The sequence below is a fragment of the Arachis hypogaea genome, chromosome 2 (genome assembly GCF_003086295.3).
Source record: "Arachis hypogaea cultivar Tifrunner chromosome 2, arahy.Tifrunner.gnm2.J5K5, whole genome shotgun sequence".
Classification (NCBI taxonomy): Eukaryota; Viridiplantae; Streptophyta; class Magnoliopsida; order Fabales; family Fabaceae; genus Arachis; species Arachis hypogaea.
This window is the reverse complement of record NC_092037.1, coordinates 12,173,976-12,232,731: the sequence shown is the minus strand read 5'-3', so window position 1 is coordinate 12,232,731 and position 58,756 is coordinate 12,173,976. Positions and strand designations below refer to the sequence as shown.

The following is a 58,756-nucleotide window of genomic DNA, read 5'->3' as shown; positions in this document are numbered from 1 at the left end:
GAGTCTGGATCGAGACTACCCACGAACGCATGCAACTGTCAGATCCTGGATCGAGATTATTCCGTACCCCTGCTCACCCCGCCACTAAAATTTGTGATGTTCTTCTCATTTGTATGGTCATCGACGTCGTGTGGTATTTACCGAGGAAGAGGTATTTTTCATCGAAGCTGCGTCACATACATGCACAGAGACACACATTTCACACTTGAGACAGAAAAATAAAAAAAGAAGAAACATGCAAAAAAAGAAAAAAAATATTTGCTAAAGAGAATGGTTTCAAAGGAGACCCAGACTTCCAACCATTTGTCAAGCATCAAAGTCGTTTCTTACTCCCCCAAATAAGGTTTTCATTTTTTATTTTTTTTTCTTACAACGTTTTTATTTTTTTATTTTTTAGAATAACATAAAAAAATATTTTATTGTAATTTCTTTAATTTTATAACTTTCTTCATCAACCGATTTATAGCTGTGGCTGTTTGGGTTCATAAGATGCTTAGAAATTTGAAATTGATGGTGTGCCGCATAAAAGATCAATGAAAAGATATGCATGAGACCAACTATAAGCTAATAGAATAAATTTAGCCATGGAACAAAAAAGGTCAATAAATAATCTTGCATTTTTCTTAATGTTGTTGAAACTTATGGTTGAGCAGAACATAATTGAACTTTGTTAATTAGAGGGAGTAAGGGAAGGATTGTTGATGAATTTTTTTAATAACTAATTGGTGTTAAAAATACATTCATGAAAATACTCATATCTCTTTAAAAAGAGTTACTTAATGATAATAATTGAATTTATTTAACAGAGTAAATATATATGATGTCAATTTTTACTCAATTTAATCTAAGTATGGTTAGGACAACAATAAAAAAAAAGTGATTTTACTAGCTAGAATTGGTTTTACTAAAATTGAGTGAGAAAATTTGTATTAAAAATTTGAATGCCTCTAGAGATAGTTGTGATAAATATAACATGTGCTTGTATAATAAGAAAATTGTCAGAGTTCTTTTTAAAGAGTTCATTAATGAGAATAATTAAACCTCCTTATTTATGAATGAAGGGTGTTCTCTTATATGGTAAATGTGTTGATTTTAATAGTTAATTTATGTTTTCATGAAAAGTCCTAGGAATATCTCTGATTGTTTTCAAATTTAGCTTATAAAAAAATATAGAGTTGGTTAGTTTAAACTTACGAAATGGCTCAAATACAATGAAGATAACATATATTAGCTCAAATAAGTAATACACATGCATATATACATTAAGTCAAGTTATAAGCCAATCGGTTAAATCAGTATTTATTTAAATTCCACTTACTAATATATGGATCCAATTTCTTAAACTATTAATGAGTTTAGTTCAAAGGAGCTCACGGAGGCAGTCCCATTAAATCAAACTTATGAGTTAGCCAAACTTACTAGAATAAATGTATTAAAGTAGTTTTATATTTTATAGTAGAGTAAAATATTTTTTACATATATGAGTTGAATTTATACTTGAAATTAAAGTAGAAAAAAGAAGTTACAATATTCATAAATTTAGTGTGTTGTGTTGAATTTATACTTGAGATTAAAGTAAATTTTTTTTATATACGTGATGCCTTAGTGTGATGGAGCAATTTATGCCGAGGAGGCATGAGTTCTTTGATAATTGGAATGTCAATAAAAGCATGGAACCATGAGTTAAGCTTAGGCATTGACTCTGCATCAATAAGGTTGATGGCCACAACTTCCTTAGCTATTCCAATTCAGTATGGAAGCCAGCCATAGCAATGTGCACAGAGCCAATATTATCACCTCCAAAGAAGCGTTTTCCTTCAAGTCCAACCTCAAGCTTCTTCAGATTCTCTCGAGCTTCTTCTGCTGCCTTCTGTTGCTCTTCTCCTACCTTAGAAAACGCTGCCACAACCGTTGAATTTATACTTGAGATTAAAGTAAATTATTTTTTTATATATGTGAGTTGAATTTATACTGCAACTTCCGTAACCACCCTGTTTTTTTTTTTCAGTTTTATAAATTTAAATTTTGAAATTTGACATATTAAAATTTAAAATTTAAAGTATAAAATTTAACATTTAGAGTAACATCCAGGTATTTTAAAAAATTGAATGCTCATTAATGTGATAGCAAGTTTCTGTATTTGATATTGAATTAAATGCATACTGAATTAAATGTAATAAAATCTCAGGATATCTCAATTAATTTCACTCGATTTGTTTCCTGTAATTGTTCCTTTATAAAATTCATAATGGCCAGCCAGTTGTAAACCATATTTGTTGTCAACCAACCTAACTTTGTTGGCAGTACATTTTACAATTTCAATGATCACTGCAGAGAATGTCACTGTAGTTGCACCTGATTCGGTCTCAAATTCCAAGTAAATAAATTTACTTTTCATCAATTTCAATATTTACATGACAGTAAATATTTCTAATATTTGGTTGCAGGTTTGAAGCTGACCCTTTTATGCATATAAATAGTGTGAAATTTGTTGCAACGAGTGCAACCCCTACGCAAGACCCAACATCGCCGCAACTGCAGAATGTTTCTATAGATGAGTTATTTCGTGCAATTGAAGTATGTTAACCATTAGATTATATTGATTCAATAATCCAAAGGAATAAAATCATTTAAATAAGTCTCCACTCCCTACTTGATTAGCCATTAACATAGACCTTGGTGCTGTTTATTTACAGAACTTGAGGAGAGATGTGAAGGAGCTAGGAGAGCTAAAGAAGTCTATGGAAAAACTAACCAAGGCTTCTGGCAACATAGAGATATCACTCAAGGTGATGGAGTTTAACCTATACCATAATGAAGATAAGTGCAAAGATCATGATGAGTACAACACAAACCTACCTCCCAAAGATTCAGTCAGCAACGTTGATTTTACTCAGCAAAGTGTAGACAGAAACCCAATGATGACACCAGTCGTTGATCCACCATTGAGAAAGAGGTTGAGATGCAGCCCCGCACAACTCGACAATGATGTCACCCTTGATATCTCTGATGCCGAAGATGATGCCACTATATCAGATAAGCATGAATCGGGGTTGTCTCGGGCATCACAATCTTTACGACTTGATAGCATTAAAGGAAAGTACATTGTCAATCCTCAACTTAGAACTAAGGCTAAGTCTACAGCTTTTCTTGCTAGCAATTACTACAGGACATTGCCGACTAAGGTAATAGAACCTTGGTTATTGAAACTTTGTCTTTTTTTTTTTTTACTTGCTAACTTAACCTCAAATCTCATTGCATTATTTTTACATATTTTTACCTAAAAATTGGGTGGATTTCATATTCTAATAGTTATTTCACAGGTTGAATCCTCATTGACTCGAGGAAAATTGCTCACCTCTCCTTTTCCTAATATGCGAGTTGCTAAGATGACAAAGACAGAGAATGCCACATTATTTTCTGTTCCACGTCAACTTCCTCCTCAATCGGCTGGTGTGCCTTGCCTCCAAGGTGAGAGGTCACTATCACCAGGCTCTAACTCTAACCAAATAGAGAAATCACGTTACTATAATGCAATGATTAAGGTGACAATCATTGATTATTGGTTTTAAATGGTCATAATATGCCATTTTGACTTAATAAACCCTAAAATAGAGAAGTCTCTTTTTTGTAGGCTTTTAGGTACAAATTCAGACCTTGTGTTAAAATGCAGCTAAAGTCTATTCAACTTATGCATTTTGTGCAAGCATTGAAGATCCAAGGTGAGTTCTCCTTTTTCAGCTCACACTTGTAGGATTATTGTTGTTGAACTATCTTATATGAAACATCTGAGTTCCCCTTTTTCAGCTTCAGCTTTCTGGTTTTTGAGGTATCGCAATGCCACTCTAGCATCACCCAGAACATGATGCCTTTGCCTAGCAATCTCATTGTACATATCCCTTAAGGTATAATTAACATTTTCATAACCACCTGCTTGATTAGCTAACATAGCATATATATGGGGTGTGCTAATGCCTGCATCCTTCATGTTGTTCATTTGACTAGCATCAGCTTCTGCCATTTTTCTATGTGTAGGAAGGAAACCAACTAACCTAGGATCAAGGCAATCATGATTGTGCAATTCAATGAACAAAGTCACATGCCATCTTTTAGTGTAAGCCACAAAACGAACTACAAACCTAGCCAGGCAACCACAACGAGTCTCAGATTTTGGCCCCCTTTTTCTGTTTTCCATATTATAAGATTTCTCTGGTCTAAATCTCTCACGAGAGCACACAAACAATTGCTTCACATATTCTCCTTTGCTATTTTTTCAAGTCTTACTTTTTCTAGCACCAAAACCAATAGATTTCGCATAATGGTTATAAAAATCAAATGCTATCTAAAGATTAGAAAAATGAAAACATTCCATCTCATGAGCACCTATGTTCAGAAAATCAACCATGGCAATATTTTCAATATCTTCTATTCGATATAATTCATCCACCTCATGAATCGTTCCCATCAAACATTGCTTGAAATTCTTGCTCCCTTAAATCCTCAAAATTCACAGCTTCATGCTCAATTTCATCTTGATATATTTCTTGAAATTTCTCTGTATCATCTGACTCTTCTATCATCTCATCAAAGAATACTCTTTCTTCCATTTTATCATCCACTTCAAGATCCTACTTGGCAATTTTATTTGCTACCGGAAAAACATCAAACAAATAGTATTCTAATAAATTAAAGTGCAGAGACCACTAACATGAAAATAATAGCACTGTTCTGGTTCTATATTTTTTAACTTATTAAATTCTAAAATAAGTAAAATAGAAGAAAGCGTTGAAAATGTAGAAAACAATCTCCCTTATGCTATCAAACTCAATATCAATTAAAAAAACAAAAGGAAGAAAAAACATCAATGTCCAAACAGAAAATATCGATAACTATGTACAAGAAACGGATTTAAATTTATGAAAAAATGAACAGGGAACCATTAATGTGGAAGGAAGAAGAAACTATATGATAAAATACAATATTCATGCAATAGAGAGGACTTACCGGTGGTCGCACTTCTCTTGTGCCACTGTCGAAACCGCAATTGCTGCCTCCATTATCAGGTGCGTGCTCCATATGAACCCTAAGAAGTTTCAGATTTTCTGGTGTTTTATTAAATTAGTTATTAATATAATTTTAACTGGCCCAATAAAGAAATAAGAATATGATGGTAAATGATTAATATTGAGTTATTCTTGTAATAAATAAAAGATATAATACTAGTGTTATAATAATTGACTAAGGGTGTTTTTGCACAAAAAAAAAATACAATTATATTAGACAAACATTAGGAGGGACCAACATAAATGTCACCATCAAGCTATAACCCCTGATTGATAACTCTTTTAAATCTTTAGTGGCCATAAAATTTAAAATGTTTATATTAAGTTAAGGTATTTGTTATGGTACTTAAAAAAATTTAGTGTTTAATTGCTCTAGGTTAAATAGTTAATATTATCTCATTTAAAAATATATAAATTAATTAATTTTAAATATATAAAATTTGTTCTAAAAAATAAATTTGACAAAAACCTGACATCATCAAGTGATAAACATCAGAAAAATGGCTTTAACTTAACAATAGAGAAGCTTTAATTTGTATCTAAAAACGGGCCAAGTCTTCTGTGGAAAAAGAATATTATGGACCTCAAAGCATCTTTGGAAGATGTTACATTTAAGAATTGGAATTTTTAAAATTTTGGATTTTTATTTAAAAGGATAAAGTATGATCTTTTATTTTTGAATATTTTTTTCATATTTTTTTAGTTTCACCGATAAAATAAATTATAAGAGATCATATTTACTCTTTAAAATAAAATATAAAATTTAAAAAAAAATTTGTTGCATTAAATACATGTTAAAAAAAAGCATCGTTTTAAGTCAAAACAATGTTGTTCAACTTGGACAGTAATTGCAGTTAGCTTGACAACAACGCCAACGTTGGTTAAAGACGATAGTTCTATAGGGTTGGGTATTTTTTATTGTCATCTCCTTTGTCCATATATAATGAGATGTGGTCTGTTAAAGTTAGCTCCGATTCGCATCACTGAACCCAATCGATCTTAATCCATTTGACAAAAAGTTTGTCAATCGAACTCTAATCATCGGCTATTTTTTCAGTGTGTAGATCTACTATGGAACATGAATGTGAGGTGAATGGGGGAGGCTAAGTAGGCGTCTGTTGTGTGTTGTGTCCAGGTGCTAAACATATTTTCTATCCAAGGCCTTACCTCAAACTCCATGCGGGGGTGAAGTAGGACATGTTTTTATTTGTCCCAATTCTATGGGATTGGTGCATGATGATTCTTATATATGCATTTTGGGAAAGTGTATTAAGTATTTAAGTGGTACTCATGTATTGTAGCGAAGACATAGATTGTGCAGAGGAGGTAGTATTCTCGAATCTGCGAGTAAGTTCACTAGGAAGGGTAAATGTGGTGTGTTTTTTTCAGATGAAGTAATTTTAATCTAAAAAATTTTATCAATTTGTCCCACAATATATAAATTCTACATAGTTGCAATCATATTTGGCATAGGGTGTGAAAGTGAATCCCGACAGTGATACATAGTTGATTCTCACAGAACTTGTTAAAAGAAAAGAGAACGAGGCGTTTCTTGACATGTCGATGGTGATCATTGATGGCAAAGATTTTTGTCTCAGTTGATTTTGACTGAATTTCGGAAAAGTTAGGGCACTTAAGTTTGCTAGCTTCCTATCCTAAAAGATTAAATTAATATTTTTTTAGGGACTAATTTGTTTAAAGTAAAAATTTTTAGGAACTTAAACTACTATTTTACTCTTACTTTTATTTCTTTTGGTCAAGTACTTTACTTTTTTTTTTCTTAAGTATTTTGCTTTTTATTAATTTTTATTTCACATTCATATTTATTTAAAGTTCATTTATTTTTTGTATGTCCATTCATTATAATTATTTACACTATTTGTTAATGTAATTTCATTAATATTTCATATATTTTTTATGGTGTTTGCTTCGGAACAATAATAAATTCATACGTATCGATACGATAAAAATGTGGACAAATAATAAAATGACACGTGTCCACGTCAGCATTTATTTATTTTTTTTAAATATATAATATTAATACTTTTACTAAAATATCCTTATAATTTAATAAAAATTAAAAATATTTTTTATTTAATTTTAAAAAAGACCTAACTATCCTTTAAACAAAAACTATTAATTTAAATTAATTAAATTTTAAAAATCAACTAACTTTCATCTTATAATTTCAAATTTTAAATCATTTAAAAATAAAAACACATTTTTTGTGACTAAATAAATAAAAACACATTTAATTGTTCATCAACACTAAAAAACATAAAAAACTACTTCAATCTTATTGATGCTATTCATGAACCCTAATCTCTAGAAAACTAAAAAAAAGAGCTTCATCTTCCTGGATTTTCTCAACTCACATTCAAGAACGTCTCTCTCACTTTCAATTCTCAGACTCAAACCCTCTCTTCTCTCTCACTCCTCTCTTCTCTCTCACTGCCACTAGCCCTCTAGAGTCTCTCTCGATCTCACTCGAGTCTCGTCTCCTTCACACTCGTCGGCGTCTCATTGGTCGTCTCATCTCATTGCCAACGTTTAAACGTCTCGCGGCCTTCCCTGGAATACTCATTGCGGGCGACAGAAGCAACTTGTCGGGTCATCGTCGCTCGTCGTCTTCTGGTTTCGAGTCCTCGCCGTCGCCGAAGATCGTGGACCGTCGTGGGGTTGTCGCTCGTCGTCTTCTGGTTTCGGGTCCTTGCCGTCACCAAGTCGCCGTTGGTGAGTCCATGCATCATCGCTTCCCCTGTTCTCCCTTTTTCGATTTTCCTTCTTCTTGTATTTTGAGAAGTTGTTGAATTGCTAATCAATTAATTTGCCTTGTTGCTGTAAATCGTGAATAAAGTAGGATTTGCTGAATTTGTTACTGTAAGATAAATTTGTTGCTGAAAAATATCACTGAGCTAGTTTTTTGGTTGATCAAAATCATCCCTGAGTTGAATTTGTTGCTTATTTTAATCATATGATCGTCTAAATTTTAATCACTTTCTTCTCTTTGATTCAACCTATTTACTCTTTGGTGAATTGTTTGAAAGTTTGTGTATTTGAATGAGTTAGAGGAGAAACTAATATTTTTGTTTAATCCAATCATTTGTTTAAAAAAAAAAGAGATTTTGCTGTTGAGCAATCTGTAAGGGTGATTGATGCATACTAAATAATTTGAAAATAGGTCGATGCTGGGAATACAGGGGAAGCTGCTGTCGGGTACTATCAGTGGCGCTTCCTTTCAAGCTCAATGGTGATAGAATTGTGACAGCGAGCTCCCTTCGACGGCAGCACTGACGGTGGTGCGCAGCATTGTCGGCGCCGACTGCAATGCGGCGACGAAGACAAAGCTTCTTCTTGGTCAGCACCTTGCAGCTCAGTTTCCTCCCAACGTCATTCTTCATCTCCTCTTCGTGGTTCTGTTTCCGACGGTGGGGGTGACGTGTGTGACGGACTCCACGGCTGCGCGGCGCAACCTCCTCTCTCTCCCTCGCGAGTTCGTCTCTCTCTCTTTCTCCTGACGCTCTTGATGACGACGGGCTCTAAGGTGGCGGCAGGAACCTCAGATGCGTTTGGCCTCCATAGTGATGGCAGTGAGATGCCGGTGATGACGGGCCAGATGATGGCTGAATGACGACGTGGTGCAACTCCCTCTCTTCCTCTCAGCTCTCTCAGAAGCTCTCCTCTCCTGTGTGTGTGTGTATGCGCGCGCGTTTTAGGAGTAAGGGGGATAAGCGATTAGAGTTTGTGAATTGGGAAAATTAGGGTTTCTGAATGAATTTGGGGATTTTGGGATTTAGGGTTAGAAGTTAGGATTTTATAAAAGAATATGGATAGATATGAATATATATTTTTATAAAATTGGAGGGTAGAGTAATTTTAAAACCAAATATACTCTCTTAAAATATTTAAGAACATTATTTATCAACATATTGCTAAGTTGAATTAATTATTTCTAATTTAAATTATAAAATAAGCATATTAATCACATTTTTATAAAATATAGTTTAAGCTCAATTTACCAAATTTGCTTTAATTATCTTTAATAAAATAAGTTCTAAGATTAAAGTCTTTAATGAATAAATAAATTGAATTTAGCTTATAATAAGATTTTTTAAAAATTCTAGGTCTTACAATCCTCAATCTTCCATCATCTCATTGGAGGTAGCACTATCTAGGATGTAGTGTCTGCCACACTCTTGGGATATAGTATCTGCCACACTTCACAATCAGAAAGAGACTGTGATGCAATAATAGAGAATCTTCAACCTAATTTGTTCACACTACAATCAGAAATTGAATCGAAATAAATCCTCAACCTTCTATCTAATCTCCCGATGTAACAAGAGAGAGAATCCTCAACCCTACTTATCCACAATAATAAAAAAGAGAGAATCGTCAACCTCAACTTGCCTATCCATGAGCGGGACAAAGCCACCATCCTTACCGTGGGTAAGACAAAATCACCATCTCCACATCCACATCGCAGCACTGAGCAAGCGGGACAAAGCCACCATCCTTGCCAGGCGCAGGTGCCTCATCATTAATACTGCAAGTGGGACAAAATTCACGTCCTTGCCAAACAATAATCACCATCAATCAAAACCATCATAATCAAATTCATCATAATCCTCATCACCCAAAACCATCATCTTAATCATAGACATAATTTATAATTACGCAAGCGGGACAAAACCCCTGTCCATACCAACCAATAATCATCATCAAATTCATCATAATCTCTTACGTATATATCAACTAAATCACAGTTTTCATCACAAGTCTCATATCAATCTCATTTTTCATTATCGCCCTCGTAAGAAATATAATTCTCATCACAACCACCAATACAATGCCAATCTACGCCGCACCCTTTAATATCTATCGGGTTAAGCTTTGGCCGTTACATAAGGCTTACAGGTATGAGATCTCTAATACAATACCCTAGACTTGAGGTCAAGGTTGCAACTAACTTATACACATAATCATTCATAATCAATCTTAAGCTAACTCAAACACATCATCAATAATCAAACTCAAACTTTTTCTCATTCAATCTCGTTATATTTTTCTTTAATTAGTCACTTTGGGGCTAACAAACTAAACTTTCAGAAACTTCAAGTTCAATTTAAAGTACTCTCAAGGTCTTCAACCTTTATCTCATAATTTTTGAAAATCACAAGTTAAGTACATATTCCGCAATTATCTCTTTTTCCTCAAACTCTATTAATTAGCTCCATCAACACTATCTCATATTCACAATTTTTAAATGCGAACCGTTGATTGATAAAATAACTTATCTTTTTAAATCTTTAACTAATTAATCAAATCTCCTTTCCAGTTAACATTAATCACTTATTTACTCTTTTTGTTGTCAATCAAAATCAATTAAGTTAAATCACAAATCGATTTCACAAGTTAACAAAATCATTAAAATCTAATTTTTCTTAACAAAGTTGTTAAATAACTCCAACTCTATGTTGTATTTATTTCAATTATCCATTTCTTCAAAATCATTAGAAATCCTCAAAACATGGCTCTTTATTTAAAATTAATCAAATAAACTCATTTTCTATTTAACCAAGTTCTCAAAACTAGTTTTTAGCTCTAATTTCTTTTTAAGTTTAAGACTTTTTCAAAAAATTCAAAATTCATTTCATTTTCACCGACCAAATTCAAATACTTTAAATTTACTAAAATTCTTAAAACGTAATTATTTAATCAAAATTAACCCAATAAACTTCAAATCAAAATCTCTAGTTTTTATTGAAAACAACACCAATTTTCAGTATTTTTATTATTCATTTTTCGTTCAAACTCCTATAAAAATTTTGGCAGTACCTCCCTTAAAACTTGGACTTTACCACCCTTTAAGGGTTCCATCCAACCAAACATCACTCGACCCTTCTCAACCATTCAAAACATTCAACAATTCTCAACCTTTTGTATACCAAACAGAGTTCCAATATCAACCCCTTTCTCAGTGTATACAAATTAGATATTTAATATCAGTGTATTTGTTTTGTTATCTTAATTTATCTTTAAGTTATTAAATCCTCACACATTAGGGCAGCATACAAGTTATTTAAGTCCTAATCCACCCACCAAGAAACTTCAAGCATTGTTACTAATTAATTTTATTATTAGAGCTATTAATCTCTTTTTTAATCCACTATCGATTTCAATCAATTACGAAAAATAATCTTAAATTATTCAAAGCTTAATTAATTCCACTTTAATAGAGATAATCAAGCCATAAAATACTCATCAACTCAAATGCACGTATTTTCTAAACTTTTGAAACATTCCAAATTTGTTAAAAACAAACAACCTCTACCGCGATTGTGACTCAACTACACGACTGAACCAATGACAACAACATAAACGCAACAACAGTAGCAGTACTAGCAGTTTCGATGTGCAATCACAGTAACATGACCATGAGATATTATTACCTCAAAATCTTTAACAGGCTATAACCGAACACTAACGACGAGGGTTTTGGAATAAGAATACTTACTGTACCAAAAAGGAATGAAGGAATGGGTAGCAGCACTTCCAGCGGTGCTTTCGGCGACCACAGCACCGTTTTCCAGCGGCCACAGACACCGCGACGCAGTCTTTTGCAGTGGCTTGACAGTATTGGCTGCAGCGGTGGGAGAAACAACCCTCTTCTTCATGGCACAAGCTTCACACGTTTTCTCTCTCTCACATGCAGTGACGGGAATGACATTTTCGGTGACGGCGATGACGGTCTCAACGACGACATGGGATTTGACGACGGTGTTGGATTCAATGAACGGCAGCGATGGCGATAAGGCAAGGTGGCATAGAGTAGCGCCACCTTTCTCCTCCTCTTTCTCGCATCATATCGTCTCTCTCTCATCTCCTTTGCGAGTCGTCTCTCTTTCCTCTGAGCTCCCTCCTCCGCAACGGCAGTAAGCTGGCGTCAATCTTTTTCCTCTTCTCCCTCTCTTCTTCTTTCTCGTATTTCTTCTTTCTCTTTTCCTCCTTCTTCATTCTCTCTTTCTTTCTATTACCGTAAGGTGTGTGTGGGTGAACGAGGGTGGCAGCTGGGTTTTTAAGACTTAGGACTAATGTGAGTGTGTTTGTAAATTACGATTAGGGTTAAAAAAAATAAGGGTAGAACAGTAATTAAAAATCAAATATAGTTCAACACAATTATTTTTGAGAATACTATTTATTTACCAACTTACAAATTATTTTTAGAGCAATGCTAGGGGGCCAGCAATTTTTGTGATTGTTAGCCATCAACTAGCCATCAATGATAATTTGATGGTGTGAGATTTCATCCAATGACTCACCTTTCTCTGCTGGTTACATGCTGGCCAAAATTCAATAAAACTGTTGGCCCCTAGACTTTTCCTTATTTTTAAATAAGTACTCTAATTTAAAAATTAGATATAATATAATTAATTTTTTTATTCATCAAATTAAATTAACAAACCCTCATTATTTTTTAATTACTAAAATTTTAAATTTTAAATAAAAAATACCTAATTATCATAAAAATAATATAAATTATAATTAATATTAAACTCAAAGTCTCATCACTTTGATTTAGTTACTTTTTATAAGATAATTTTCTGATAATAAAATTATAAATAAATATAATAAGTTATAAATAATTTATTATTTATTTTTTAAAAATTCAAAATCTTATATTCTACTTCACTTACAAAAATTTTTGTCTTTAAAAATTAATTTAATATACAAAATATTACATAATTTTTCACTTTACTAAAACATGAGAAAGAAATATAATAGGGTGTAAATTTATAAGATAGATTTAGCAAGTATTTATGTATAAATACATGTAAAATTTAATTAATTTTTAATATATATTTATATTCTAATATATATTTTATACTGATATCTAACTTTAATACCTGATTTTGATGTATACGTAGAATAATCGATTAGAATAATATATTTGATTTTCATTTGTAAAGTCTAATAGCTATTATTTGAGTATGTTTAAAATTCACGAAGCAAAATGATTATAAGGTGAAAATTTAGACGCCTGATTGAACTTTATCCGTCATAACATTACAGCTCTCATGGAAAAAAAAGAAGGGCAAAGGAGAGGGGTTACATCACAGGACTGCAAACAAAATTTCTTATACTTTTTCTACTACAGGTAGGTGCAAATTAAACCTTACTTACTCTACGAGTTTGTTATCAGTTTATATCTGACTTTATTTAGGAAAATACAGCGTACCATGTCTGGACACAAGTGAGAAACAATGCCAAGACAGCTGCAAGAAAGGCAATGATAGACCACGGGTTATTGAAATAAGTGGTGTGTAATTGAGCCCGCCAAGTCTTCCATTTATTTGTGTAATGCTTATCAATCTGTTGCTTGATTTTAATATATTTATCGTTATAGGCCAGCGCACCATTTCTTGTGGTGCAATTGAACATTTTAGCGGGTAATAGATACCCTAATGCATTGAATAATTTGGCCACATCTTCATCACTTCCTAGCAAGTTCTGAAGGACACCAGCTAATCTGAGCTCCTTCACATCCTCGGCATCATCAATCAGGGAATCCATCAGAAAGAAGTAGGAGCAACACTGGAAGTTGTTGTTAGAACTAGGAAGCATCTCATATGCAATCATGTTGACATAGAGATAAGGTGCAACATTATCAACTACAATCCCTGGAAGCATCAGTTGTCCGCTAAACCATTTGGAGGTAAAAGATATGTTACTCCACTTCCATTCAGAAGTGTTTGCTTCCACCCGAATTCCTACGTTTTTAAGATCCCTTATGTTCTTATATCTATGCCAAAGATCTTTTTGTCTGAGAGGTAGAGTTTTCTTTTTTTTCCTAGTACAGAAGCAAACACTGCGATCAAGTAGAGAAGGCTTTACATCAACAGGTGAAGATGAGAGTGATGACGTGTGAAACAAGCGAATATAGTCCAGAAGATGAGCTGGTTTGCAGTCATTTGACCATGTGAATATTGAATCTCGATCTCTCCTTGTTAAGCCCATGAATAGAAAATTGTAAAATAAGTTGGGCAACAACCATCTCTCATGGCATAGAAGCTCCAGCAACTCCATTGGAAGTTGGTTTTCCAACAAAATGATATCTGTCCATACATACATTAATTGGTTAAGCTTCAGGTTCAAGCTTTCTGGATCTTTTTCATCAACAGTGTCCATGAAAAACAGCAAAGCACATCCATCCACAAACAACATGTCAGCCAGTTTTCTATCATCGTAATTTCGAATCACGTCTTGACTGAACAGCTTCCTCATTCTCGCAACACTGCTTTCTACAGTTGCGTACAGAGACACTATTGGATTATTTTCATTTTCATATTGAGCTTCCTTTTGCATCTTGATTTTTTCAAGATAGCGATTTGCCCAACTAGTTTTGAGTTGGTGTCCTAGCTTGAGATTAGTAACTTCAAGATGATGATGGATGGGACCAAATGATATCATCTGCGGTGGTGAACAGTAGTAGTCAACAAACTTGGGATTTCTACGCCACAGAAAACGAGGAACTTTTTGAATCCTGGGATTTAAAGTTAGATGAGGTAGCCGAAACTCAAGCATCCTAGCAAGCCGGGCATTCAAGTCCTCATCCTGAGGCTGAAGTGGTTCTTCTCTAATCTCGGCCATTGGCTAATACTTTAACTTTTCTTTGGCTAATACTTAGCTTTCCTTTGGCTTAGCAACAAATATAAATCCCTACAACAAACAGCTTTCTCTTTTTAAACCAAGGAATTATTAAAAAATAAGTAGAGAAGTAAAACCAGCAATTTTTATTAAAATTTGGTGAGTATATATTTAACCAATTAAAAATAAATAAATAATTCTATATCAATATAATCTCATACTATTAAAAATATTAATAATGACTAATTGATAAATAGAGTATCTCCAATGGTAGGAGAATAAAGGATCCGTTCTGACAAAAATTGATTGGAGCAATATAAATATGAGTTCCAGCACATATTTTAAAGCAAGTAAGTCCTTTTGAACGGGGCTTTGCTTTGTTTTCATCATAATCAATAAAATTTTAGTATGTGGCACTTAATTTAAAAAAAATTAAATAATATGATAATAATATAATAACTAATAACGTTACATAATACATTATGAATAAAGGATTGGTCTTCATCTTATTATATACCAACTTATTTAACTATACGTATATAATTAAATATTATAATTATTTATAAATTAAATATGATTTAAGTATTTAATTTAGTTATTTAAAAAATTATATTAAACAATTAAATTATATTTAATTTATTAATAATTATAATAATTAATTATAATTCTATTTTAATTAATAATTTATATTAATTATTTAAATCATAATTAATATAAGTAATTAAATTAATATTATCATAATCGAAATAGGCAGCAGTATAGACAATTGAAAGAGAACTTGATTGAACACATATGGCAATTTCACAATGCTTGTAGTCAACTATAGAGCTTAATTATGTTTTTCTTTGTATTAAATAATTTTATAAATTAGTGTAATCTAGAATTATATATTGTGTATTATTGTTATATATGAATTTTTAATATTAATATCTTTTAATAGTAAATTATTTTTAAATTTATAAATTTAAATTATATTATTCAAAAAAATTAATTACATTAATTTCAAGTATTTTAATTAATTGATTAAGTGGGACCACAATAGGGACTAAAGTTAGTTTCTCCTAATGGAGAAGAAAGAGATGCTTTGAGTTCATATTTACTGTTTATGACGCAAAAGCTGATATGGAGTTACTTTTTATGACAAGTGGGTCATAAATAAGAACTGGGATGAGTTCCTATTGGAGATGGTCTTATAAATAACAAAAACTGTTGGTTTCTTAGCACTTTATTATTTAATATATATTGCTATCATAAATACATAGTCTAATGATTCGAGAATTATTTAATTGACATCAATAGATATTTTTATTTTTAATTTTATTTTTAAAATAATTATACAAAGACTACATTGTCCTTTTAAGTTATTTTTTGAAAGAATTGGATAATTTTTAATATTAAAAAAATCAAAATGCTCTTTTATGTTCAAAATTGTTTAATTGTATTACAAAATAAAATTCAAATTTTATTTTAAAAATACTAAAATGTTCACATAGTTATTTTTTAAAAGTACTCATTTAGCATTAATTTTAAAAAACTAAAATATATTTTAAACAATAATCTTATATCACTAAAATACTTTTATAGGATTAATTAAAATAGTTTGATTTATTCGCAATTAGAGATTCTAATTTAATATTAAAAAGATTAAAATATCCTATAATTATATAAAATATTAAAAAAATATTTTAGGATTAATCTTAAAAAAGTGTAAAATGACCTTCTAGAATAAAAGTTATTTAACTGTATTGGTAGATATATAAATTTAAACTTTAAAACAACTAAAGCACTCTTATAATTAATTTCTAAAAGAACAAAACAACCTTTTAAGGTTAATTTTAAACAAGACTAAAATACCCTTATAATTAATTAAATTACTTGATTGTATTATAAATTAAAAATTTGAATTTAATTTTAAAAAACTAAAATATAATTTATAAAGGTTATTTATTATATTATAATTTATAAATTTTAATTTTTAAAAAGACTAAAATATCCTGATAATTAATTTTCAAAAGAAAAATAAAACGAAGTTTAATTTGAAAAGATGTAAATACCATTATAAGACTAATTCGTATTATTTTGATTGTATTATAGCTAGGAATTGAAGATTGAAATTTGAATTAGATTTTAAAAAGAGTGAAATGTCTTTTTAATTTATTTTAAAAGACTAAAGTATCTATTTAAATTTTCAAGAAAAATAACCTTTTGTAATTAATTTTAGAAAGACTAAAACACCCTTTAAGTTAGTTTAATGTTGATTAATTGTATTAGAAATCTTTGAAATTTGAATTTGATTATGAAAATACTAAAATTCTATCTCATAGAGTTCATTTTAAGAGGCTAAAATATCCTTTTAATATTAATTTTAAAAACACTAAAATACTCTTTAGTTTATTTTTAAATGATTAAAATACTCTTTAAGCATTACTTAAAAAAAAGCTAAATTAAGATCAACCAAGATTGATTGATTGGTTGGTTGTATTAGAAATTACAATAAACTTCAATTAAAAATATTAAAATATACCCTTTTAGAGTTTTAGTTAATATTTAGAGAACTAAAATAATTTTTAGGATTAATCTTACAAAGACTAAAATATGCCTTTAGAATTAACGTTTGCAAATTGTTGTATTAGAAATTGTAAATTCCAACTTTTAGGAAGACTAAAATACCTATAAAATTTATTTTAAGAGACTAAAATAATGTTATATATCGCCAAATGATGGATAGTTCACTCTTTGTTTCTTTTATATTTTTGTTGTCAATTATTAGTATGGGTGAAGGGTATGGTAAAGAGTGTCGAGGTGATGGTTGTATTTTGAAAAGAGAAAAGGAAAAAGAAAAGGGATGGTGATGATTGTTTATGAATTGGGATAAGTGATGATCATGGTAGGGGTAAATTTGAAAAAAAAAAGTTGATTGTCAAAAAAAATTTAAGTTTGAGATAGAATTAAAAGATAGAAATAAAATTAAAATTAAATTAAATATTAAAAATATAGACCCCCAAAAGAACTAAAAGTATTTTTAAAATTTTTTAAAAATTTTATAGACAAAAGTGTACCTTACACTTTTAAAATTACACTTTAACCGTTATAAAATTGTGTAAAAATTTATTTTAATATTAATAAATAAAATCCATACTTCTAATTAGAATGGGTTTCGTTATGGAATCAACTTAGGATATAGCTAATCACAATCAATTAATTAAAAAATATGTTAGTTACATAAAAAAAATAAAACAACTCTTCACTATTTTTATTTTCTGAAATTTTAAAATTAAAAATAAAAAAAATTAATTGAATTAACTTATACTATAATTGATTCCTTAAAATTTTTCTTATTAGAAAAAATAACTTATCTTTCATTTTACAAAAAATTAGATAAAGTTTATCTATTAGATATTGTGATATAATAACCAATAATTTGAAATGAGATAATATTTTTAAGGGTTAAGTATTTTTGTTGTTTATAAGGTTTGACACTAAAATTAAAATCGTCTCCGATCTTTTTTTTGTTATTAAAATTATTTTCAATGTTATAAAATTATCATTTTTTACTTTAATTTTATTTTTTTACCAAATTACTTTTAATAATTAATAAAAATAATTAAAAATAATACTAAAAAACTAAAACAAACCCCACCCCACCCCCTCACCCCACTCCCATATCCTTTTACTTTTTTCCTTCTCTATCCCCTTTCTCATACCCCTTTCTTTAAAACCCTAGTCCCAATCCCAACCACAATTTTTCTTCTCTTCGTTTTCGCCGTCCTACTTATTCACTTCTTCTTCTACAATAAAACAGGAAGAACAACAACATTCTGGTTTGATGATAATGAGGTTTGGTATAATAACTGCCATCAATAATGGTTCTTCTTCTTCATCTTCTTCTCCTTCTTCTAACTCCTTTTTTGTTTTTTTTTCCATCACGATGCTTACATGGATCCACAATCTTCTTCTATTTTGTATTTGAATAACCAATTAATTCAGTTTTAGGAACAACAACAACAACATTAATCTGTTATTTCTCTACTAGCCACAGAATCTCAGAGATTTCGATAACCATGATAGTTATGGTAATGGTGGTGGTTAACAGTAGTGGTGGGGTTCTGGAACTTCGAATAAAATTTCAAGAAGCTGTTCGTCGTTCTTCCTTTCTTTTTTTTTTTTAAATTTTTGAAGAACATAAACATTATTTATTTTTTTAATTTTTTTAATTTCTGTTGTTTTACTGTTTTTAGATCTAAAAATTAAAATTATAGTTGATTATTATTGAATTATTGTTTAATCTGAATTTTTTGTTGATTTATTTTGTGAATGTTGCTGTTAATTTATTTTGGAGCTGTTGTTGTTGTTGGAAAAAATATGAGTAATGAATGATTATGGTGGCAGTGGTGATGGTGGTGAGGAAAGGGAGAGGGAGGAGGTGCGAAGCGATGATGATGATGTGAAATTAATGATAAAGTTGTGGAGATTTCTTTTTATTATTTTTGTTTAAGGATAAAATTATCCAAAAAATATTATTTTTGAAAAAAAAAAGATTTTATAATATTTTATAATATTGAAGATGATTTTAATAACAAAAAAAAGTTAGAGACAACTTTAATTTTACCTTCAGATTTTAAAAAGGGAAAAAATACTTAACCCTATTTTTAAAGGGTAATAAGTACGCATATATATATATATAAAGTAAATTAGAACATATTATTAAATTCTATGCAGGGATGTATAATAAGGGGGAGAGAGAGATGGGAAGTGGTTCCAAATGATGAAAGGGATATAGGCATATAGAGGCCTCGATCCACTGCTAATGACCTCCTAGTCACCTTTAGTTTATCCATTCAAAATTGGATATTATATCACAATATCTAATATGCGTACCATTATTACCCTTTAAAAATATTCTGTCATTCCAAATTGTTGGTTATTATATTACAATATCTAATATGCATATTATGTCTATAAAAAGGATTGATAATAGGTAACATGTAAATTTTCTTTTTGGCACATTATAGATGACAATATTTTTAACTTAGAATCTGACGCATATTGTTACTCAAATTTCTCACCAGTAAAATTCTAATACAAATACATACTATGATAGTATTATGAGTATTTAACATACACAACACACTGCTGTTAATAACAAAAATAAACTTAATAATTGTCACTTTAAAAAGTAACGACACAGGTTAATTTCATTTTTTTTAAGTTATTTTGTCAAAAGAAAAATCTCAGATATCAATAGCAAAAGTCAATAAAAATAGCACATATAGAAGCAGCTGATGTATGACTGTATGATTACCGAGCTCACCTTAATTATTGTGACACTGCACCACGAGGGATAGTTAGTAAATCCCTTTGTGACAATATATGGATGCAAATTATTAATAAACCAACAACCTGAAATAAAGGAATATAATAAAGCAACTCAATTAACAAGAAAGAAAGGTATTATGATCCTAATAAAGTGACCAATATAATAGGCAGTGAACCATGAATATGGATGTCATCAATGTTATTCTATTCCATTTTCATTTTTCATAACAAAGAAATATCCCTTCTCATTCCTGTTTCTTGCAGAGAAATATAATTTCACGGATTTTCTCTGAGATTATTCATTTTAATAAACATATCTAAATTATAGTATAATTAAGATAAAAATAAATTTAATATTTTTAACTATATCATATCTAAACTATGTATAGGACAATTCTTATCTCAATGTTCAAAAATATTTATTCTAAAAGATTTTAACTACTACAATTCTTATTAAGCTTAAGAATTCTTATTACGATTCAATTTGATAAGTAACTTACCAGTTGGCAAACAGAATACGAGCTGAGGAGGGTTGGTGAACTTTGTAGTTTGTAATTTGTATGCATCTTCTAACGGGAACCCCTACAAATTTATACTTGATTTCGCGGTACACTACTCATCAACTTCCTTTACTTAAAATAAGTTGACTCCATCGTTACACACTTACAATTCTTATAGCTATCTATACAATATATAAAAGTTGGTCTTTAGTGTATATAACTATTTTACGTTTAAAATAAGTTGACAACTATTTTTTTCTTCAAAGTTAGTAGATTATATTTTATTAATTATTGAAAAATAAAATAATTTATATTATTGTATTTAAATATAATTATTAAAAAATATTTTTTGAATATGTTCATTATTAAAATATACTCACTTTTTTTAGAGTCTAAATTGAATCACACGTCCAAATTATAATACTAATAATAGTTTGTCGAGCAGTACACTCGAATCTAAATCTAAAATAATTTATTTATAGGATGTGATATTATCACATGATAGATTGATTTTGTCATTTTATTTTAGTATAATTTCTTAAATTATATTTTATCTTTATTATTTTATATAATAAAAACATTTATTAAAAGCACTCAAAATTAAATAGCAATATCTTTATGTATTTAATATATTAAAATTATAAAAAAAAATTATTTTTCAATAATTTTTTTATTTCTTTCAAAAGTGTCTTTTAGGATATTAAGGCGCTTGTTAATAAAAATTTTATTTTATTTTCATGATAATAAAGAAAAAGTTTTATAAAGATAATTTAGAAATAATATTATCATTACATAATGGCTAGCTATATCTATTTTCTTCGTTTACTATATATTATTTTTTTCTTGTGTGAACATTAAAAGCTTTAATAATTAATCCTTATAGAAATTAAATTAAATTTATAGAATAAAATATTAGAAATAAATTAAGTTAAAATCTCTACTCTCTTTCTTTCTTTCTTTTTTCTTTTTCTTTTTTTCTCTCTAATCCCCCACTAGTCCACTACTGGTTATGTTCTGAATATTCATATCAGCTGCCGGCACACATTGGTTGACGTTCTTTATGGTTAATGATACATTGGAGACTTTGGAGTCTTACAGAAAAAATAAAATATTGAAAGTAGTGTGAAAGTGATGAACAATTCATGATACAAAGTAGTGTGAAGGGGGGGAGACCAATTTTCATTTATTTTTTATTTTTTATTTCTTTCTTTTGGAGAGGCAATTTTCAGTTTTTAACAACTTTATGTTCATCATGTTCCCACGTTACCTTCTAGTGTGGTTCCAACATGGAGTGTTCAAGACTCGGTCTGACTCGAATTCAAAAAATATTTTGTCGAATTTAGATTTTTATTTTTTACAATTTTATTTTTGAATTGGATTTAGATTTTGTTTTGGGTCACTCTTTTCAGCCTGAAATTATTTTTTATAATAAAAAATATATATTTAAATTAATTAATAATATTATATTATATTTTATAATTTAATTAATATTTTTTATGTTATACGATATTATTTTTATTTTAAAATAATTTATTTTGATATAAATATAATATAACATTTGTTAAATTTATTTTTTAAAAGTATAATTTTATTATTTTAATATATAAAATTTATAAATTTATATATATTAATATTTTATCATATTTATCTAATTTAACCTAATTTATTTTCGAATCATTTTAAATTGGATTAAAGTAAATCTATTGTCCTTTTAAGATCGAATCTAAATCTACTTAAATTTGATCTGACTCGTCCCATAAACACCTTTAATTTCCAATAAAGGTTGTACATGAGCCCGGATTAGTTTAATTTAATTAAATTCGGACTAGATTTTAATATTTCATATCATTGAAAATAAAAATGAAAAAACATGAGTATTTACTTAATTTTAAATTAAAATAGTAGGATTTATAATATAATTAAATGAAGGAGAAAAAAGGAGTTGAATCTATGACATTTTTTAACTTTTTTTTGTTTTTATTTTTGACTGAAATAAGAACTTAGTTGCTGTTTAGTCTACTAAATAAAAATTCAAGAGATAATTTTATTTTGTTTCTTATGCGTCATGCGTTTAAGAACAGAACAATTCTTTGTTTTTGGATAGATGTGACTTCTGAGAAAGAGATAAAATAGGAGATATTTTTATTTTGTCTCTTATCAAAGAAGAAAAAATCACATATCCATGCATTTTGGTTCAGAACCATGTGCAATATGACCTACATCAAATTTTCTCATAACAGTGGTAAAATTTTCATTATCTTTAACAAGATTATAAATACCAATTTTCTTAAAATTTAACCCAATTCTATCTGAGACAAACTCATTTTTTAATTCACCTTTTGATTTGATCTTAACTTGTGAACCCTAGCTTTTAACTTGCTTGATTTTGGTACACTTTTTCTTTTTTTATTTGAATTCTACTCATACTTCTATTTTCTTGTTTTTCTTTTACTTCACGTGAGTGAGAAAAGAGAGAAGAAGAGAAAAGAGAGAATTGGTTCAATTACTTTGTGTTTTGGTTCATATAGAAGTGAATGTTCCTTCACATAGCATAATGATTAGATCTGGTTTAATATGGTCGGTTTTTTACCAAAATCAACGACCCGGATCGGTTTATATAAACCGAACTGGGACATGCTTAATTTTTTTTTAATTCGAAAACCTTATCCCCTTCCTCTTTTGTCCGTCTCTCACTAGAATTTGGCTCGCTGGCTCTGGCACTCAAGCTCTCTTCCACTCTCGTCTCCGACCTCTTTCACTGTCTCCGGTCTCGCACTCAAGCTCGTCGTCGCTCTCTGGATCATAAGTCACCACCGTTTCAAACTCAGGTGCTCTGCCGGCAACAGAAACAGCAGATCCCAGACTGATCTTCCTCGTTGCTCCTTCACCGTCTAAATAATTTTATTTCTTTTTCGAATTTCTTTGTTTTCCAAAGGATTGAAACTTTGCTATTTCTATGTTTTCACAAGGACACTAATATTTTTGGTGATGCTCAAAGCATATGTCTCTCTAATCTTTTTATAATTAATCTGTAATAAATACATTATCAAAGTCACATTTTTATACTATATGATTTTTTTAAGATATGTTACTCTTTGACTCTAGTAATTCAAATAGAAACCGCCTTCTCTAGAGTCTCTCGAAAAAGTATACTTTAGTGTGATAAATATTAATTAATGTACATGGAGAAAGTCGCTTAGATAAAACCAAAAAAAAAGAAAAATAAGAAAAAGTGACACAAACAAGATTTCAAGCAGATAAAACAAGATTTCAGTCTCTGCTTCACAACAAGGTAACTAAAGGGTTCATCAAACATATATATCTCTGCATTTTGGATGGCAACAACTGTAATGACAAACCTTCAGAACTCTCTACCAGAAAGATCACCAACATTATGATTTATAACCTGGTTAAGCTCTAGATCAGCACAAAGCTCTGTCTTCTTATCTCTCATGTTTCTGATCAAGCACCTGCCCCATATTCCCTTGCCTTGCTTTTAGAATGTGGTCAACATACCGAGGCTTGATGATAGCCTATATATAATTCATAATCAATCAAAATAAGCACAACTACCAAGATGTATACACATTTTTTTCTTACGAAAAATATGATATCTTTCCAATAAATTCAAGCAACAACTTAAATTTGAATAATGAACTTTAATTTATTACCGATTCTATGGAATCTGCAAATGAAGAAGTTCATACTAAGATAAAAGTTATGTTCTTACCATTCACATCAACAAGCCACATCATATCAATGGTAGACATACATAGCCAGACTCTTCGCTATGCACGAGGTCGATGTTACCATAATAGCCACCCCCAATAACCGCCTCATTGTTCCAGAGCTCCGTCGGCCGCGACTCCTCGCTCGGTCGTTTAATCAGAACTCACATCGTTAAGTTCCCGGCTACAGAAGTCGGTCTTCCTGTTGGTGTAGAAACATTCAACACCGATATGGCACCGGACATGTTTTCCGAAATTGCAAAGGGACTGAATCAGCTGGAAAAGGAGATTGAGAAATTGTTTGAGAAACTAGAGGCAGATTGCATTGTCACTGACATGTTCTACCCTTGGACTGTAGATGCTGCAGCCAGGTTGGGGATTCCTAGGTTAATGTTACTTATTGGAAGCTGCTTCGCTCATTCGGCACAACACTCAGTTAAGAAATTGCGTATTTGATTATTAAGAAAATACTAATGTCAAAATAACATCTATTATAAAGAGAGTAGACATATCAACATTGATAATCTACTATCAAAAATCCTAGATTGATAAGCCAAAGAATATATCAATTGAAAAAGTAGCATTTGACTAATTTAAAATATAAATTGATAAATTTATAGAATTTTAAAATTAGAAATTATCAAGAGAGTTAATTTTCTATTGTAATACATACATCGGACTTGATACTTGTTTACAGAAACAAATTGGCTTAACATATCTTCAGGTACATTAACTTAACAACAATGATACGTTGTAAATCACCTATGACGGGAACAAAATAATAAGTAACAAACTTCCCTAAACCTACTTGCAAAATCATTGCATTGTTTCTCTTTTAAAGCAGTTTTACAAACTAGCTTAATAGACACTAAACCTCTACATGACATAATTAAACAGTGATCCAGTATGAAGACTTGAATGAGAAAAGAATAGACAATATGAACAGGTATGAAAGAAAAAAACATAATATTTAGTTACTATTTTCATTGTGACAATAACAAAATCAATAAAAATATCACTGCCTACCTATAGAATAGGGACATAGACATCACCTTCAGATCATCCTCAAGAATACGAGTAAAATAATTTTTCAATTCAGATCCTTGAAATAGCTAATCCTAACAGCACATGAAAAAAAAAAAACAAAACAAAATCCTCTAACAAAACATCAAAAACCCAAAGAATAAACAAAAATATCTAAAATATTACAATAAAAAATTTCTAAAGAATAGGGGAGTTGGAACTCACCAAATTAGAACCAGCTTCTTGTTGCACGAAGCTGGCTATTGGTAAGAAGGAAGCTGACAGTGAGAATCGAAGTAAGAAGACAACAGCGACGACCACCTCCGGGACCTAGGGATTCTGTAGCCGGCGACAACGAGCGCAACGAAGGCGCGAGACTGAGTGTGAGACGGTGACGAGATAGGGAGCGACAACAACGACCAGTTTCGGGACCTGCTGCTTCTACTGGCGGCGACAACGAGGGAGACTGAGTTCTAGATGGTGGTGACTAACGACCCAAAGAGCGACAACGAACTTGAGTGCGAGACCCGAGACAGTGAGAGAGGCCGGAGACAAGAGCGAGAGAGAGCTTGAGTGCCAGAGCCAGTGAGCCAAATTCCAGTGAGAGAGATGAGAGCTCGAGTTTAGTGTGAGAGAGGGACAAAAGAGAAAGGGGATAAGGTTTTCAAATTAAAAAAAATTAAGCATGACCTGGTTCGGTTTATATAAATCAATCCGGGTTGTTAATTTTGGTTAAAAATCGACCATGTTAAACCAAATCTAATCACTATGTAATGTGTCAATAGATAATTGGTAGATATAAAGTGTCTTTAAAAAAAGTTGTTTTTGACAACTTCATGTGAATGGCTCCCTGAATTGATAAATTCAAATCATCACATTTTGAATTTTAAATTTGAGAGAAGTTTAATAAAAGTTGTGAATAATTAAAAAAAAGTTATTATACAAATTTAATGTGATTATTTAAATAACTTGATCGAATCAATACTTCAATAGCACCATAGCACTATAAGTTTACAATATACCATGCAAAAAAAAAAGGGACAAAAAGAAAGGAAAAGAAAACCTTACATCACAACAAAATTTTTCTTCTTCTTTTCTACTACAATTCGGTGCAAACCTTACTTATTGTGGAGAGGACATTACAAGAAAATAAACTTTTTGCCACGTTTTTAAAGTGTACCGAAAGTAGCAAAAAAGCGTGCTGATAGCTTTTTGCCACGTTTTTTGAGCTATCGGCACGCTTTTGAAAGGGTCACATCTGCCAGCGTGCCGGTTGATCTATCGACACGCTTTTCTTGATCTGTTGGTACGCTTTACTTTTTGCCATGCTTTTATCTATTGGCACGCCTAAAAGCATGGCTGTATGTATAACCCTGTAGCCACATTTTTAAAGCGTGCCGAAAGATGGATATACAGCCACGCTTTTAAAGCGTGCCCAAAGATGGATATACAGCCACACTTTTAAAACGTGCCGAAAGATGGATATACAGCTATGCTTTTAAAGCGTGCCAAAAATTAAAGACTTATCGTTACACTTCAAAAGCGTGGCCTAATCCTTTTTCAAATAAAAAAAAAGAAAAAAAAGAAAAATAGAAATACTGATAAGTTAATCTTTCAAATAAAATATAATACTAATCAATTCAATAAAACACAAATCCAAGAACAATAACATCAATAATTATAGAATGCAGTTAAAACAGCAGAAAACAGTAGAAATCATTCAATAAAAAGCAAGAGCTAACCACTAATCAATTCAATAAAACAGCAGAAAACATTATTCAATAATCATCCGATTTTCTTCATTACAAATTAAAACAGCAAGACCTCATCACTAATCAATAAAACAGCAGAAAACATTCAATAATCGTCTATTTTTCAAATTAAAACAGCAGCACAACAAGATGGAGCATTTTAAAAAAACGAAGATGGAGCACAACTGAGGACTAACCTTCGAGCAGCACGGCGAGCAGAACCACGACAGAGAGGCGAGCAGAACCGCGACAGAGAGAGGCGAGCAGCACGACGACCAGAATGGCGAGAAGGACAGTAAGCGGAATGGCGAGCTGGCTAACACAACGATGAACCTGGTTGCGATCTTGAGCGCGAAGGGTGGCGACAGTGAGGTAGATGACGGCATGATGGCGGTTAGGATTTTCTGGGTGCGATGAAGGGCAGTGATGAAGATGACGATGGAGATGGATGAACGTCGAAGGCTCGGTTTGAGAAGATGAGGCTGAACGCTGAAGATGGATGAACGACGCTGATAAATGAATTTTTTGCCGGTATAGAAATTATCAAGTAATCAATCGTAGTATAGTCTAAACCGACGCAAAATCCATCATCAAACAATTCTACAATCTATAACCGAGAGTATTAGTCCCGAGTCGTTCTTCCCTAGGAATGCTACAAGGATGCATGCTATTGGTTAAGTGGTCTTTTGTGGCTTGAAGAGTGTGGCATAAAAGTGCTAACAAAAGAAAACAACAATCAATCAATATTAAAAGCCTTGGCCAAGGTTGAACATTGGAAGTTCCATCACTATAGCTTCCTTCAATTGTGATAACAAAGGAGTGTTGCTTCACTTAGTTAACCCCCTAATTATAGAGGAAAGTCAAGTAAAAGTAACTAACTTGAGTCACAAGTCCTAGTCTTACCCTAGGGAAGTCTAGCTTTAGTGCACTCCAAGTCAATTAGCAATTCTCAATTCTTAATCAACAATTGACATCCATTATTCAAGTGTCTCCAATGACTCAACCACTAGGCCAAGTGAGGGGATGCTACTCCATATCTAAAGTTGGCATTTTCTCAAACACTTGGAGAGCAAGAATGAAAGACATAGTAAAATTGAGAAGAGGTTTAGAATCAAAGTGATTCAACACAAGAGATTAACAAGAATCAACAATGAATCAACAATGAAAATGAGATCTTCAATGAATTAATAGAATCCAAAACAACAAAGTTAAATCTAAGATCTATGAGAATTGAACAATTACAAACACTAATTGAGATTAGAGAAGATGATCTACAACATGAACAAAGTAAAGTGAGAGTTGCAATAGATCTCACCAAGGAATGGTTGAGAATTGAGAAAATGAAGATGAATCCTAGAGAGAGGTTGGAGTTTCTCTCTCTACAAATGTAACTAACTAAAAATATCTAAGAAAACTTGTAAAAATGAATCTATGGATGTGAATGTGTGTCAATCCCCTTCAATCCTTGGCTCTTATATGCATTTTGGCGCCAAAGTTGGTTGCTGAAACCTTCCAAAATTGCCAGGCACGTGTTGCAATAACAGAATCACGTGCGGACTACGACGCGTGCGCGCACGGTACGCGTGCGCGTCCCTGGCTAATTCTGCGATGTGCGCGCGAGCGCCTTGTGCGCATACGCGTGCTTGGCCGAGATCAATTCTTTGGCTTTTTGTGCTTCCCTCCACTTGCATGCTTCCTTCCTTGCTTCCTTTGATCCATGCCTAGCCTATTTCACCCTGAGATTACTAGCAAACACATCAAGGCATCTTATGGAATCAAGGATGAATTAAAATTATCAAATTAGAGGCTTAAAAGCATGTTTTTACACTTAGGCACAAATACGGGAGAGATTACAAAACCATGCCAATTCATAGGCTAAATGCGAGAAAAGGTTATCAAAATACTCTAAATTCAATACAAGATAAACCGTCAAATTGGGGTTTATCAACCTCCCCACACTTAAGCCTTAGCATGTCCTCATGCTAAAATAAAAAGGAACTAAAGGGTGTGACATTTATTGAATACAACTAAACTATATGAGTCCTATCTACATGCAAGTACCTAGGGTAAATGCAAATGCTTAGTTCAAACAAATCAATTCCCAAGAGAACATGTGTAAGCACAATAGTTAGGGCAATAGGAGTTAAGTCCAAACCACAATTGTATTGAATTATCAAAAAGAGTTCAAACTTGCAAGATTATAGATAATATGGGTGAATACATGTAATTGAACTTTTGAACCCTCACCGGATGTGTATCCGCTCTATTCACTCAAGTGTTTAAGGGTTAATTCACTCAATTCTCTTCTATTCAAGCTTCCCAAAATTTGATTTTCTTCTAACAATCTACACTTATTCAATGCATGCATACATTCATCATGAGGTCTTTCATTTAGGTTGTAATGGGGTTAGGGTCAAGGTAGGTTCATTTATGGTTAAGTGGACTAGAGTTTGGATCTTGGATTAGTATAGACTTTCCCACCTAACCTACATAATGACCTATACAAATTCAAACTACTCTAACTACCCATTCTTCACTTTTTCTTACATACTCATGCATTCTTATTTGATTCATAACACCTATGCATTGATTCCTTTTTATTGACTTCACTTTGGGGCATTTTGTCCCCTCTTTATTATTTTTCTTTCTTTTTCTATATACAATTTTTTTCTTTTCTTTTCTTTCCTTTTTCTTTTGTTTTTCTCATTTTCACTTTTATTTCTTCCTTTTTTTCTTTTTTTTTTCTTTTCATTTCTTTTTTTTTCTTTTTTTTTCAAACTATATACAAGAACATCAATGCATAAGGTCTATACATTTAATCAATACATGAATATGTACCCAATTCCTAAACATGAAAGTGTACTACCCCTTTTTATCCCATCCAATGTTTCCAAGTCTCACCAACTTTGAATAATAAAAACTCTCACTAGCCTAGACTAATCAAAGATCCAAACAAGGACTTTCATTGGTTTTCCGCCTTGGGCTTGTAATGTGCTAAAATAAGAATAAGTTGGTTAAGCATAGGCTCAAAATTGGCTAACAATGGAGAGTAAAGGGTTGGCTATTTGGATAAGTGGGCTAATGAAACAATGGCCTCAATCATACAAATGCACAAATACAAGAAATAAATGGACATATAGAATCAAGCAAATCAAGGATCACAATCATAGAAAGAGAGCAATTTCACACAAGAATGGAAAATAAGTGGTTATAAAATGTAACCACATCAATAGGCTCAAGTCTCACAAGCTTGTGTTCTTAGTTCCATACATGCTTCACAAAGTATGAATTCAAGCAAGTTCCACTAAAAATTTTCTTTCAATCAATTGGGTTGATGCCCTATAGTTAAATTTCCTGAAAAATCTCAATATTTGACTAAGCATTATTGTGATTGAAAAATTCAAAAATTCCCTCAGTTCACCCTTTCCTTTTCCGCTTAAAACCAATTTCTTATGCAAAAAGGGTGACTAAGTGTTTGCAATTCAAAGTGTGATTTCTAATCACAACCACAAACTTAAAAAGAAAGATATGCAAAAATTTATAAAGAGAAATCCAACTAAAGTATAGAATCTATCATCCAAAACATCTAAAAATATCCAAAAGCATCAAAATATCTAAAATCCAAAATAAGCAGTAAAGGTATCCAAAATAAACTCAAAATACATCAAATACATACAAAGGATATGCAAAGTAAGATAGCTAGAAAAGTGGCCAAAATGTTCACCGGTATCTAATGATGCCACCGGCTACCTCCCCACACTTAAGATCAAGCATCGTCCTCGATGCTAATCCTGAGGATCAGGGATAGGTACACCGATAGGCTCTGGCTGTGGCTGTGGTACCGGCTGAGACTCCTGCGTCTGAGGTGGTGCCTCCATATGTGCTGGCTCATCCACATGAATACCCTCAGTCTGTAAATCTGCATGCTCCTCCTCATGGGTCTCCTCATCGGAACCGGAAGACTCTGGTAGAGGGGGCAGCTCAAGGCCCTGAGCCACAAACATCTGGTCAATCCGATCCAGGCGACGCATGATCTGGCGCTTGCTGTGCTCCATGTACCAGAAGAGACGCTGAACTAAGAAGTAAATCGGCTGAGGTGCGGCGGCGGTAGATGCTCCTGCAGGGGCGGATGATGAAGAGGGTCCAGCTCCCTCAACCGCTGCTCTGGCTCGAGATCGGCGGTGCGAGGCAGGCTTCTCGTGCATCCAGGAGCCCCATGGAATAGTAACTGGCTCCTTCTGAGGGAGCGGTGGAGGTGGTGATACATCCTCCTGGTGCCACGGAACTCCGGCCCGCTGAATCATCTGAGTGACCAAGACTGGAAAAGGAAAGAGACCTCGGATGTGGGCTCTCCACATGAACCGCCTGATCAGCTGGGGGTAATAAACCTCTTTCCCCTCCATCACACAGCTGATCAAGATCAACATAGCAACTGGGATCTCTGTGAAGTGAGTCGTAGGCATGACGTAATGAGCGAAGATCTGTTGCCAAGTCTTGGCCTCTCGGCTCAGATAACTAAAGTGCATCCCCTTGGGTGCCGTGTTATCGGCATCCATAACCCAAGGAGCATCCGGAGTAGCTACCACTGCTCTCAATGCCTCAAAATCAAAGGTCATGCAATGAAGGTCTATCTCGGCCTGCATGAATGCATCAGTGTCACTGTTCTTGGGCCGGCAAGTAAGGGCATCCTCTATGGCCTGCTCTGTGATGGGTACCTTAATCCCCCTAACAAGTACCGAATCAAGGGTATGGCGGAAGAAATTGCAGTAGAACTCCTGCACCCAAGATCGGTTCACCCGGCTCAAGTCCCTATCCAGAAAAGCCAAACCCATCCGGTCAATACGCTGGTGGATGATGTCGGTCAAATCTGATGGAATAACCAGCTTCTTCTCAGTATTCAAATTCTTTGAATTGTAGCTTGGGAATCTGAGTTCACAATAGAGATTGGGGAATTTGACCGTATCCTGAGCCGGTAGTAATTGGTTTGCTTTGTCTAGGTCATTTAGAGGGTTTTGAGCATAGGCAAGTAGTGAGGCAAAAGTGGGGTTTGGTGTTTTCTTCCTCTTTTTGGAAGATGATGCTTTTCCTTTCCCTTTATCCGACATCCTGAAAAATAGAATCGAATATAGGCAATTAGGCACTTAGCACGAAGCAAGTAAAACATGTTCAGGATGTAAAATAGATGGCAAGCGAACATGATGTGAATTAAACCTGAAACATGGACAGCAGGTAAGACAGAAAACATAGCCATAAACCAAGAATTCAATGTTTCAAACAATGTGCACAATTCTTAAGGAATAGGCATGTTCATCATCATGACTCAAAAGAATGGTTAAAAGGGTTAAAGTGCAAGGAAAAGTGAAGTTGGTAAGTAAAGAAGTCAGTGATTTAGAAAAGTGGAATTAGAAATTAGTAGTATGATGAGAGATGAACCTTTCAAGCACACAAATCATGTTTACAATGTTTAATACAAATCCCGGAAGTCGAAAATAACGAGAATTAGCCGAAATTCGTAATAGAAACCAAAATGAAATTAAATTTCTTGAAAATTGGGCAGCATCTCGGCTTAAAATCAGACGTTCCCGGGTAGTAAAATAGCACAAATAGCATCATTACAATATCAATTAATCACAGTGGCAACGAAATAGCATCCAGGTAACACAGATTGCATACAGAGCAACTTAAAATTAGCACTCATCAGACAGGTGATCAAACAGAATATGAACACAAACGGAGCACTTATCAGGCCTAGAATCCTCTATCCAGCCCTAGCTACCTAACCGCAATTATTTCTAACTAATCCTAACATACAACATTTGAATTCAGACTAACTAACAGAAAATTACCGTAACTAACAGAAATGAACAATTAAAGAGAACAGAAATTGGAGCAGGAACCTGGGAGCGGGGAAGAACCGAGAATGGAAAGGGGAATTGGGATTGGGGCAGGGACAGCAGAATCAATGAGAGGCGCCGCCGTGGACGGTGGCGGTGAATATGGCGGCGGCTGCGGTTATGCAAGCGAACAGAGGGAGGGAGTGAGTGGCGGCGAGTGGATGAGAGAGAGAGAGAGCGAATGGGATTGATGGTGAAGGACGGCGGCCGTGCGGTGGTGGCGATGCTGCTGCCGCGGCGGTTATGGGTGAACTGGATGAGTGAGAGGGAAAGAGAGAGAGCGAAAGAAGAGGGGTTGGGTGGTGATGAGAGAGAAAAAGAGGCTGGCCGTCCGGTGGTGGCTGCCGGCGGAGCAGAGGTGGCGGAAAGGTGAGAAGAAGAAGAAGATGGAAATGGGAGAAGGGAGGAGTGCGCGACTGCGCATTGCTCGGTTTTCAAATTAAAAAAAAATTAAGCATTACCTGGTTCGGTTTATATAAATCAATCCGGGTTGTTAATTTTGGTTAAAAATCGACCATGTTAAACCAAATCTAATCACTATGTAATGTGTCAATAGATAATTGGTAGATATAAAGTGTCTTTAAAAAAAGTTGTTTTTGACAACTTCATGTGAATGGCTCCCTGAATTGATAAATTCAAATCATCACATTTTGAATTTTAAATTTGAGAAAGGTTTAATAAAAGTTGTGAATAATTAAAAAAAAGTTATTATACAAATTTAATGTGATTATTTAAATAACTTGATCGAATCAATACTTCAATAGCACCATAGCACTACAAGTTTACAATATACCATGCAAAAAAAAGGGACAAAAAGAAAGGAAAAGAAAACCTTACATCACAACAAAATTTTTCTTCTTCTTTTCTACTACAATTCGGTGCAAACCTTACTTATTGTGGAGAGGACATTACAAGAAAATAAACTTTTTGCCACGCTTTTAAAGTGTACCGAAAGTAGCAAAAAAGCGTGCTGATAGTTTTTTGCCACGTTTTTTGAGCTATCGGCACGCTTTTTAAAGGGTCACATCTGCCAGCGTGCCGGTTGATCTATCGGCACGCTTTTCTTGATCTGTTGGTACGCTTTACTTTTTGCCATGCTTTTATCTATTGGCACGCCTAAAAGCATGGCTGTATGTATAACCCTGTAGCCACATTTTTAAAGCGTGCCGAAAGATGGATAAACAGCCACGATTTTAAAGCGTGCCCAAAGATGGATATACAGCCACACTTTTAAAACGTGCCGAAAGATGGATATACAGCTATGCTTTTAAAGCGTGCCAAAAATTAAAGACTTATCGTTACACTTCAAAAGCGTGGCCTAATCCTTTTTCAAATAAAAAAAAGAAAAAAAAAGAAAAATAGAAATACTGATAAGTTAATCTTTCAAATAAAATATAATACTAATCAATTCAATAAAACACAAATCCAAGAACAATAACATCAATAATTATAGAATGCAGTTAAAACAGCAGAAAACAGTAGAAATCATTCAATAAAAAGCAAGAGCTAACCACTAATCAATTCAATAAAACAGCAGAAAACATTATTCAATAATCATCTGATTTTCTTCATTACAAATTAAAACAGCAAGACCTCATCACTAATCAATAAAACAGCAGAAAACATTCAATAATCGTCTATTTTTCAAATTAAAACAGCAGCACAACAAGATGGAGCATTTTAAAAAAACGAAGATGGAGCACAACTGAGGACTAACCTTCGAGCAGCACGGCGAGCAGAACCACGACAGAGAGGCGAGCAGAACCGCGACAGAGAGAGGCGAGCAGCACGACGACCAGAATGGCGAGAAGGACAGTAAGCGGAATGGCGAGCTGGCTAACACAACGATGAACCTGGTTGCGATCTTGAGCGCGAAGGGTGGCGACAGTGACGTAGATGATGGCATGATGGCGGTTAGGATTTTCTGGGTGCGATGAAGGGCAGTGATGAAGATGACGATGGAGATGGATGAACGACGAAGGCTAGGTTTGAGAAGATGAGGCTGAACGCTGAAGATGGATGAACAACGCTGATAAATGAATTTTTTGCTGGTATAGAAATTATCAAGTAATCAATCGTAGTATAGTCTAAACCGACGCAAAATCCACCATCAAACAATTCTACAATCTATAACCGAGAGTATTAGTCCCGAGTCGTTCTTCCCTAGGAATGCTACAAGGATGCATGCTATTGGTTAAGTGGTCTTTTGTGGCTTGAAGAGTGTGGCATAAAAGTGCTAACAAAAGAAAACAACAATCAATCAATATTAAAAGCCTTGGCCAAGGTTGAACATTGGAAGTTCCATCACTATAGCTTCCTTCAATTGTGATAACAAAGGAGTGTTGCTTCACTTAGTTAACCCCCTAATTATAGAGGAAATTCAAGTAAAAGTAACTAACTTGAGTCACAAGTCCTAGTCTTACCCTAGGAAAGTCTAGCTTTAGTGCACTCCAAGTCAATTAGCAATTCTCAATTCTTAATCAACAATTGACATCCATTATTCAAGTGTCTCCAATGACTCAACCACTAGGCCAAGTGAGGGGATGCTACTCCATATCTAAAGTTGGCATTTTCTCAAACACTTGGAGAGCAAGAATGAAAGACATAGTAAAATTGAGAAGAGGTTTAGAATCAAAGTGATTCAACACAAGAGATTAACAAGAATCAACAATGAATCAACAATGAAAATGAGATCTTCAATGAATTAATAGAATCCAAAACAACAAAGTTAAATCTAAGATCTATGAGAATTGAACAATTACAAACACTAATTGAGATTAGAGAAGATGATCTACAACATGAACAAAGTAAAGTGAGAGTTGCAATAGATCTCACCAAAGAATGGTTGAGAATTGAGAAAATGAAGATGAATCCTAGAGAGAGGTTGGAGTTTCTCTCTCTACAAATGTAACTAACTAAAAATATCTAAGAAAACTTGTAAAAATGAATCTATGGATGTGAATGTGTGTCAATCCCCTTCAATCCTTGGCTCTTATACGCATTTTGGCGCCAAAGTTGGTTGCTGAAACCTTCCAAAATCGCCAGGCACGTGTTGCAATAACAGAATCACGTGTAGACTACGACGCGTGCGCGCACGGTACGCGTGTGCGTCCCTGGCTAATTCTGTGATGTGCGCGCGAGCGCCTTGTGTGCGTACGCGTGCTTGGCCGAGATCAATTCTTTGGCTTTTTGTGCTTCCCTCCACTTGCATGCTTCCTTCCTTGCTTCCTTTGATCCATGCCTAGCCTATTTCACCCTGAGATTACTAGCAAACACATCAAGGCATCTTATGGAATCAAGGATGAATTAAAATTATCAAATTAGAGGCTTAAAAGCATGTTTTTACACTTAGGCACAAATACGGGAGAGATTACAAAACCATGCCAATTCATAGGCTAAATGCGAGAAAAGGTTATCAAAATACTCTAAATTCAATACAAGATAAACCGTCAAATTGGGGTTTATCAGACGCCAAGGCTGGGTTCGATCGTGAAGATGAAGCTACGGCGCCTTAGCTTTTTGGGTTTGAAAGTAAATTTTTAGGGTTTCACTGTTTTTAGTTAGTGTGTAAGTTAGTGTGTGTTGTTGTTATTATTTTTAGGGTAAAATTTGATAACTTAGAAAAAAAAGGTTAAGTGTGGGAAAAATAGGTGGAAAACTAAATTTTAGGGGAGGGAACTCTATCGGCACATTTTTTTACGGTGCCAAAATAAACATGGTATAGCCATGCTTTTCAAGCGTGCCGGTTTTCCTTTATGGCCACGCTTTTCAAACGTGGCAAAAAAAGCATGGCCAAATATCAAATCAGTGGTCACTCTCGTAAAAGCGTGCCAATTTCTCTCTATGGGTACGCTTTTCAAGCGTGGCAGTAAAAAAGCGTGGCCAAATTTCAAATAAGTGGCCACCCTCGTAAAAGCATGCCGATAAAAGCGTGGCAAAAAAAGCGTGGCCAAATCACAAATCAGTGGCCACCCTCGCAAAAGCGTGGCCATTAACCACTTTCGGGCACGCTTTAAAAGCGTGGCAAGAAAAAAGGGTGCCGACATGCCTTTTTTCTTGTAGTGGGATGTCACTTTATATTTTGACCTTAATACTTAGTACTGACCAACATACATACTTAATCAGACTAATACGAATTTCACTTAGTAGGATTTAAAGTATAGAATGTTTGAAGAAAAGCAAGAACCAATGCAAACACAGCAGCAAAAAAGGTAATGTAAGACCATGGGGTATTGAAGTAAGTGTTGTATAATTGAGCCAACCAAGTCTTCCATTTGTTTACATAATGCTCTTGGATTTGCCGCTTGATTTTACCATATTTATTATTGTAGTGAGATCTTTGCTTGGCACTACATGGCCTAGTTCATTGAAGAATTTGGCCACTTCTTCATCATTTCCAAGGGAGTTTTGGAGGACACCAGCTTCTCTGAGCTCTTTCACATCCTCGGCGTCATCAATGAAGGAATCCATCAACGAAAAAAAAAAGCAAAATTCGAATCGGTGAAGAAAATTCGGACACATCTCATATGCAATCAAGTTGTGATAGAGAGAACGTGTGAGGTCATTAATCACAATCTGTGGAAGCATCAATTGTCCTCTAAACAAGTTGGAAATGAAAGAAATGTCAAGCCATTTCCATTCATCAGTTTGGCTTACTTTCACTTGAATACCTGCCTCTTTAAGATCCCCTATGTTCTTATAGCTATTCCAATACACTTTGGGAAGAGAGATCCAATTTTATATTTTATTTTAAGGAATGGTCCTCGAAATACTTTTTCTATTGATGAAATTACGATACGCACACAAATTCTAGGATACCACGGGAACCGTAGCTTTACCTCTTCTCAGGATTGACTACCTTCATAAGAGTAATATGAGCGAATACAGTCCAGTATATGGGTTGGTACTTGACTATCATCATCTCGTCTTCGAAAAAAGGTGGCTAAATCTTGTGAATGCTTTGGTAGGCTGGCAAATAGAAAATTGAACAATGCTTTGGTATCAGAGCAAGATCGATCCTCGACTTGTTCCAGTAAATTTTTATTTGGTTCGTGGGTACGGTCCTTAGTGAGGTTCTCTTGCTGTTGGTATGAGTCGTCGTCAGTACGAATTGTATGCTGCAAAGTTTCGGGTAATATTGTTCTTTTCTCTTCTGTTGGTGATTATCATTCATTCCCATCATCATTGTGGATCATCATAACATCGACACCAAGCGTCAACCTCATTGCATAGTAGTAAAAGATGGCTCCAAAGCGTAGAACTACTCAAGAGATTGAAATGGAAGAGTTATACCGTCAAGTTAAGGAGTTGCAAGAGCAACTTGCAAAATGTGAAGCTGCTCAAAATAATCATGGCAGGCAGAGTGATGACAATTCTTCTTCGTTTGAATATTTGTCCATACGAAGAGCACGACACAACATGACTCACAAAGTTAAAGATTTAGGAATCAAAATTGATGTTCCTGAGTTTGAAGGGAGACTCCAACCAGATGATTTCATCGACTGGCTTTGCACAGTTGAAAGAGTATTTGAGTTAAAAGACATTCCAGACGACAAGCACGTGAAGCTTATAGCAATCAAGTTGAAGAAGCATACGCCAGTTTGGTGGGAGAATCTCAAGCGTCAATGAGAAAGAGAAGGAAGAAGAAAGATCAAGACATGGGATAAACTACATCGTGCGCTCAAGCGTAAGTTTCTTCCTAAACATTACAGGCAAGATACCTTCATCAAATTTCATAATTTGAGGCAAAGGTCGTTATCTGTGGAAGAATATACAATGGACTTCTTCGAAGAGATGCTTATGAAGTGTGACATTCAAGAGTTTGAAGAACAAACAATTGCTCGTTATCTTGGAGGACTGAACACAGAAATTTCTGATGTTGTTCAGTTGCAACCATATTGGACCTTGGATGATGTCATTAGGCTGTCATTAAAGATTGAAAAGCAAAGAACACAAAGGAATAACACTCAGTCACCGAAGAACAAAGAAGTCATCCTTGATGTTCAACAAGAAGTGAAGACAGGATTTTTTAGGGCAATAAGGAGCGTGGATCATCAGGTAGGAAATGCTTCAAATGTCAAGGTTTTGGGCATATTGCTGCTGATTGTCCAAAATGAAGGGTTATCACTCTTATCGAAGAAGAGGTTAATGAAAACCCAATTCAGGAGCAAGAGGAGGAAGGTGAGGTTGACTATGCTATTGAAGAAGTTCCACCCGATTTTGGAGAAGATTTAGTAGTTTGTCGAAACTTGAATACTGCAAGGATAATAGAAGACGAGAGTTGGTGACGCCACAATATCTTTCACACAAAATACACCGTTGAAGAGAAGGTTTGCAAGGTCATCATAGACAGCGAAAATTGTGAAAATGTTGTTTCAAATTATATGGTAGACAAACTGAAGCTTCCAACCGAGTTACATCCTCATCCTTACAAGTTGCATTGGTTAAAAAAGGAGAATGAAGTTAAAGTAACAAGGTGATGTTGTGTCCAATTTTCTATGGGAAGCAAATACAAGGATAAAGTATGGTGTGAGTCATCCCGATGGACGCGTGTCATTTACTGTTAGGACGTCCTTGGTAATATGATTGTCGAGCTATTCATGATGGTTTCAAAAATACATACTCCTTTATCAAAGATGGCAAGAAGATCGTATTAACCTCGTTACAACATGTAGATGGTCAAAAGAATCAAGTTGAGCTATGCTTTTTCACATCTTTCAAATGCACTCACCAATGAAATCTTTTGCCAATGCAAGATGAGCTTTTTTCAACCCAGGGAGGATAATGCAGGAGCCCTTTCCAACCCAGGGAGAATGATGCGAGAGTTGTATCTTTATGTTTGTGTCGTTAATTAAAGTAGTCTAGTTTAGCATATATTATTATATTGTGTTATGAGTTAGTCCTACATCGTCCGAGTCATGAAAGTTCCCCTTTTTCTACTAGTATAAATATGCGTATGTACCCCTTTTGTTTATGAATTGAATTGATTGAGTTATATATTTAAGCTGTGTGCTTATTTTCCTCTAGGCTCTTTGAGAGTAAGAGGTGCATCCTTGGCTTAGCCAACCAAGGTGGGTTCTTAGCTATTTTCACCATAGTGGGGTTGTTAACCTCGCCAAAATTGGTGACCCAAGCGACGTCCCGACGTCACCACTGTAAATAATGAAATACATGCATGAAGAACTCTGTTTCATTTCGTATTATCCGTTGACGGAAGGACATACATGTCCACCATTTATTATCCTCAAAGACCTAATTATATACTTTTTTTCTTCAAGAACTAATTAGTCCAAAATCAAAATCTTCGAAAATCTAATTGTCACTTAAAAAAAAAAGAAAAGAAGTGGCTATAAACCACATGAGAGAGAGAGAGAGATAGAGAGAGAAAGAGAGTATTGGTATTTAAAAGAAAGAAAAAAAACAAAGAAGAAAGGAGAAGAACATCAACGAAGAGGGAAAAAAAAGGAAAAAATAACAGTGCCATTTTGATCTCGTTGAATTGATATATTCAAATCATCACATTTTGAATTTTAAATTTGAGAAAAGTTTAATAAGAGTTGTGAATAATTAAAAAGAAAAACTTATTATACAAATTTAATCTGATTATTTAAATAACTTGATCGAATCAATACTTCAATAGCACCATAGCACTACAAGTTTACAACATACCATGCAAAACAAAAAAGACAAGAAAAAAGGAAAAAAATGTACATCACAACAAAATTTTTCTTCTTCTTTTTCTACCACAATAGTTCGGTGCAAACCTTACTTATTGTGGAGAGGATGTCACTTTATTTTGACCTTAATACTTAGTACTGACCAATATACATACTTAATCAGACTAATACGAATTTCACTTAGTAGGATTTAAGGTATAGAATGTTTGAAGAAAAGCAAGAACCAATGCAAACACAACAGCAAAAAAGGTAATGTAAGACCATGGGGTATTGAAGTAAGTGTTGTATAATTGAGCCCACCAAGTCTTCCATTTGTTTACGCAATGCTTTTGGATTTGCCACTTGATTTCAGCATATTTATTATTGTAGTTGAGATCTTGTTTAGCAATACATGGCCTAGTTCATTGAAGAATTTGGCCACTTCTTCATCATTTCCAAGGGAGTTTTCTAGGACACCAGCTTCTCTGAGCTCTTTTACATCCTCAGCGTCATCAATGAAGGAATCCATCAAAGAAAAGAAAGAGTAAAATTCGAAACCGTGACGAAAATCCGGACACATCTCGTATGCAATCAAGTTGTGATAGAGATAACGTGTGAGGTCATTAATCACAATCCGTGGAAGCATCAAGTGTCCTCTAAACAAGTTGGAGGTGAAAGAAATGTCAAGCCATTTCCATTCATCAGTTTGGCTTACTTTCACTTGAATACCCGCTTTTTTAAGATCCCCTATGTTCTTATAGCTATTCCAATAAATCTTTGGGAAGAGAGATTCAATTTTATTTTTTATTTTAAGGAATGGTCCTGGAAATACCTTTTCTATTGATGAAATAACAATACGCACACAAATTCCAGGACACCACAGGAACCGTACCTTTACCTCTTCTCGGGATTGACTACCTTTATAAGAGTAATATGAGCGAATACAGTCCAGTATATGAGTTGGTACTTCACTATCATCATCTCGTCTTCAAAAAAAGGTGGCTAAATCTTGTGGATGCTTTGGTAGGCCGCGGAATAGAAAACTTAACAAAAATGTTTCCAACCGAACTGGAGAATCACCGATCAGTAAGTACAACAATTTTGCTGGAAGTTGGTTTTCCAACAAGATAATATCTTTCCATATACACCACAACTGGTCAAACTTTAGCATCACCAGTTCTGAATCATCAACGTTTTTCATGAAATAGAGCAAAGCACATCCATCCACAAACAACATCTGTGCTAGTTCCTTATCGTTGTACCCTTTAGTCACGTCCTCACTGAACATATCTCTTAACAGCTGTATGTGTTGTGTTACAGTTTCATAGAGAAACCTTTTTGAATCTTCAACTTGTCTACCTCGACTGCATGCGAATTGCGTAATATAACGGAACGCCCAAAGGTATTTGAATTGTTGTCCCAGTTGGAGATCACCATTCTGCCGATGGTGATGCATGGGACCAAATGACATCATTTCGGGTGAACAGAAGCTAGCAAAGTTGGGATTTTGACGCAACAAAGCAGGGACCTTTTGGATCTTGGATATGCCACTTGGACTGAGAATATTTGCTTGCACTATTGGCAGCCCAACCCCTAACAGTCGGGTAGCACAAGCCATCTCTTCCAATATTGCCTCCTCAGCATCTTGTTCCACTGAGGAAATCTCAATACCATTTTCAACATCTCTGCCATCCGCATCCATTATCCAACGGTTATTTGCTTTTTCTCTTCTTATTGCGACAAATCAAAATATATTAATTCTTGCAGAGAGGCAATGTCCAATTTAAAAGAAGATAAACTTTTAGGAATCAAGATAACAAACATTCAAAACTTAACTAGAAAAAATGAGTTGATAATCAAATTATTCCTGAAAGATAAGATATTTTTTAAAATTCAGTCTTAAAATTTTTTTTCAATCAAATTAGTCATTTAAAGATTGTGAATTAATCATATTTGTCCTTCAGTCACTCCATTAACAACTTTCTTTAAAAATTGATGTTATAAAACGTCAATTGATAACATATATAATATGTGATAGGTCTAATTGAATATTGACTAAATATGTTTATGAAAATTTATTGATTTAGTTATTTTTCTCAATTACAAAAATCTTATTCCTAATATGACCAAGTGACTAATTTGATAGATTTTTGTAAACATATTTAGTCATCGTCTAATTGAACATGTTATGTGTCATGTATGCTATCAGTTTAACATTTCACATTATCAATCGTTGATGAAAATTATGAGTGGAATAACTGAAGGATAGACATGATTAATTTGTAATCTTTAAATGATCAATTTGATTGAAAAAATCATTCAGAGACAAATTTAAAGAATATTTTATCTTTCAGAAACTAATTTGACTATTAACTCAAAAAAAATATATTGAAACACTTAAAAATAAGAACCACATTTAAAATTATAGATATTAAAATCGTACCGATAATTCACTCAATGAGAATACTCAATCATTGGATCCTTAAAGTTCAATTGTTAGATTATTAGTTGAACCAGTTAATCTGATTATTATTAAATAATTATATAAATTTTTAGTTTTTTATAATAATTTTTTAATTTTATTTTTATATTAAAATAACTATTTTTAATTTGAATAACTAACTAAGTAGTTTATTTCTATTATATTCTTATATATTATATGTATTTATTGAAAAAAAATTAATAAATATCATATATTTGATATTTTTTATTTGTACATTTAGTAGCATTTATATTTATATAATAATTATGCATGATAAAAAATAATTAATTTAAACATAAATGGGTATAAAGTAAAATAATATATAATAAAATTATTGTATGTTTTTACTATATAATTAAGAGTTTAACTACTATGTACCATAAGGATACATGATAAATTTATTATTAGTAAAAAATTTTAAATATTTTTATTTAATAAATATATTAAAAATTTAAATTTTTTATATTTTTAACGAAAATTTTTTTAATTTGTAAACTTAACATGTTCTCTTAGAACACATAATAGATAAATCTCATAATTAATAATTTTTTTAAACCAAAAATAGGGAGACTCGAACCCGCAACCTTTAAGTTAGGGCTGGAAGTGAGTTGAGTTGAGTCGAGTTAGACCAAACTCAAGCTCGACTCACGAAAATTAAGCTTGGCTCACGGCTCAACTCATTAATAATTGAGCTTATTTCGTAAGTTCAAGCTCGACTCAACGAAAACTCACAAGGTGGCTCAAATAATAGGAACATAATTGTTCTTGCCTGAGTAGGTAAAGATATAACTCGGTTCTTGACGAAAGTCGGCGATCCTTCCCAGCGAAATATGGTATACGTCAGTTGACCCGAACAGGGGGGGTGAGTACCTGCAAAGGTACTCCGATGTTTAAGTTAGCAAAAGGATGTATGTCTGTGAAAGCTATTTTTCATGGAAAGATGATCTTACCTTTGATTATCTCCTCGTCCCTTTATATCTATGCGGGCGAGGTTGATTATTGTAATGCCTGAGGAGAGGTTTAATCACATATCTGACGTTATCAGTTTAGAAGTTAATGCTGCTTTTTAAGAAAGGTCGGTTATGATTGAGGACCATGCGTTTCTGAGCTATAACTCGTAACCGATGTTTACTGGTCATATCACAGCCCCCAAGCTTGGCCTGACTTAAAAGAGACAGGTTAAGCTTTTAAATGGCCATTAACGAGTTATAGTTCGGCATATGGAGCCCCCAGTTTAACGTGGCTCATTTAAGTCCTTCTTGTTACATACGAAAAGGCATAGGAGATGGAAGGTTTAGTGGGATTTAATGTTTGTGGTTTTCCATGGCGCGGTTTATTTATTGTTTTAATAACAGTGCGCTATTTCCAATGTATTGTATCAACCGTTGAAAGTGGCTGATTATGAACGGTGGATATTCAACTGCGGAACTGAAAGATTAGATTAAATGGATGGCAAGGAAACTTGGCATTTTTATTTCGTTGCAGTGGGAGATATCTACAGAAGCCTTTAAGGAGAACGAGTACTAGAGGTTAGTGAAATTCTTCTTCTTTTCTTACTATCAGAGGTAGCTTTGTTCATTTTGGTTGCGAAAATGAGTGATAGAAAGAAGAAAGTGTTACCTAAGGTTGAAAATAGTGAGTCTTACGACTGGGTGGACAGTGACGTTCAGATACGGGCTTCCCTATTTTCAGATATGGATAGTGTGAGCAGAGTGAGTTTGTTTAGGATAGTGAAACTAGGGTTTCATCTGGAGTTGTTGCCATGCAACCGGTCCGATCGGGTCTTCCATAGAAGGAAAGATTTTGAGAGTTTTTATATGTACAGTTGCGTTTTGAAAGAGTTGCGTGTTAAGCTTCCATTTTCCAGTTTTGAGTGTGATGTGATGACACAGATGAACTGTGCCCCTTCTCAAATCCATCCTAATGGCTGGGCCTTTATCAAATGCTTTGAAATTCTGATAGAATTTCTTGAAGTGGAGACAGACTTAGAATTATTCTTTTCGCTTTTTCAAGCCAAGGGGGTCTGGAAAGGGTTGTGGATAAATCTGAATAGCACTCCAGGTTTTTCTGTTTTTAAACTCTATAAGTCATCCTTTAAAGATTTTAAAAAAAGTGAAGTCGGTAGATGAGGAGTTCCCTTTTTATCTTGATGAGAACTTAGGGGAGAAATTCCCCATGTACTGGTGTTGTCAACCTAATCATATACTAAGCCCTGAGCTTATCTCTGCTCGGAATGAGTGTATAATATCGTTTCTGATTGAAATGGTGGATAAGGGTGGTTTAGTTTCTGTGTCTGACTTACTCCCTTGGGAGGATAATAAATCAGCTGTGTTGGACTATCTAGGTGAGGTATTTTGTGAATCTAGGCTTTTTAATGTTATACACGTTTGTTCTGGTGATCATTTATATATCTTATTTTATGCATTTTTTTGGTTTTGTTTTTTAGCTGGGAAGTATCCTGGAGTATCGGCCTCAAGCCTAAGATCTCGGTTCAAGGCGAAGAATTTTGAGGGTTCCTCTTCGAATCTCGAAAAGGTGGATGGTGGGGCCGAGGTTAACCAACCTCCAAGGAAAAAAGGAATTGTTTTTAAAAAGAGAAAAACTGATTTGGATGGTGAACAGAGTAAAGAAGAAATGTTGCTACTAGAGGATTTGTCGAGTTTTACCTTGAAGCAGGAGAAGTTGCATGCTTTTAATAATCAAGGAGAGGCCTCTTCTGTTTGGTGTCCGAAGTTTCCATTTAATGTTGTTGCTGATGAGGTTGTTCAATCGTCCACCGATGTTTCTCTTGTGGAGGAGGTCGGGGACATAGGGGTCGATCAATTTCTGCAGGTAAATTCTTTTTGACTCTTGTGGATGTATACCAAAAAATATTACACTGATTTAAGTACTGGCTCTCAAATGACAGGTATTGGGTTTTCGGCTTGCCAATATCGGGCGTAGTCAAGAGAAGAAACACAAAAAGGTCTCACATGATGCTTCTGCAATTGTTACTTTAAAGGAGGAGCTTGTATTAAAAGAGAAGGCTTTGTCTGATCTGAAGCAAAGGTTCGCTGATGTTGAAAGTGAATTGAAGGTTGAAAAGGAAGGTCAGGAAAAGACAGTTGAATTGTTGACGAAGAAGGAGAATGAGCTGGTCGGTTAAGTGACCGAGTTATTGAATTGACTTTGAAAGTGAAAGAAATGGAGATTGCCAAAGAAGGTGACATTCTTGATGCATTTGCAGAGGGGTTCGAGCGAGCTGTTAACCAGGCAAAGTTCCTTGTGCTTGAAGGGGATTTTTCCAGTATGGATCCTGGAAAAATAATTCGTGATGGTGAGCTTGTTGACAATGAGGAAGATGCCGAGGAAGGCGATGAAAACTTAGCTGATTAGTTATCTTTTCTTTTTTTTTTTTTGCTGGTCTGTTTATCATTTCGAGCTATGTTCAGAGAGGGATTTTCTTTGCCTCTAACTTTTGGAACAGAAGCTTTTCCTTTTGTAATTTATCAACTTGAAACTTTGGTCATGACTGCTGAACTTTTGTTTTGATTCTGTCTTAACCTTATAAGGATATTCTGAATGTATTTATTTGTTCTTTAAGCATTTGGTTTTGCCTAAATATTGCGCATTCATGTTTGAATAATGCGACTTGTTTATTTTGTCGACAACCCTTTAGTAAAAGGTTATTGTGGTCTGATAGTTCGGTAATAGCTTTTAACTTGAAAAAAGCTCATAAAAAATTCGTAAAACATATTGTAAATCACTTATAAACAGTACCTTGACATCTTATATGTCGATAAGCTAGCCTCATTAAACCTTCTTGAGAAAAACCTCTTTTGGGAAAAATCTCAAGATAGGAAAAAGAGTACTAGCGTGCTGTTGTTCTTAACTGTAGTATTGCTTTAGGGAGTGTACATTCCATGTGTTGGAGATTTTGTGGCCATCTAGATGCTCTAGCTTGTAGGCGCCTCTTCCTACAACTTCACATATTCGGTACGGACCATCCCAAGTTACTGCGAGCTTTCCGTGGGTGGAAGGTCGGCGAGCTTGTTCTGTTTTTCTTAAAACTAAGTCACCAACGTGGAATCCTCTAGGAATTATTTTTTTTGCATATCATCGGGCAAGTTGCTGTTGTAATGCTCGGCGTCGAAGAGCTGCTATATCTCGTATTTCTTCAACAAGGTCAAGTTCGGCTGATCGAGCTTGGTCATGATTTGTAGCTTGCGTCCGCATGGAGCTTTGTGAGACCTCTATGGGAATCATCGCCTCCGAGCCATATACTAACCGAAACGGAGTTTCCTTAGTTGTCGAATGTGCTGTAGTATTATATGCCCATAGCACTTCAGGAATAAGTTCGGTCCACGCCCCTTTTGCGATGTCTAGTTTCTTCCTTAACGCTTGTAAGAGGACTTTGTTTGCTGCTTCTGCCAGCCCATTTGATTGTGGGTGTTCTACTGAAGAGAAGTGTTGACTGATTTTTAAGTTCTGCAAAAACTCTTTAAAATTATGGTCGGTAAATTGTCGACCATTGTCAGTGATAATATGTTGTGGTATGCCAAATCTACAGATGATATATTTCCAAACGAAATTTATCATTTGAGATGATGTTATTTTTGCCAAAGGCTGCGCCTCGATCCACTTAGAGAAGTAATTGATGGCAACTACCAAATATTTTACCTGTCTTCAGGCCGTGGGGAAGGGGCCGAGGATATCAATGCCCCACCTATTGAAAGGCCAGATTACCACTGAATGATGAAGGTGCTCGGCAGGGAGGTTAATGATCGGCGCGTGCTTCTGGTACTTGTCGCAGGTCTTGACCTTCTTTCTGCTGTTTTCCCACAACGTGGGCCAATAGAACCCGGCTCGTAAAACCTTCTGTGCTAAGCTTCGAGCACCAGAATGTATTCCACATATGCCTTCATGGGCTTCGGATTAGACAAGGTCGGCTTCAGCCCTGTCCAAGCATTTCAATATAGGTCGAGAATAACCTCGCCTATATAAAACGTTATTGAGCAATGTAAAGAAAGATGCTTGTCTTTTAAATTTTTTCTTATCTTGTATTTCATCAGGAATAGATCCATGGCGGAGGTACTGAATATAAGGATGTTGCCAACTGTCCTTATTCAAAATGCTTAAAATGGGCATCATATCAATGCTTGGTTTATCTAGAGTTAATTGCAACAGTGTGGCAGTGTGTGCTTGTGTAGTTGCTAATTTTGACAAAACATCTGCTCTATGGTTTTGTTCCCTAGGTATATGAAGTATTTCAACCTCTGTGAAATCTGCTATTAATTGTTGAACAATGTCTAGATATTTTAATAAAATCTGATCTTTTGTCTAGAAACTTTTATTTACTTGCTGAACAACCAATAAAGAGTCACAATATACTGTTAAATTGGTAATATGTAAATTCGCTGCTAACCTGAGCCCGGCTATGAGGGCTTCGTATTCCGCTTGGTTATTACTGGCTTTGAAAGAGAAACGGAGGGAGTGTTCCAGAGCTATGCCGTCCGAGCTTTCCAATAGTATGCCAGCTTCAGAACCTTGAGAGTTTGAGGCACCATCAACGAACAAGGTCCACGTTTGGCTTTCCTGTTCTGAATGTGAGCTTGTTAACTCAGCTACGAAGTCGGCTAACCATTGTGGTTTGACGGATCCTCGTGGTTGATATAGGATGTCAAATTCCGAGAGTTCAATGGACCACTTAATTAGTCGGCCTGCCAACTCGGGTTTACCGAGTATCTGACGAAGTGGGTGATCGGTTCTGACGATTATTGGGTGGCTTTGGAAATAAGGTCGGAGTCGTCTTGCGAAGAAGACTAGGGCCAAGGCGAGCTTTTCGAGCCTTGGATAATGAAGTTCTGCATTCTGTAACAACTTGCTCACGAAATAGACTGGCCGTTGAAGCTTGTCCTCTTCTGCAATGAGAACAGAACTAATCGCTACATCGGTGATAGATAAATACAGATATAGTGGTTGACCGAGCTTAGGCTTCTGTAAAACAGGTGGTTTTGAAAGGAGTTGCTTTAAATTGGTGAACGCTATTTCACAATCTTCATTCCATGTAAAGACCTTTTTGTCTTTCTTCAGGCATTGATAAAAGCTGTGTGATTTGGATGCTAAGCATGGGAGGAATTTGGACAAAGCGGCTAATCTGCCTGTTAAACGTTGCACCTCTTTTATGGTCGTTGGACTGTGCATGTCTAGTATTGCTTGGCATTTTTCTGGATTTGCTTCGATACCTCGGCTTGTGAGAATGAATCCAAGGAATTTGCCCCCGCGGACTCCGAACGCACACTTCTCGGGATTCAGCCTCATGTTGTATTTCCTGATCTGTGCAAATATCTCATCGAGGTCTTGTATGTGAGGATGGCCGAGCTTTGTTTTAACGACCATGTCATCGATGTATACCTCGATGTTCCGGCCGATTTGTTTCTCGAAGATCTTATTCATGAGTCGCTGGTAAGTTGCACCTGCATTCTTTAATCCGAAAGGCATAACATTATAGCAGTAGTTACCATATTCCGTTATAAATGCTATTTTTTCTTGGTCTGATGGATGCATAAGGATCTGGTTGTAACCAGAGTATGCATCCATGAAACTCAAGGTACCATAGCCACAAGAATTATCAACTAAAGTGTCAATACTCGGCAAAGGATAAGCATCCTTAGGGCAGGCCTTATTTAAATCAGTTAAGTCGACGCACATGCGCCATTTACCGTTATTTTTCTTTACCATTACGACGTTGGCCAACCATGTTGTGAATCGGATTTCTCGAATAAACTTGGCATCAATGAGCTTTTTAACCTCTGCTATGGATGCTAATCGCTTCTCGGTTCCGAGGTTCCTTTTCTTTTGGGAGATTGGCCGAGACGTTGGATTGATTGCTAATTTATGTGTGATCACTGATGGGTCTATGCCCGGCATGTCTCCCGAGGTGCAAGCAAATAGGTCAGCATTCTGGCGTAAGCAATTGATCAGCTTTTGTTTTTCCTCATTGTTGATGGATATTCCGATAAAGGTGAACTTGGTTGGGTCCTCGTTGAGGGTAACTTTTGTCAGATCTTCATTTGGTGTAGGGTGATCTTCAAAGTCGGCCCTTGGATCAAGCTCAGTTAACATTGGTTGTCCAGATTGTATTGAATTGACACGTGCCTGATTGCTTCTTTTAATCGGCTTTAGGCTGATATTGTAGCATTGCCGAGCTTCATGTAGTTCTCCAGTTCAAAGATGAAAAGTTGAAACAATAGTAGCAAATCGATTTAAAAAAGGTATACCTAATATGAGATTATAAGGGCTAAAGCAATCAACCACAAGATATTGTATATCTTGTGTTTTAGTTAAGGGCTGCTCACCGAGTGTGGTTTGTAACCACACTAATCCCAGCACAGGGACTCGCTCCCCTGAAAATCCGACTAGATCTCCCGAGTAAGTCTGCAGGATATGAGTGCTGAGCTTCATTTTCTGGAATGTGGCGAAGAATAACACGTTGGCACTGCTTCCTGGATCAAGTAACACTTTCCGAACTATAAGGTCTCCAATTGAATTGAGATCACCACGGGGTCGTCAAAGTTGACGTGGTTGGATTTGAAAACAGCACAGCCGAAAGTCATTTCAGGGACGTCTGAGGTTGGTTACGGATTGCTGGGAGATTGTTCAACTGCCAACATAGCTCTGTATGTGTGCTTTCTTGCCGAATTTGTCTCTCCTCCGCCAGCGTAACCTCCTGAAATACAGTTAATCACCCCTCTAGGCTGAGCCAGGGTTTTGTCTTTCTCTTTAGACGATGAGGTTGTTGCAGGTTGGTCGGAGTTTGGAGTTTGACGTTTTTGCATGTGTCCTGCAATGAATTTATCAAGGTGTCTTTGCCGCGCTAAGCGCTCCAGGAGATCTTTGGCAATCACACATTCGTCGGTTGTGTGGCCATGTTTTTGGTGAAATGTGCAGTATTTGGATTTATCAACATTCTTTGTCTCAGGGTAACTACCAGCTTTACGGGGAGGTTTGATTAACTTGGAATTTAATATTTCCTTGATGATGTCATCTCTCTTTGTGTTGAACTGAGTGTACGACTCGTAGCGAGGCACGGGCTTGAAACTTTTCTTGCTCTCCCGAGGTTTATCATCGTCTTTTGCAAAGGCCGACTTTTCTGCTCGTCTTGCTTGGCGGAGCTCTTCGATGTCTATCTGCCCTTTGGCCTTTTCTCTAAACTCGGCCAGAGTCTTTGGCTTGGCTACTGCAATAGCTTCTTGGAATTTACCAGGGCGAAGGCCGCTTTTAATGGCGTGCAAGTGGACCTCTGGGTGAAGATCGGGAATTCGCATGGCGATCTTTGTGAAACAGGTAATATAGTCCTTCAAACTTTCTTGCGGACCTTGCTTAATGGTAGTCAGATAATCGGAATCATGCAGGTAAATTGTTGATGCTGCGAAATGGTCTTCAAACTGCTTTGCTAGTTCCTGGAAGCGCGAAATAGAATCTGCAGGTAAAGAGAAAAACCAGTCAAGTGCGGGTCCATCTAAAAAGGAAGGAAAACAACGACATAAAATGGGGTCGGATGCCCCGTTAATGATCATAATAGATCGGAATTTTTTTAATGAGCTGCTTAGGATCCCCTAGCCCGTCGTAGGGAGTTAAGGTTGTCGGTAACGTGAATTGTCTGGGCAGTCAAAAATTCATGATGTCAGCCGTAAAAGGTCCTGCCGAGTTATCGCGTTCATCATTCTCGTCTTCGAGTATAGCATCCTCATTCTGATGATCTGCATCATCGTCCTGAGGTGTTTCCGAGACATGGGTTGGTTCAGACTGTCGTTCGTCATTTTCTTGCCGTTCGCGACGATCATTGTTATGTTCCAAGCGAGCATTAGCCAATTGTTGAATTTGTTGTTGCATTCTTTGATTTTCCTCGGCCATGCGCTGATTTGCTTCAGCCATACGTTGATTTGCTTGCTGGAGCTCAGTTACCATCCGAAGAAGCTCGGACGGGGTGGGGGGAGGTACGTCGGCCATCGTCAAATGTTAGGGAATTAAGGGCCTTCGAAAGGGAATATCTCAAACGTAGGCCCTCCTTCTAGCGCCAATCTGTTCTTGCCTGAGTATGTAGAGATATAACTCGGTTCTTGACGAAGGTCGGCGATCCTTCCCAGCGAAATGTGGTATACGTCGGTTGACCCGAACAGGGGGGTGAGTACCTGCAAAGGCACTCCGATGCTTAAGTTAGCAAAAGGATGTATGTATGTGAAAGCTATTTTTCATGGGAAGATGATCTTACCTTTGATTATCTCCTCGTCCCTTTATATCTGTGCGGGCGAGGTTGATTATTGTAACGCCTGAGGAGAGGTTTAATCACATATCCGACGTTATCAGTTTAAAAGTTAATGCTACTTTTTAAGAAAGGTCGGTTACGATTGAGGACCATGCGTTTCCGAGCTATAACTCGTAACTGATATTTACTGGTCATATCAATAATCTATAATTAATTCTATATCAATAAATTATAACTTATATATATTAAAAAATATTTAAAATATAAATTTAATATATTGTCTATCTATCAATTATAAATTTTTTATTTATGTCCTACATCAAAATTATATATAAAAATGACTATAAAATTTTAAACAATTAAAAACATTAATATATATATATATATATAATTATTAATACGCATAGCTTATATGCATTTAATCCAAACTTTTAATATTACATATATAATTGAGTCAACTCACAAACTAATGAGCTGAACTTATCCAATTTCAAACTCGGCTCACCAGCTCACGAGTTCAGTTTATCGAGCTATTAATAAGTCGAGCTCGAGCTGGCTCATGAATTGGCATGACTCACTTCCAGCCCTATTCTAAATGAGTATGGAAAACATATGTCATTTGAGTTATAGTTCGTCGATATAATAAATAATTAGCATTTAAAATAGTAACGAATAACATCATTTAATGGTAAAAGGAATATTAATAATTGAAGTCTGACTGAACCGGTTAAACTTCTACTTCGATTAAATTCTCATCAAACCGGTTAAATTTCTAGATGTGTGAAGTAATGACTTACATGATTCGTTCTCTTTGGTTGGTTTTCAAAATATTGGAAAATATTAAACGGCATCATCAAGACATCAACAACAAATAAAAGTGTGTAATTAGATCAGTAGCATAGAAGCAGTTAAAGTTGATGTATGGATAGCTAGCTCACCTTGATTACCACTAGATCAGAGGGAGTGAAGTGCTTCGTGATGCAAACCAACATGCCTTGAAACAAAGGAACAAGAAACTAAAGGGACTCTGATGATCGGTTTAAGAATATGGTGAGGGATACTTTACTATACCGATTAAAGTTGTATACAAAGAGAATATAAATTTCATTTTAATTTCTCTTTTTTATTATTTTATTTTATTGTTATAAATCTTTTTATGAGATGAAAGAAAGATCGAAAAAGTTAAAACCCATATTTTGAACAATAATAAAATAATAAAAAATAATTACAAAAAAAAATTATATTTTCTCTCTCTACAACTTTAATTTGTATAATAGAATATGCCCATGATAAATGAAGTTTGTATATACATCTGCTTCTAAAGAAACCTGCAAATTTATACTCACGTCGCATTCCACTATTCATTATTCAACTGCCACTGCCCTTACATAAAATAAGTTGACTCGGTCTTTATAAAGTTACACTTGCACATAATTTATGGAAAAATATTTAAAAAAAATCTTTTTTTTTAATTTTAGTATATTTGATCATTTTTAAGTAAAAATAAAAATAACAAATATCTTTTTATTAAATTTACAATTTTTATCTCTTAAAAAATATTTTTTTATTTTACAAAAAATATTTAACATAATAAATAAATAAATAAATATTTGATATTATTGTATCTAAAATGTTTTTTAAATAAAATTTCCTTTAATATGAAATATATAAAAAAATTTCTTAAAGATTTTTTTTAAAAATGGCTTTAAAAAGCTATTTTTTAATAGAAAACTAAAAGCCGTTTGAAAAGTAGTAAAAGCTATTTTTTTTAATTTTTTGGTTATGAAAAGTTATACTACGCGATGTTTGGTACCATTTTTGAGAAATGCTTTTAACTTTTTGAGAAATCAATTGAGAGCTTTTGAAAAAATAAAAAAATATGATTTTTTCCTTCTCAGAAGTTATTTTATTATTCTCATTAAAAAAATTGACTTCAAAATAAAAAAGACCATTGTGTTACTTTTATTATTGGCTTTGTAAAAAATGTTTCACGCAATGTTCCATCTATTAGGAATACTGGCCTTCTACTATTTTCACGCAATGTTCCATCTATTAGAAATGTTGGCCTTCTACCATTTCTTTTTCAATAGATTCATTCCCTTATTTTTTTAATATCTCCACTTTTTATGTATCTCTTCATGACAAAATATTTGTTTAATTTTTTTTATGTTCTTTCTCAATAAATTCATGAAAGTGGCAAGTTCGAAAGAAAATTTAAAGTTGTTTAAAATGAACAAAATACTATTATATTCAAGAAAATATATAAAGAAGAGATGGTGGCCGAAAATATACCTAAAACATATAAGCCATTTAAAAACAAGTAGGATTAGGATATGTAAAATTAACATTTAATATTAAAAGGTATTTGTTATCATCATTACTCTAATATCCATTTTCTTGTATTAAAAAATTGTATTTTTTGAGTCATTTATCCAAACGCTACAACTTTAAAATAAGTACTTCTATAATTAAAAATCCAAATACAAAATAACTTATTTATAAGCTACTATTAACAAAAGTCTTTATATTTTAATTTTTTTCAAAGGAGCTTATTTAAAAAATGGAGGACTCCCATAAAAACGCATAAAACGTCTTTTTGTAAAGACATTTATGTGTCGCATTATTATTAGACGTATTAATGAACCGATTATTTTTAAATTTCTTAACAAACTAGAATAAAATCGATTTTTTTATAACAATAACAATAAACCCAATTATTATTAAATTCGTTCGAATTGATCGATTTACATAATCCACTGAATCATGGTTTTTTTTTCTTGTTTTCAAGAAAACAAAAATTAGAAATATATTTATCTTTCTTTTAAAAAATTTAAACATGATTCACTTTAGATGGTATAAATTGGTCGGATCAAATCGGATCTAATAATTCTAATACAAACAATTGGATTTATTATTGTTATTATAATAAACTAATTTTGTTCTGATTTATTAAAAAATAAACTATTCACCAATTTAATAAAAATGTCCAATTAATAACACATGTAAACATTAAAAAAAAAATATATATTTTTAGTGTCTTTATCGAAGTGATCTCCTTAAAGAATTTACCTAATCTAGACTAAGGCTTAGTTTGGTAAAGCTTTTACTTTTCAAAAGTAACTTATAAAAGCTAACTTTTAAAAGATGACTTTTTAAAAGTTGTAGCATTTATGTTTGGTAAATCAAATTAAAAATTGCTTTTAATAATCACAAGCAACAACAATTGCATTTGATAAAATAGCTTTTAAAATTTAAAAATACTATAATAGACATAAATGCAAGCATTAAATTTAAAAATTAGTTAACATATGAGGTTATATTAGACTTTTAAATTTTGAAAAGCACAAGCCAACTTTGAAAAGCTTTATCTTAGGTGCTTTCAAAAGTACTCCGATCTTTTAAAAGCTACAAGCACAAGCACATGATCTTTTTTATTTATCAAACACAAAATGAAGAGTTTGAGCTTTTAAAAAGCACAAGCACCTCTCCAAAAAACTTTACCAAACCAAGCCTAACCATCAGAAACTGAAAAATAATATATTTCCTTATTTGTGTTTTTTTCAAGATATGTAGATTTTGTTTAAAGAGAATATTTGTCTATATATATAGTTTAGTTAATTAATTGTCTTCGGAATTTCAATTTAAAACAGAAAATGAAGTCTTCATAATATCTAAGAATACAAAGTACAAAACTCGTGATTGATTATGAATATATTCGTTAAAATATAGTCTCTTTTTTGGTCTAAACAGAAAATGAAGTCTTCATATATAATATCTACTACTATACATTCGCGTTGCATTACTACTACTACTACTAATAATAATAATAATAATAATAATAATAATAATAATAATAGCAGGAAAAGTATGCTTTTTTTTCATAATATTTGTAATTTTTTTAAAAATATTTTTACAATTATCTTGGAGATTAATTCTATCTAAAACGTTAAAGACAAAATTTTAAACGTTCAAAAATAATTTTGATTTAAATAAAAAATATTAAAGATAAAGTTAAATAAAATTAAACATTAAAAATATTTTTAAAATAAAATCACATATATTAAAACGAAAAAAAACTTTATCCTAACTTATCCAATTCAGTCCAATGCAATACGAATCTTTAATAACTTATTTATAGGATGTGATATTATATTATTATCACATTATTTGAGTTTGATATTGTCGCCTTATTTTTGTGTAATTTCTCGAATTATATATATTTCATCAGTATTATTTTCTAATATAAAAGCACTTATTGAACGCACTAAAAATAGTAATTTTTTAGCTGTTTAATCTATTGAATTAAAAATATAAAATTTTTATTTTTTAATAAATTTTTCTATTTCTTTCAAAAGTTTCTTTTAGGATATTAAGACACTTGTTAATAAAATTTTATTTTATTTTTTTTGAAAATGAAAAAAATTATAAAGGTAATCTAGAAATAATATTATCAATTAAATAATGACTATATCTATTTTCTTCATTTATTATCTATTATTTATTGTTATGAAAGCTTTAATAAACTAAGTTTTATAGAAATAAATTAAATTTATAGAATATAGAATAAAAAATAAATTAAGTTAAAATCTTTACTTTCTAACACTTTTTTTTTGTTTTGTTTTAATCCCCACTTGGTTTTGTTCTCAATTTTCAATTCAGCTGCCAGCACACACGGGTTGACCTTCTTTATGGTTAATGATATATATATTGTTGACTTTATGGTTAAAACCAGACGGATTCATTCTACATCATTTTTTGTAATGCAAAAAGGACCTAATCTTTACTTCTTCAACACTTGTCTCTAAATTCTAAAAAATTCTGCTATTTCGCTTCAATCAAATATTCTAAATTATCGCAAAAAAAATTTTCGGTCATATTTTTTGCTCTATCTTGCAATTTGGTACACTAGACCAATTTTCAAAGAACTCTTTAACAGTTCTCGAAATGATCCATGCTCTATCAGCATACTTCAACCAAACACACCACACACAGGCAAAAAATAGGTGATGAACAAATTTTATATTCTTTTTACATAAAACACAAATATTATCATTATGATTAATAATGTCGAGTCGACTTAGCTTCTCCTTCGTGTTGATCTTGCCTACTAAAACAAATTATGTAAAAAGTTCAACTCCTGGAAGCACCAAGCCTCTCCAAAATTAATGGAAGAAAATTGTAATAATTAAATTAATAATTTTTTACTGCATAATAAAATATTTAAAATTAATTTCTACATATTGTATGAAACATTTTATATACATCACTCAATCAAATTGTTAGAATTTACCGTGAATGATTTTATCTTTATTAATGGGGCATTTTCTTGGAATTTTCTTTTCGGTAATAGGATAAATAGATCTTTGAAAACTTTTGTGATTAACTTATAAATTCTTAAAGAAAAAAGTATCTAATGATTCTTTGATAAAATTTTATGATAAACTTATACATAGTTATGGAAAAAAAAATACAAGTACATCCCTAAAGAATTATATGATAGATTTATATATAAGTCCCTAACAAAATAAGATAAAAGAGTATGGAAAAAAATATGAAACATGTTTAATATTGTATTTTTTTTTAAAGACATATATTATGAATCTAACATTATAGTTCTTGAGAAACATACTCCTCTTGAACGATCTACGATTACATCACAAAATTCTCTTAAAAATTAATTTAATACTCTTTTGTCTTTCGAATCCATTAATTTACACAAAATTTTCAGACTTACTTGTCCTATTATTATTATTACTAGTATTTTATCCATAATAATATTACGAAATTAAATTCATAAATTTATAAAAATTTATAATATAACTGATTTGTTCATATCACATTTTCTTTCTCAATTGACTAGCATTTTTAAGATCCCGTATGTTCTTATATATATGCCAAGGATGTTCTTGTCTGAGAGGTAGAGTTTCCTCTATACAGAAGCGAATACCGCAATCATGTAGAGAAGGCCTTACCTCAGATTGTTCAGGGATTTCAATGTATGTGCGTTGACAAGAGTGCTTTAGGTTGCCTATCACAGTTCTCTCTTTAATTTGGATAGCGTCTTTCAAGATTTGCGCCTATTTCTGGGTGTTATCCTCTGCGAGCAGCTTCCAATTGAATATCAGAGTATTGCTACTAGTCTTGTTAGTTGGACGACTGGCGAAAGCTTTCTCTAACCTACTTTTCCTTTCCTCGTAGCTATTTGATGGTTTCCTTTATAGGAGTTGTTTCTGGGGGTTGTGGGCTTTCACCCATTCCTTCAAAGAGGTCTGGATGATCTATGTCTTGATTTTGCTTCCTAGCTACCATCTAGGCATCCAATTATTCCTAAGAGATCAGAGTTGGTTGAGGGGGGTTGGCGACCATGCTTAGTGGCTACGGAATGGTTGCTAAGTGGGGAGTTTCCGGGAATAATACTATACATCTAAGTCTTTTATAATCAAGTTCAA

General features: G+C 33.6%; 2 protein-coding genes and 1 long non-coding RNA gene across 4 annotated transcripts; all 3 read right to left on the bottom strand.

Annotated features, from left to right (window-relative positions):
* Positions 1-13,081: 13,081 nt before the first annotated feature.
* LOC112737823 (UPF0481 protein At3g47200-like) lies at positions 13,082-20,660 on the bottom strand. The gene is made up of 3 exons (XM_025787951.3): positions 20,528-20,660; positions 20,023-20,111; positions 13,082-14,783 (listed from the first exon to the last, which is right to left on the bottom strand). Exon 3 carries the CDS (start codon positions 14,712-14,714, stop codon positions 13,284-13,286), a length of 1,431 nt encoding a protein of 476 aa, XP_025643736.1. The 5' UTR covers positions 14,715-14,783; positions 20,023-20,111; positions 20,528-20,660; the 3' UTR covers positions 13,082-13,283.
* A 3,004-nt stretch (positions 20,661-23,664) lies between these two features.
* On the bottom strand, positions 23,665-25,994 carry LOC140178377 (uncharacterized). 2 transcript variants are annotated; one of them, XR_011871483.1, is made up of 3 exons: positions 25,504-25,994; positions 24,258-24,531; positions 23,665-24,060 (listed from the first exon to the last, which is right to left on the bottom strand). It is a non-coding gene; the product is annotated as an uncharacterized lncRNA (long non-coding RNA). The 2 variants fall into 2 exon arrangements; XR_011871484.1 differs by having other exon boundaries at positions 24,258-24,662; positions 25,504-25,957.
* A 14,921-nt stretch (positions 25,995-40,915) lies between these two features.
* On the bottom strand, positions 40,916-42,280 carry LOC140176557 (uncharacterized). Its single transcript, XM_072208081.1, has 2 exons — positions 41,643-42,280; positions 40,916-41,339 (listed from the first exon to the last, which is right to left on the bottom strand). Exons 1-2 carry the CDS (start codon positions 42,278-42,280, stop codon positions 40,916-40,918), a joined length of 1,062 nt encoding a protein of 353 aa, XP_072064182.1.
* Between the last annotated feature and the right edge of the window lie 16,476 nt (positions 42,281-58,756).

Excerpts from the sequence above, each read along its gene's own strand:
- LOC112737823 (XM_025787951.3), bottom strand. The coding sequence starts at position 14,714 with ATGGCCGAGATTAGAGAAGAACCACTTCAGCCTCAGGATGAGGACTTG.
- LOC140176557 (XM_072208081.1), bottom strand. The coding sequence starts at position 42,280 with ATGGATGCGGATGGCAGAGATGTTGAAAATGGTATTGAGATTTCCTCA. Across the intron at positions 41,340-41,642 it reads ATCGGTGATTCTCCAGTTCG|CTATAAGAACATAGGGGATC; the intron begins GTTGGAAACATT and ends TTATTGGAATAG.